Source organism: Hibiscus syriacus, unplaced genomic scaffold (assembly GCF_006381635.1).
Source record: "Hibiscus syriacus cultivar Baekdansim isolate YM2019G1 unplaced genomic scaffold, ASM638163v2 tig00110392_pilon, whole genome shotgun sequence".
In the NCBI taxonomy this organism is placed as follows: Eukaryota; Viridiplantae; Streptophyta; class Magnoliopsida; order Malvales; family Malvaceae; genus Hibiscus; species Hibiscus syriacus.
The window spans coordinates 972,122-1,041,243 of record NW_024062720.1 but is presented as its reverse complement, the minus strand read 5'-3'; the positions used below and the strand labels follow the sequence as shown (position 1 = coordinate 1,041,243).

Below are 69,122 nucleotides of genomic sequence, written 5' to 3'. Positions count from 1 at the left end.
AGATAGTAGGTTGCCCTCAACGTCAGATTGAGAGCAGCTTCCGTGGAAACCTCCAAATTATGAATTATCCCCCGTGAGACTCGATCTCACGGCCCCAAGGTTAAGAGCCTTGTGCTCTACCAACTGAGTTAGACGGGCAATTATTGAAGTGTATCTAATATGAGTAGTTCTATCGTACGACAGCCTTAATATACGGTTAAGGAAACACGCTACCGTAAATGTTAATATTTTTTTTAAATATTTTTAGCTAAAAAATTACTTAAAACATTATTTTTTTTACCTAAAATATTAATATTTTTTAATATTTCTGATAATATTAATATTTCCGGTAAAAAATAATATTCGCATCGTAAGTGGACGTAGGAATAAGAAAAGAATATCCACATCCACCCACTTATTTGTCATCCCAACTTGTGTCTTCTTCCATCGTATATAAGTTATAGCAGGGTCGGGTAAGATAATCCCCAAAAATATTAAAGAAGGAAGAAGAGTTGTTTACATATCTATCAAAATATAAAATTAAAATATTAAATTTATATCTTATCTTAAAAACTAGAATTAATATTAATATTTTATTTAAAATTTAAAGATTAAATTAAAAAGTAATCAACTTTACTAATATGTCAAAAAATTATAATGATCAAATGTTACAAATCAATAGCATATGAAACCAAAGTCAGCAGTTCAATCTTTTACCCTTTTTAAGGCATTGGAGATGATGACAAGATAATTGATTTTTCAACTTAGCATGGCTGGGAGGCTAGAAGTCTACATCATACTTACTTGACTGATGTACTAAAATAGAAAATAAAACGTGCTACTTTATCAAGAGGATGAATACCATTGTCACAGTAAGCTTTAAAGGTATAAAACCATGGTTTTCAGAATCGAATCGGTTAGTGAATCGATCGTGCTACTAGTTTACTGATTCAACCGATTGAATCGGTCAGATCGATCGTAAGAATCGGACGACGTCATAATTATTTTAAAAATTAAATAAAAATTAAATAAAAAAATTAAAAAATTTAGGTTGAACCGGTTCAAAGTCCGGTCCTGTTCGAACGATTCAAAGCCGGTTCGAACGGTTCAAAGCGGTTCACTAACACCGATTCAACCGGAATATAATGGACCGGACTAGGCAGCAGTTCCCGGTTGAACCGGACGGTCCGGTCCGATTTTCAAAACAATGGTATAAACAGTACTATCGCAATGTAAACAATACTATCGCAATGTGATTTTCAAATTCGCAACGCTAATTACCTATATAAGTACTATCGTAATGTGAACAGTACTATCGCAATGTGAACAGTACTATCACAATGTGAACAGTACTATCGCAATGTGAACAGTGATATCGCAATGTGAACAGTGATATCGCAATGCGATTTTTAAATTCGCAATGCGATTTTTAAATTCGCAACGCTAATTACCGATGTAGGTAAACACAACTATTACAACGCGAATTTCTGAAACTGAGTTGGGAATTTGTGAAATTCGCGTTGCGAATTTGGAAACTGTGTTGCGATTTACAAATTCGCGTTGTGATTTACAAATTTACGTTACGATTTTAAAAATCGTATATTATAATAAATTTTCGGTCACTGAAGTTATTTTCTCTAAATATCTAGATATTGGTTGTGAATAGTGCCAAAAATAAGAATCAGGTAAAGTTAAAATAAAATAGAAAAATAATTGTTAACTTTATTTAAAAGTAATTTATTATCCAAATAAAAATTTATTAAGCGAGTTTAATCATAAAAATAATGTTATTATTCTTATAAATTATAAATTTAAACATTTACATACATAGAATGTATGTACATTATCAATATTTATAATTTTTTTAAATAAATACTATATTATAAATAGCACTTAATAAAATTCATACATCAATATAAGAATTCTTTTCAGAATCAACCATCAATTTAAGAAAGAAAAAATCATGTCTTAATTTGAGAAAAAATATTAAATTCATACACTAATAACCTCTAGAAGTAGTAGGTTAAATTATGTTATAAATCCTTAAACTTTTTGTACATTTAAAATTTACTCATCTTTTTTTTACATTTACATTTAAAAATTTAAAAATTCAAGATCGTTTTTTAACATTATTAAATTTAAGTATATGATATTTTGGAATGAAAGAAATACTAGCTTAATAGTTATGGAACAGAAAAGATGACATTTGCATATGGATTAAAAAACATAAAAATTAAAATTTTAAAATTATAATATTAAAAAAATCTAAAATACGAAAAATACCCAAACTTCTAGATTTTTTAACCAAAACTATAATATATAGATTTGTAATTATTTCCCGAGAATATTTTAACCATTGCTTACGGGACACCTAAGGAATATTTTTTTCAATTTTTAGCTTTTGGGTTAATTCGCTAATTTGGCCTTTATTTACTAATAATTTTTTTAATTAAAGACAAATTACTAGTTCAAGTGGAATCTAATCCAATATAAAAACCTACAAGTTGCAATAAACTAACTTTATGAACAACTCAAAATCCCATTTCTTCACGTGGAATTGGATTAGTCAACCATAGGCAATGTCTAGGTTGTTTGGTACACATTTCTAGGTAATTTCCACATCATTACATGTTAATTTAATTTGACTAATTATTTTATCAAGTTAAGTCTTTCTTTAATGACAAATTAAATCAGCTTTATTACACTATTACTATAGAACAAAAGTTTGCCAAGGACACTGCAAACCAATAATTCTTTACCTACAATACAGAAAAAGCTAATCTGTGATGTCCTTGGCCCTTCATTTTCCATCATTTCTTTCTGTTGAACCCCCAACCCTTTGCAAAGCTTCGCCGGAGAAACCGATTTCCGGTCGCCGGAAAACATGTCGGCTCCCCGTGATAAACAAGGTTGTGGATGTTGTGGGGGCATCTTCAGTTTGGGTCTTTCTGCAGTTTTCTTGTGGCTATGGATACATACTTCAAACCCCAGGTGCTCCATTCAAACTCTGTCCTTACCTTCACTTAGCGGAGCCTCAAACCTCACATCTGACCCTACCTTGAGCCTCACGCTGAGGCTGGTGAACCCGAACCAGCTCAAAGGGATCAAGTATGATCCTCTGAACGTCACAGTTTATGATTTTCCGAACAGGAGTAATGTCATAGGTAACATTTCGATGCCGGGGTTTTACCAGGGGTACATGAAGAAGGCTTCGAAGCTAGGTCGAGGGACAGCTAACATGTCGGTGGTTTTGCCGGCGACATCGGAGAACGGAACGGGGGTTTTCCGGGTGCAGATGGCGACGGCGGTGAAGTTTAGGACCATATATGGGTATTCGAAGAGGCATAGGATCAGGGTGGGAGCAGATGTGGTGGTCAACGCTAGTGGTGTTAAGGTTGATCCTAAAGGGATCAGGCTTAGGTCGATGGCACCCAAGATGACGGGAAGTTCCTTTGCGGTGCTGGTAGCTTTGGTGAATTACTTGTTCTTCCCTTTGCTTTGCTTTTGGTGAGTTGTTGCTTTTCTGTTTTGGACGTTGACTGCGAGTTAATTATTTGTGTCCCAGGCTCGGTAATATTTTTAAAGATATATTCGTATTTGATACTTATTTAAATTAGATTGTGTTTGGTTCACGGAATATAAGATTATCAGTGAGAATAAAAGATTATCAAAGAATAAGATTACTGGGAATGTTTTATTTTGTGTTTGGTTGGTTTAGCAATATTAAGAAGTGAATATAACAGAAAGTATACACAGGAAAGAATGACTTGTTATTCATCTCAGTTGGTGCATTACATTTATAAGAGAAGATTAAGCTATCATTAGCTTCCAATAATCGTCTAACAAACTAACACTCTTAGCTAATCAACCTAATAGACTAACTGCCTCCTCATGCATGTGTTGTATTGATAACAGTCTAACATTCCCTCTAATTTCTCTTCCTCCTTCAACAAGGTAAGACACATCCTTCCGTTTGACTTGAATCGGAAGTGCCGATGCTTTCTTCCGTTCGACTTGAATCGGAAATGCAGATGCTTCCCTCCGTTCGACTTGAATCGGAACAAACTTTTGATGTGAATGAACATTCAACAAAAAATTCTAAAAGAAAAACCTATTCTATAACAACAATGTGAAACAAACCAAACACCAACAATACTTAAGAAAATGAAGGTAATGACATTTCGGGTAATATACCCCAAAAAATCTACTATTGATAATGTAAGATTCCCGGGAATGACATTCTCGGCCAATCAAACAGGGAATGACATTCTCAGCCAATCAAATGGGGAATGTGGATTATATTCCCATGGGAATCTCACATTCCTCCAACCAAACACATCTTTAATAATAGAGTTAAAGAGAAAATAATTTCAGTAACCGAAAATGCCTTATAATATACGATTTTAACCAACTTTTTTTGAATTTGCGAAAATAATCAACAAATTCGCAAAGCGAACTCCAATTTCGCAACACAGTTTTCGAATTCGCAATGCGATTTTATTTTTCGCAACGCGATTTTATTTTTTGCAACGTAAATTTCTAAATTCGCAACGCGATTTTATCTGATAAATTTTAGAAATTACGCAGCAACAACAACTCATTCCATTTTGTTGTGATCTATGTCTATTTTCGCAATGCGAACTTAAAGTTTCGCAATGCGAACTTAAAGTTTTGCAAACCAAAAACATACACCTTTTTGACATGTAACCCAAGCTTTCATCGTCTGTGATCTCTGTTTATGGTTTCTCATGTCTCCTCTATTGTTTTCAACTGTAATTATAACCCTCCTTTTGTTCTTCGCTAAGGTAGTTTCATATTTTGATTTCGTTTACAACACCGACTTCAACTCCATAAATCTCTTCACTTTGGGCGATGCCACCATTGATTCTTCTTCAATTCTCTCCCTCACAAACGCAACTTTCTCCATTGGTCGTGCCTTGTACCCTTTGAAGATCCCTATAAAGTCATCGAATTCATCAAAGGTACTTTTTCTCTCCACATCTTTCATCTTCTCCATCTCTCCTCTCAAAGGGTTTCTCTCAGGACATGGATTTGCCTTTGTTTTCCTGCCTTCTGCTGGTATATTCGGTGCCAGCTCAGCTCAGAATCTGGGTCTTTTTAACTTCACCAACAATGGTGATCCCAATAGTAACATCTTTGGTGTTGAGTTCGATGTGTTTGCGAACCAGGAATTCGATGATATCAACGATAATCATGTGGGTGTTGATCTGAACTCCTTGAAATCACGTGGTGTTGAGAAGTCGATTCTTGAGTTTGTTCATTCAAGAGCCTTGGATAAACCAAAAGCATCGGCATGATTATGAATTTTGTTTATTTATTAGTTATCTAGCAACTCAACTAATATGCTTCAAACCTTTTAGGTGCATCACTATGCTCTGAATCATTTTGATGCAGATGAATTACGAATGGCTATCAAAGAAGTTCTAGCTCCACAATGTTCTTTGCTTATTTCGAAAAGAAGAAAAACGGAAAAGTAATTAGTTTTGGGTTGTGGGCAATGGGGGTGGGTGATGAAGAAAGGTACTGGAGAGTTCAGAGGATTAACTTTCCCCAAAACCACACACAGTTTTCGCTTTGCGAAACTTTAAGTTCGCATTGCGAAAATAGACATGGCTCCAAACGAAATGGAATGAGTTGCTGCTGCGTAGTTTCTAAAGTTTATCGAATAAAATCGCGTTGCGAAATTGGAGTTCGCGTTGCAAATTTGTTGGTTATTTTCGCAAATCCAAAAAAAGTTGGTTAAAACCGTATATTATAAGGCATTTTCGGTCACTAAAGTTATTTTCTCGTTGTTAAATTAGTTTGTGAGTAGTTTGAGTTGATTTAATTGTGATAAGTATAGTTCAATTTGATTCAATAGATTTGTGAAAAACTTGCTAACTTCTTATAATTTTAAGAATCGATTATATATTGTTAAACTTTTTCTTTCCTTTCAAAAATGGTTATAGTTTGTTAGCGATGAACCTAAACTCTTATATTAGGAAATGTGTATTTTAAAAAATTTAAGAATGAATCAACTCCTAATATTCTAAGGCGAAAACAAATTTGAAATGATTGTCCTCCCTGCCCCTCTCGACCCATCCCTATATGTTAGTTTGATTTGTTTGTGAGTTGTTACATTTGTTATGTTAGTTTGGTATATTTGTATACTATTACTTTGAAGTTTAGATTGCTTCCCACACTATTTTTATCATTATTTTTGCTGATTTTATTAATTTAAGGTTATATTAAGTCATATATTATATTACTAAATAATTATTAGCAGAGACGGATGCAAGATCTTACATTAAAGAGAATTTTAAAAAGGGATGAACTTTTAATACTCACGAAAACAAATTACAATTAAGAATACAAAGAAAATATATAAACTATATGCTAGTTTGAAATTGTCAAGGGGGACTACCCTGCCCCTTCAATCCATCTAGGATGGCAAACTAGAAGGGTAGGTGCGGATACCTCATCCCTCATTCCCATTCATATCTCAATACCCACCTAATATTTTTATATCCGCCACCTACCCACCACTGACGATGAGTAAAATTTTAAAATCCATCCGCCTATGTAGGTATATTCTCAAATCCACTCCCAGACCCACCACTAGACTGGTTACCCACCACCCATCTCGTACCCTCCTGACAGCAACCTCCCAGATTATATAAGCGACAGTCCCCAATTTGAAAAATATTTATACTATAACATTTGGTTAAATTACAAGTCTTGTCATATAAAATCTTAATATTTATAGAATAGTTGTACAAAATTTATATGGTGGGTAGTTAGTGAGCGAGCGAATGTGGGGCGGGCGGATGCGGGGTGAGTAAGGACTCAAACCTATCACCTTCTAACTACCAATGACGGATATGGCTTTTTACATCCACACTCGCCCATTATCCACTAAACGTATACCCATCCCGTCTTAATTAGAGTTGTGCGAAATTCACGAAATTATACATGTAACCCCCTCAGACCGATGTGGATAACCCGATCCGATCTGGAGTGTCACATTAGGGCCACCGAAGCGACCCACCTAAATAAATAACGAAAAATTTAAAACTTTTCTTAAAACATGTAAACTCATAAAATCATTTATGAGTACAAAATAAAATTTATCAGTATTCGAAATATAACAGATTTTCAGACTCATATATAAAGCAAAATACAATTACATGCCCCCTAATCACATGTACCATACTCTGCAAGCAACGCCGGAAGAACTTCCTTACTGATGTTGATAGCTGTATTGGTACAATCTTTTAACCTGCAATGGTGAGTAATAGAGTGAGCTCCGAAAAGCTTAGTAATACAGAACTACCAGATGATGCTATAGGACATGTAGATAAATGGGAAACCATAATTTCCTTATTGAATAAACCGTATACCAATTGCGGAATAATCTGGGTTTCCATTAGTAGTTCATCGAGTAGAAGCCATGAATCTCAATTCATAAGAAACCTTTCATACAGTCACGTTTTCATGAGGTTGAATAAGATGTCTAGTGTGTTCCATCAGTACGATAAAATCATAATAGGTACACTAATCAAATGATAGTTCAGTAAAATCCCATAAACCATATTGTAGTGGAGCTTTTTAAACTCGTATTTTAAAACCATCTTACAAAGAGTTAACCTAAGGGAACATCTTAGGGCATGAGAGCCTACCCAAGATAGATTTTGGGGCCATGAGGCCTACCTAAGAATATATATCTTAGGGCCGAAGGGCCTACCCGAGAATGATCTCAGGGCCGTAGAGCCTACCTAAGAGTCACATTAGGTCCATAAAAAATTTTCAGCTTGATCAGAGCTGTACTTTACAAATCTGTATCTCCAAGATACAGTTTATACAATGATACAAATCCATAAGCCATCACCGTTAAGTCGGTGTATCCATAAAACAGTAACCATAGATTTCAGTGTACCATATGTTAAAATAATAAAACAAATTTTCAAAATATAAGGAACACACTAGAGAATCCAATTATTTTTCAAATGCATTTTGTAGTTATCAATATGGATAACATGAACTTGTGCAATTTGATCAGATTCCAATAATAAGATCTTATTGAAGAGAATCAATTTCTAACCGATCTAATCAGACATTTCAGATTGATACTTTTAGAATTCCACTAAGTTTCTATATGCATCAGGAAAACGTTCAGGAACCTTTATACAAAATAATTCTAAATTCAGATTTACTGCGAGTGATTCCATTACCCAAACAATCAGGGGTATTCAGGAATATACTTTGAATTCTTAGGTTTTCAGCCCAATTGAACCAAATGAGGTATTCAGAATCTTTTCCTTCTGCGTTACTTGCGTTTTCCAACATGACCAAGTGATTTTAGATGAAAATATAGAATCGAAGATTCAAGTCATTTACAATCTATGACTATCGATCATATTATCAAACAACTCGAGTTACACAACTCCCAAACTGATGTATGCCAACAAGTCAATTCATTATCCTTCCAGTGTATTCACTCTTTAATATCATAATGCAGATCCATAGATCATCCCCATAATCATCCCTGAATAAATCCTCCAACGGTCTTTATTTCATTTATACGTTTCAACAATATCAGGAAATACGGACGTACTTGATCCATGGCTCATAACCCATAAGGATAATTCATCATGTAAGTTCAACAGTGTTTCCAAACTCATCCAATCACCTATTTAATCCTCAGTCATTGATGTTACTTAGTTCGTTTAGTAAGCAAGTCTATCCCGATTACTTTAAAGTTTTCCAGAATAATTCAGACGTTTCTGAATTTCAAATACACGTTGTACTTCATTTCAGTCAATTTATTCATATAATAAAGTTATTCTGGTATTCGTGGTTGATTTGACTCACGAATACCCACTTATTAATATTGTATGCGCTCTAGAGTTGAGCTGAGCCAAGTACTTCCAGAATTATTATCAATCCAAATTTGAGAAGATGAACAAACATTCAAGTGGTACTTATATCATTCAGGTAATGATATAGCACTAACGTTGGTTGATCACTTAAGTTGCGTTCCATAACTTTTAAGAGCAGTACAACATCCATGTTTATTTGAATTCCTTAATTAATCCAATACATTTACTTATTCTAGGCCAATAGGGTATTTTGGTCATTTTGGTGCTCAACGTTTTTCTATTCATTTCAAAGCTTGAGTATATCCATTCATTCCTGAGCTTGGTGACATTCTTGAGTCATTTCTATTCCAGGGGTATTTTGGTCATTTTACAATCTAGAATATTTCAATCATTTCCTTCCATTCGGTCTTATTATTTAATTCAAACTTATCAATTATGTCAGTCCCTTTGAACTATTCTGACAAAATATCACCATCGATAAATTATTATTCTTCACGTACTTACTCAAGTCGGAGATTTCCAAGTTAAATGCCTTCTCAGATGTTACTAACGGATTATCAGAATTTTCCATACAAAAATAGGATCTCAACAATCAAATCAGTAATTTATCGGTTTAAAAATAAATTCTCGTGTTACTTCCTCATTCAGAGTCAACTTGGACTATTTTTACCTCTCAAGGGCATTTTCGTAATTTCTTAATCAGATAATTTCAGTATTAACTCTTAACGAAAATAATTATACTTTAGAGATCCAGTGGTTAATTGTTTTCCCGAACATTCTTTGATCTCAAAATGATTCCTTAACAGACTTATAGTATCTTATACAAACCCTTTTAGGGTTAAAAACTAATTATCCAAATTTTCTAAGCAAAACCTGCATTTCTTATGCACATATGTAATTATATCGGATCAATGTCTTTTCAGAATTGTTAACCAACTTCCAGGGACAATTCTTGTCATCTTATAATATAAGGGTATTTTCGTAATTTTACCCTACCGGAGTATTCTCATAATTTCCCATCCAAGTACCTTAAACATTTAACCTTTAAAATATAAGTTACAAATCCATGGCTAATTTCTTTATAACAAATCACACAACTTGTAATTTAATTCTAACATTTCCTCAATCTCTTATATTAATCATTCGATCCGAATTCAGTTATCAAATTTCTACCACATTCATATCGAGTGTATAAATTAATCAACTCCACAAAAGTGATCGACATTATCTTATTCATGCATTTACCAATATCAACATGTTCCATAAGCATAAAGAGGTAGTAAAGTATTACCTCGATTTCAATGCCATACTGATCGATCATTAAATTCCATTCGAACACCCTTGATCTTGAAATCAACTTCCAATAATTCCTCAGATGCATATCAATAGAAATTTCATCAAAAACGATACTTAATTCTGAAAAACAGATCGAATCGGGTGATAAATCAGTGAAAAACAGCTTACTGGGTTCGATTTTTTTGCAAAACGAACTTCAGATTTGGACTGAGGACGTCGATAAAACCCAAACAATAACTCTTGAATTCAAGCTCACCAACTCAGTTTCTAGCTTCCGATCTTTTTCTCAAGAACCCAAACCTTCAAATATACGAACCCAAATATAAAATAAATTTCCTTGCCATAAAAATAACTTATTAAAAATCCTTTTTCATATAAGAGGGACCTAATTGATAAAATTAAAAACTCAAAGGGCCAATTTAATACTTAGTTACCAAGACAAGTGACCAAAATAATCTTATTCAAACCATTAGACAACATTCATAACTATATAGAAAATAGAAGAAAAGGTTGGATTCTCACCAAACTTGGACTACTCATGTTGTGATTTACCCTTCATCATTTATTAACTTTTTCCTAAAACTCACGTGCTCTTGTACCATTCCATCATTTTTTTTACATTCATTTTCAATTCTTCCATTGTAGCTGAACAGATCCTTTGTCCTCTAAATAAAGTTGATTGGCCCTCATCATCGCCCTCTCAACAAAAGAAGTCTCATCACAGTAACGCACTCTTACTCTATTCCAGTTATAAAAACCAGGATTTTCTTCAGGTTTATTGCTCAAAATTCCATTGATATTTAATTGCTTCTCCACAAATTCCGATGAACCACGTCGAGTCCACCACCTCCAAGTGGATAACCCAGTTGTTTGCACCTGATTCGAACCAGCGATGCAGATGATAACCAGGAGGTGTCCCATCCAAACAAACAGCTCCTGGAATGAGAGAGTTGGCTCCAAAGGACACTGTTTCTTCATCCAAGTACGAAAGGAAACTCTCCTCAGCTATCAACTCTTCAAAAACTTTTTACCGATAAGCAAAGCAACCTCCAATCAGTCATCCAAATTGCGGTTGCCATACTATTCTTAATTAGATGAATGAGAGAAGTTGAAGCTTTGTTTGTGATGATTGTGCTTTACTGATTGATTGGGTGCACCAAGATTGTAATAAAAAAAACAATAAAATACCAACCGAAAGTAGAAAACATAATTGCTTTTGGAATTGTAGGCCAAGCATCGGTTTACAATGGCAAATAATAATTGAATATAATAATAGAGTTCACATTATATAAAAGATGGAGAATTCACGTGAATTCTAGAATCCCTCAAACCCAAAGAGGGATAAATTTACACATAAAGTCCTTTAATTCCTCTCAACCTTTCAAGTCAATCCAACATTATAATTAGATTAATACTTTAAACCCCATATTCAAACTAAAAAAAATTAACCCACCAATTGGGGTGTGACAATACATGTATGTCATCTCTAGATCCATCCTTGAATGCTATTTGATGTATTTGTGAGTTGTTACTTTTGTTATGTTAGTTTAATATATTTGTATATTGTTACTTTGAAGTTTACATTGCTTAGCAAACTATTTTTATCATTATTTTGTTAAATTATTAATTAAATTTATATTAAATCATACATAATATTACTAGATTTTATATATATTTTAAAAAATAAGATAAAAATTTGAGGAACTTAATGATCAATGAGTTGAGTTGAACAATATTTTTTTAATTAGTACAAGTCAAAATATTATTAAATTTATTGAGTATCGAGTCGAATCGAAGATAAATTAAACAATTTTTAAATTGTATAAGATCAACTCGTGATTAACTATAAATTCTCGTACTTGTCAATTTACATTTAATGATGTATGGGAACGTAATACACATATGTGCGTTTGGTTCACGGAATGTAATATTATCAGTGAGAATAAAATATTACCAGGGAATATGATTACTGGAAATGTTGTATTTTGTGTTTGGTTGGTTTAGCAGGAATGTAAGATTACCGTGTTTGGTTAAAGGAATAAAAGATTATTGGAATATATATTTGACCAAATTGTCCTTATATATATTTGTATAATATACAAATTGTAAAATATTTATATTTATTTAAAAAATTAAATTCATAATATTTATATAATTTTTTTTACAAAATTAAAAATATAAAAAAGGTTTAATGAAAGGGTAATTTTTTTTAACCCCTGAACTTCATATAAAATTTTAATCATAGATTTTTTTTTGTAAATCTAAAATAATTTAAGGATAAATTTGTAATTTAATCTTCGTAGAATTTTTATTATTCAATGATAGAAGAATGATATTTTTGAAAAAAAATAAAAATTTAAGGGCATTTTAGTCCAAAACGCCGATAATGTTACAACACCTAAGGGAAGGGAGGTAATGACATTCCAGATAATATACCCCAAAAAATCTACTATTGGTAATAAAACATTACCGGAAATGAGATTCCCGGACAACCAAACATGAGAATGTGGATCCTACAATCCTTGAACCAAACACCCTCTATAATGTTATATGGGAATGTAACTGAGTTTATCATTGCAGGCCTAAATGTCTTCGTATCAATGCAAAGCAAACACCAAAATATTTGTATACATGTATACAATAGTGAACGGCCAATTTATTTGAGATTAACTTTAATACCATGTTTACCTATACGGAGAACTCCCACCCTGTAGTTTTATCGGTGAATAATATGCTCCGCCGTGACCCAAGGAAACCATATCATTATGTGAACCATGTTCCACAACTTTTCCGTTCTTGACAACGGCAATGGAATTGAATTTTTGAACGGTTGATAGCCGGTTAGCGACAACTGCGCATTGGCAAGCTTCGCAACATTTAGTATCTCGCTCGGATTCTCTAGCATTCTGTTTCCCGCTAGCAGTGTGTTCGTTGTTTGAACTCGAAACTTGTATGATGAATAAACATTTTACTACTTAAACCGATCAATGAGTTATTCTATGAAATATTTATGTCCTATGCACGAATAACATTCTTTATTGACGAACAAAGTCATTTAGCCAACTTAAAACTCCAAGCCAGCAACTCTTCTTCAATCCACAATTTCATGAAAATGGCGCATTTAGCCAGCTTAAATGGAATCACTGAGACCCTTCCAGCAATCCCAAAGCTTCCCATCTTCCAAAGAACCCGAAAAACATCGAGAATCATCGGATTTCTTATCAAGAACAACACATCAAACTTCCATGAACAATAACCTCCACTGCTAACTACAAGAACTGCATTAGCCCTTGCCTCCATTGCTCTTTTTTGGAACTTCTAGAAACCGTATCTCCCCCACCGAAGATAATGGTTATTGGATTACCGATCTTTTACCCGTTCCTGCGGTCGAAAACAGTAAGTTATGATATTTGGTCATTCAGTCTTGCTGGTGTTCATTGCTTGTAATATACCATTCTGATATATATTGTTCTATGATGTGAACTGAAGTGTGATTCCATTGTTTTTTCTCGAAATGACAGAAGATATTACGAATCCGGAGACCGGAACTCGATCATTCGTCAAGACTGGACTATATGTGGCTAATCTTAACACCAAGAACCGCATGTATAGGCTCAAGAAATATGCGTTTGATCTTCTTGCAATGGCGGATTTGATTGGACCAGACACTTTCAATTATGTCAAGAAGTATTTGAGACTTAAATCAACTGTTATGTACTTCGATTTCGACAAAATCATCTCTGCTGCTGCAGTTGATGATAAGCAACCTCTCATTACTTTGGCCAACATATTATTTGACAGTTTTGAAAAGGTAACAGAATCGATCTCTGAATCAATGTTTGCATAAAATGAGAGCTCAATATCAGATGCTAAGAATTGTAAATGTTTTCCGATTTCATTGTCAGCTCGAAGATGCAGCAAAGATTCGTAATTTTCCCCAGACCGAATCGTGTTATCGAGACAAAAGTTATTCTCCAAGAGGTCATGGACCGGATGGCCTAAATCTGCAGCATTTTTCTTGATGGGAATCAATTTCAATAGATTAGTGTTATCCCAATCTTCTATTTTTGCTAATATACTCATGTCCGATACATATTCGACGTATGTATGAGATATACTTTAAGAAATCGAGTATTATCCATATTGACCCTCCAAGGACTTTCTAAATACATGGGAAAACTCGAACATATCTATATCAGACACGTATGTGTATCCAACACTCGTACTCGAGTCCAAGTAACAAAGTAAACAAGAGACCAGGTCTGAATTGCAGATAATTATCCAGGCTTGTATCTGCTATCTGAAACTAGGTGTTTATGGCTTTACACATGTTCTTACATGGTCTATCTCATGTTTTCATATCAGATAAACAGTTTTCATCATGTCAAGGTTATCTTGTTCGTAGCATTTTTGTGTGTGTCAATTTGCTTCACATTCATTCAGAGTTTTTGCCAAGTCCATCTGCAGAAGAATCAGAATTCAAAGGATTTCGGGGAATCCGGATCTCGAGAGCCATCTCGTTACTTAGGTATGCCTCTATTCTTCTCCAGTCTGCATCTTCTGGAAGTTCAAGCCTTACATCCATATTCCCACCAGTTGCAGCTTCTCCAATCCTTCTTCTGAGATTCCCTTTGCAGCAGCTTTAGTTGGCCAAAAATTTCTACAATTTTCCCCTTTTCGACCTGGATTTGTACATTATTTGTCTTCCCTGTTCCTGGTTTAATCCATCAAAACATCATTTCATCAGTCTTGACAAAGATAAAAAAAAACCTAAACCCGTGGAATCCCTTAATCCGTTTTCTTTCAAAGGATTCCCCGTGCCTAACTCAATTTATTTTTCCGATTTTCAGAACCGATATGTTTCAAACACAAGGTTCCTTGTTTAACGAGGCACTTAGGGTTCATACCTACCTTATGACCATTAAAAATCATTCATCAGATCCCAACTCTTTGAAGGGATTGTCCACCGCCAACTTCACCTTATTTACCCCATTTCCGGAACCAAAACAGTTCGAAAACAAGGTTCCTTGTTTTACAAGGCATTACTGATTCCAACGTAGGGTTTATACCTACTTTATGAACAGTAACTTAGATTCGAAGTTTAGACTACTTGAAAGGGTGTCTGAAAATAACACTTACCTGGTAGTTTGCTTTAAGAACATAAGCCTTGTCTGTCTGAAACCAATCGACCGAGCTCTTACCGGAGTTCCTTAGATTCGATAATAAGCTATCCGATTCGAAGTCCCACAAAGGAAATGCATCTGATGGATCAAAGAATTTCCCAAACAAACGTGGACTAAACAACGAGCCTTCCCCAAACACTTATGCACTGTTGGATTCCCCTGGGAGAGTAACCTCTTGAATTCGTCTTCGGCTAATGAAAAACACCATTTGTGGGGAGTTTGATCTTCTGTTTGAACTTCAAGTTTAAGGCAACTAGTCATTGAAAGATTACAAAACCAACTGAACCGAACAAAAGATGCGATTTCAGAGTTTTCCTGCGAGAGAGTTTTGTGGGAATTTGGCATCTTATAGTGTGAAGGATAGTCTTTTGATAAAGCAGTGAACTATTCCCTGGGAATATTTTGAAGACTGTAAAGTAAAAACAAAGTAGAAAAGAATCATTCTTTTCTGGAAATTGATCACCGATGAGAAGAAACACAGACTCTTCATTTTCTTGAAGTATCCATATCTGATACGGCATTATGACCGTCCAAATATGCGAAAAAAAAACATTTGGAAGACTATGCATGAATGGATGCTTTTAAAAGAATAATACTTAATCCGAATTCGAGTATAATATACATACATCCTTACTTATGTCGAATACATAACGAAATGATCATCGAGGATTGATTTAATGGATGCCAGCTGCCTAGTTCCATTTCCATTTGCCATGACAATAAAAGATATATATATATATATATATATATATTGGATGGCCTGATTTTTGGCATCCTTTAAGACCCACTTTCCCTAAAAGAAGAATCGGTATCTTCCTTTTCCTTCATGGATGATTGAATTTGTAGCAGATGCCACTTTGCATATTGGAAAATAAGCCCATAATAGTGCCTTTGCTTGACTCATCTTTGATATCAAGTCTTCAATTAAACTCATCTGATTTTTTGTTCATTGCCCTTAACTTGCAGTTCCTTCAGTGAAATAAAAGATTATTTGATCCCCTGGTTTGCATGTTTCAGCCATCTTAAACAAAATGAAGCTATTTAGTAAACACTAAAATTCTAGTAGTATCTTGCATTTGAATTTGGTGATCGAATTAAAACTTTTTTTCATTCCAATCCCTTTCCATCCTTCCGTCCAACCGAGTATTAAGTAACCCGACGCAGGGCGGGGGCGGAGTGGTTAATATCGTGCCAACAAGGAAAGAAAAGGGTATTACCATTCACTCAATCAAGAATCATACACCAAAATTTTCTTCCCTCCAAGGTTCAGGTGGATTCTAATTTCAACACTACACTGTTAAATATTCTTTCAAAGTCTATATATGCAAGTTGGCAGATGAATGGAAATCCAACAGGAACATAAATCTTGTACCAGAGGAAGGTCAACAGCACTTTGTGATGTTAGTTCAGAAGATATCTAGCCTTGAAGCAGTGATGCCATTAGCTTATCCCCTTTCGGTGGTATTCCGTATGTATTAATAACTGCATCACCAATGGTTTAGCGGTCCGTCTTGATCAACTGCCAATGCTTCTTTCTGGCAAAATTATTTATGCCATATGTTATCTCAGTATCAAGTTTCAGTTTATAATGTGGCAAGGTAAAAGATTTACTTGATAAGGGTAAAGAACATATACCTTTTCCAAATGAACAAATGCAGCACGAGGAACAGCAGGAGTCGATGGTGCAGCATGAGGATCAGGAGGAGGAGGAGGAGGTGCAGCATGAGGATCGGGAGGCAGTGGTGCAGCATGAGAATCAGGAGGAGGCGGTGGTGCAGCATGAGGATCAGGAGGAGGCGGTGGTGCGGCATGAGGATCAGGTGGGAGCGGTGGCGCAGCATGGGGATCGGGTGGGAGCGGGTGGCAGCACAGGGATCGGGAGAAGGTGGTGCAGCATGAGGATCAGGAAGGAGCGGTGGTGCAGCACGGGGATCGGGATAAGGTGGTGCAGCACGAGACTCGGAGGTAGATGATACATTGGACCCCTGCTTTTTAGGTGGTGGCTTAATAGGGTTATTTTTAACCTCTTTGCACACCTTATCCAAAATAATCAAAAAGTCTCGAACAACAGAAAACAATCGTAAGCCTCATCCTTTTTTACTTTACCATGGAAGTAATCGCTGGTGCTCTTCACTAAATCCATTATTTTCTCCTCCTCAAGCAGCGACATGACATCAGCCTCAGCATTCTGCACAAAACTCTTTAGGGTGTCATGAAAACCACTATTTCGTCAACATCCTTCATCTCTGTGTTCAAGAAATTACGTGTTTTACCATTGCTTGGCCAATTTTGGAAACAGATGTTGTTAAGTTTTCAGCATCAAGAGCAGCAGCTTTCTTGACATATTCAAGTTCACTACTTAGATTTAAAACCTTCTGGAGACCAAGGTTGTGGTAGTGCTCTTCTTCATCAGGAGAAATATCGTCAATAAGATCTTCAGATTGTATGCTACTAAAACTTCTGCTGTCTCTTACAATACGGGCCTCTCTTAAACCTTCAGTTCGTATTATTTCCTGGACAACAAAGTGCAATAGTGTTGTTTTGCCATCTACTCCTTTAACATCAGCTAACTTCAAAAGTGTGTCAAGTTTGAAAGCCATTGCACCACCACGGAATGTCCCATCATTCATGCGATTTCCAGTTTTAAGGACAGCTTCTAATAGTTTGAGGAAAAGGCGGCTACTTTTAAGTTCCTTGCAGGCAGACTGAAAAAAAAATAGAAAAGAGACTAAATATCATTCAGTAAAAGATCATAGAAGAGTTTGTCTTTTCCCTGAAAATACACATCCTTGAATTTACCTTTAGTTTACTATCTAAAATACGTTTTCGACGCATGACATACATTGTATGAATTATCAAACCATCGTTATCATGCAAGTCGTACAGTTTAAAATATAATGACCCACCTCTAATGTTTGAAAGGATTCTCTAATTGCAGTAAGATCGTCATGAAGAGAGCACATAAATAGCAGTGTTTCCATTCTTCCATAAGCATGAGGAATGTCGACCAAGACTTTCAGGAACCGTTCAGCTGGGCCAAGTTGAGTAAGTTCACCAGTGAACAGTCTAAGTTTGATTCTTCCTCTTCTGTCGGTGCCATCTTCAATAAAGTTTGAAGGAGTTCAGAGGGGAGCTCATTTGCTGATTTCAGAAGAACTGATTAGAATATCGAGATCGAAAACTGAATACATTATTAATACTTTTCCGTACACTAAATGAAATTGCAAGATAGTATAACAGCATAACACCAATCAAACACATGATTGATCAAGAACATAAAGTTTCTTGCAGCTCTTTCAGTTATGAACTATTCCCTCGCATGATATTGAAGGAAATACTTATGTAGTTATGTCCTACAAACCTGCACATATATTTCTCAGAAGCAAATTTTTTTAAATGATAAACAAGGTGGAAGATCGAAAACTGAATACATTAATCTTTTCCGTACACTAAATGAAATGCAAGATAGTATAACAGAATAACACCAATCAAACACATGATTGATCAAGAACATAAAGTTTCTTGCAGCTCTTTCAGTTATGAACTATTCCCTCGCATGATATTGAAGGAAATACTTATGTAGTTATGTCCTACAAACCTGCACATATATTTCTCAAAGCAAATTTTTTTAAATGATAAACAAGGTGGAAAGCACTTCAGCAAGTGCATCATATACTTCTTCTGAGGTCACATTCAATGCCTTCAAAAGGATTGATAAATTTTTGCTTTCTTGGGATCTAGGAGTTGAATCAACTGAGGTTCTTAGTGGACTCCTTTTTTTCACTTTTGCTCTTCTCAACGGGTGAATATCCAAACAGCGTTTCTATCTTCTCCTAGTTGAACCTGCAAAGTTAGGACCAGATATCTCATACTGATCCATTTGACTCAAGACTAAAAGGAAACAAGAAAATAATAGTTACTTACTGGAATGATCCCGCTTTAATCTGATTCCACACCTGTCCTTGCTGAGGGACATTTGCAACTTTATCCCAGAAAAAATGGCTTCAGTTTGGCTTTAGCCTCCCCGAACCAGGTCCCCCACGACCCAAGGCATTTGGTGGTCAGGCGCCTTTGAACCTAAGGCTGGAGGTGGTCTTGGACCACCACTAGCTTTCGGAGGAGGTGGCGGAGGAGCACCACCTTTTGGAGGAGGTGGTGGTGGAGAACCTGGTGCAGCACCTGGAGGTGCAGGAGGTCGAGGGCCTGCAGAGGAGGTGGTGGTGGAGGAGAGCATTAGGCGGGGCAGGAGGTTGAGGAACATCTTTTCCAGGAGGGGTAAACCACCTGGACTGGCCCTTCCTGGAGGCAACGGTATCTGCGAACGGCATTGCCTTGTGCCTCAGAAGATTCAGCTGAGGCATTGGCTGCATTTACATCTGATGACTCTACATCTAAGGAGATTTGTAGTGCATCGGATTCAATGCCATTAGTTGAAGCAATTTTTCCAGGCTTGATTTCACTTAATTCAGCAGCATCAGGAGAACCTGAAAAAAGGAATGTCTCGATAAAAAACTAACAAAGGCAACAGTGTTGGAAAGGGAAAGTCTATACCACCTGAAGCATCATTTCTTAAATTAAGGGAATTCTCATCATCTATGAAAATCCAGCATCTTATTACAGAAGAACATTAGTATCATAATGCAATAAGAGATGACACCACTGCAGTCGAGACGCAAGCAATATAATTATATTGTCATCACCCTCCTCTTCCGAACCTTCCTCTACCAACTCTCCCTCTTTTCAAGTTCAGCTTCTTCTTATGTAAGTTGTTTAGAAGTTGATAATGCGACACTTAGATCTTTACTAGGAAGAGGCTGGACCCAAGTTCGAGGCAGAGTCTGCTGCAAAGCTCTGAGCAGCTAAACCTAGAAATCTCGCACCAGAGAATCAATGTCTCGGAATAATGGGGGTAACAAGTCTCAAAACCACATTTTCCAGATTCTTGGTATAGAAGTTTATTCTTTCTCATGCAATTAGAGAGAGCTTGTTTTAACTTGGGACGGAGAATATTAATCAGTTTCTGAACGCTTTTTTCGAAAATGAGTGACTTGTTTTATCGATATCATCGGCTGTACTTTGAGTTTCCTGCGGAAGATGTAACTTGGGATCTTCAGAAGCTTCCTTCAAAGTATTCAAATCCTGTCTGCAACTCATCCGTAACAGCTCAGCCTGTTTAACTGAATAAATTCAAAAAATGTTGGAACAAAGGGAAAGAGGGCTTAGTTGTTTCTTCCTGAACATACAGAAACAGCAAGCATCTTAATGACCAAACCTATTCACTGTGCAAATTACAATCTTTATCCATGTAAATGATGACTGTCATTACCTAACATACATTTTCTCTATTCAATGCTTTAAAAAACATTTTTGAAACATGTTTGAATGAACATGCAGTCAACCATTTCAACACCAACAATAAAAGGTTTCAGTGAACATGAAATATTTTTAAATAAAAGAAATCCATAATTGAAACCATTATTCAAACAAAATCAATGGACATTAAAGAAAACAAAACCAATCACATAACCAAACTGTTTATGTGCAATGAGTAGTAGAAAAGTTGATTGAAGATATGAGCAAACAAGTGGAGCAATCTCCTAGAATCTCATCACCGGTGTGGATCTAATAATTTCTTCATCCTTAGTGTCATCTAAGCCGACAGCAAATGATACAAAAAGCAGAACTACCAAATACCCCAAACATTTTGTTCTAATGATACCCATTTGTCCTTGTATCATCAGCATCATCACAGACACAAAAAGGGTTGCCTCTCATTTCATCAATAAATAGAATCCCCCACCACCGCCAACACAACTCAAAACCCTAAAAATTTATATCGTCAAAAATTCAATTCCTCGCAATGTTTAGCACCAACAATTCAATTTTCCCTCAGAAGGAAACCTTAAAATCTGCTATAGAAATGAGCAGGTTTTCCTCCGAAACTTGAAATCAGAAACCCAAAAACCAAGCAGAACCCAGAATTTATCCTCCCTCGGAGAGCCAAAAGAGAATAGGATCGAGATCATATTTGGATTAGAAAAAAACAGAAATGAGCTCAAAATGAAAAAAAATAGAAAACCAATAAATTTCAAAATCTTTTCTTTTTAATTTTACCCATCATTTGTACTGGCAATTCGAAGATCTTAAAACTTGAACAAGAAAAGACAGGGATATGATCCTAACATTATGACCGGATCCCATCAATGGCAAATCATTGAAGAGAAAAAAACATACATCAGCAGTTACAATGCATGAAAAAAAGAGTTGATCATGATAATCTTGCCTTATTTTGACCAGGGTTCTTAGTATAACGATCCAAAGGTATAGGTTCCTTCTATTAATTTTATTTTAGTGCATCCTTGGTTTGGGGATTTATTTTTCTCTTCATTTTCGTGCGTTTGAAATGAACAATGACAGTATAAAGTGAGCTTATACATATTATCCATTTTGTTAACTGTATACCAAGCATGTAAAATTCAATGATATTAATATTCCATTTTCATTAATGAAAACTGCATTTCTTTTAAAACAAAAGTCAATTATGACAACATGATTTCCATTGAATCATGACAACTGGGTTGATGGCATTTACCAAAACATTTTAATGCAATATTAAACATATAAAAGATATACAAGGTTGAGCAAAACCCTTCATTAATATCTCATATCAAGCATCAATCAATGCAAATCTCAACCGGCAACCAATCATTGTTTATTAAGATGAAGAAATACTAACAAAATATAACACTTCATTAATGGAAAAAGGGGTCACAAGTCTTGTAATTAAGCACGTAGGAGATAATTTGATATATCACATTACACTAAAAACCCTAACTAAAACACTGTGAACAAACTACAATTCCACAAAAGCTCTTTCTTCTTCCTCCTCAAGAAACTAACGAGTACTATCAAAGCTAAAATTCAAAAAGTGTTCCATCGAGGAATCAAATCGGCGAAAGAGGATACGGGTTTAGGAATCTAAAGTAAACAATCTGGGTTTAGTCGTCGTCGCCGCCGGCTGCCTTGGAGGAGCCTCCCGCTTTCTTGGGGAGGAGGAGATTGTGGATGTTGGGCATCACACCTCCATTGGCAATCGTTACATCGCCGAGTAGTTTGCTCAGCTCCTCGTCGTTCCTAACAGCGAGCTGTATATGGCGAGGCGCAATTCGGGTTTTCTTGTTGTCCCTGGCTGCATTTCCAGCAAGCTCCAGAACCTAAAATAAGCATACATTTTAAACCAGGATTACAAATGGAGAAAAAGCCGACAATTCAATAAAAAAATGCAGTTTTATGTATTGATCAAACCGTAATTTCTTCCAATTGTTAAAAAAGGGAACAGAATTTCGCAAAAAAATTTAAATTTGAGAAATAGTAGATCTCTTACGGAGATAAACCCTAATTTATTAGGGCAAGGAAATATATATCAAATTTAAAGATAAAGCACAGATCCGAAAATGAAAACCCAACCGTATAAAATTTTTATATGAAAATCCTTTTTTAGAACATAGATCCATAATTCGTTGGACAACTTCAAAAGAAATTGCTGGAAGCTTATTATTAACAAAAAAAATAATTAAAATATATATTTTTCTCAGAAATTAAAGGGAAACTCATATTAGGCTAAAAACCAAATAAACACTCTTAAAAAATACATATATACCTATTAATCCATACGAATTTAAAACGGATAAAACTCGAATTAGAACAGAAAATGATTGTACCTCAGCCGCGAGATATTCAAGAACGGCGGCGAGGTAAACCGGAGCTCCAGCTCCGACACGTTCAGCATATTTCCCAGCCTTAAGGAACCGAGCGATACGACCCACCGGGAACTGAAGCCCGGCCTTGCTACTCCTCGATGTCGCCTTCTTTGACGCCCCTGATCCGAGAGTTTTGCCTCTACCAGCCATTTTAGACCCGCAACAAAAACTACGAACTTCTCAAAATATATATGTCAAAATGCAAAAGTAAAACACTTACGAAGGAGAAAGGGAGATCTAAGTGACTGAATGTATGGTTGTTTAGGTTTATATATAGTGGAGAACGTAAAGGTACTAGCCAATGGGAAATGAAGATGCGGATCGATAAGGATACACCGTTGGATGGTGAAGAAATGAACGGATGCGATTTGAACCAAACACCGCTTCGGCATTTTTGGCTTTTGCGGAGTTTAGTTGGTTAAAATTTGAGGCAACTTTTTTTTTTTTACTTCGGAAATGTGATTTTATTGGAATAGAGTAAATGTGAGCAATTTTTTTTTATTAATTATCGGTTAATTTTAACATGAAACCCCTAAACTATTCCCAAATTTTAAATTGGTACCTATATAGTATTCTTGAATTTTTTATATTATAAAAAAATTAACTATATAAATAAATAAAAAATTTATTCAATTCTAATAACTACGATTTTAAACTATCAACCATCAAATATTACACTTATATTACCCTCTCTCAAAATTATTTGGTAAATTATTAATTGGTCAAATAACCTAAGTAATTAAAGAGAGTGTTGTTCACTTTAAAGATCTTAGATTCGAATAATTGTGTTTGTAAAGTATATTTTGTTATTGCTTTAAGAAATATTTTGAAAAAAAATATTATTTTTTTTATTAATCTAGGGCAAGTACAAGATAATATTTGTTCAAATATAACTTTCAATCATTCGATATTGAACGAACGTTCATACTCCTAGCATTCCTGGTGCTCGAACTCGGAATTCAAGGAGTAATAATTCATTTACCACTAAAATCGCTCCATTTGTGTTGAACAGATATTATCTTAAATCAACCGAGACTATTAAATTATTATAATTATTGTTGTTTTGGAAGTTAATAAAAATTACAAGAAAACACTTTCCAAAAAAATACATAATCTATGTTCTCAATTTATTTTCCTTTTTGAAGTATTAATATACAAAATTAAATCATAAAAACCCCTATGTTACACCAAATTACAACCCTCAAAACTCAATAGAGAACTCAAATTCTAAAACCAAACCTGGCTTTTTCTTTAGCTCCTTTACATCCGGATTACATGTCACAAAAAACAAGATCAAATCCTTAAATTTAACACATCAACAAATAGAGTCAGCTGCGCTGTCCACGGACTCGTCTCTCCGGTGCACGGTTATCGGGATCTTAGTTTCTCCTTGCTCTAAGTCAACTGAAACCTCGTCCATGACGGCACCAGATAGAGACTTCTGATGCATCTTGATGTGTCTGGTTTTAAGGATTCGTATTAGCACTTGCACAATGTCCCTCATCGAAGGTCGTTTTTGGGAACGCGGTTGACACATTTATATGCGAGGGTGGCTACTTCATTGAGCTCATGCACGTCAAATTTCCCGTCCAATTGCGAATCCGTGATTTCCTCCCAACCGACTTTCTCTTCGGTACTCATAGCTGCCTGCTTGTCATACCATTATCATATTCAGAACATGAAAGATTTAAGTTACGAGACAGGAAGTTAAAAGAGAGAATCTTACCAGTTCAACATGTTCCATGAGACCCTGTAAAGGATTTCTGCCAGCTATGAGTTCAAAGAGCAATACCCCAAAGCTGTAAACGTCACTTTTCTTTGTAAAGGTCCTCGTTGATATATACTCTGGATCAAGATATCCGAAAGTTCCTCGTATGTTAGCTGCATGTTTGTCAACAATCTCTTCTCTTGAGAGTCCAAAATCAGCTACCTGCATGTAAGTTCCATTCCATAAGGATAACATCGAAAGGTTTACTAATGCATAAGAATAGATTTTTCAACAGAATTCCGTACAATATATTGTATACCAATCAAGAAGAACATACCCTAGCTCTCATGGAATGGTCCAGCAAAATATTGGATGACTTGATGTCCCGGTGTATTACAGGGGGAGCTGCCTGAAATAGGAAATATGAATAAATTTATAAATGTGTGCCGATGTCAAGAATCATAAAATGAATACACATGAATCTGCAAATACATGCCTGCAAACAGACAGGTCCATGTATAGTCCGAACAAGAAGAAATATTACCCCATCATGAAGATATTCCAAGCCCCTTGCTACATCTAAAGCGATATAAACCCTCAAATTCCAGCTCAGAGGTTCATGTTTTTCGCCTGCACAAAGATGAAAATGCTGTTTCGAAACGTGTATATGCTCGAATTTTCAAAAAGCATGCATACTTGTTTTAACCATATCACTCATTTGCATAACCTAATCATGAAAAATATTCATGGTCCATGATGGCATCTGACAAGCTAGGTCGGCCAGCTCTTTAGCAGTTTTTTTAGCAAGACATGGCATTCAATGGCTCGATGAACTCGAAGCACTTTTGTTTAGATAAAGCAGGCAGAACAGCAGAAAATACAAGTGACAGAACAGCAGATATACAAGTCTATAATACAATATTTCAGTTTTGAGCATTCAAAAAAATATACCGCTCTTATAGCGAAAATCGAGACAACTTACTGTACAAATGAGTAGCCAAGCTGCCTTTACTCATATACATAGACAAGAATATGCTGACCCTTTTCAGCACAATATCCAACCAAATTTACAAGGTTTCTATGGTGCAACCTTCCAACAGCATAACCTGAAGCATTAAGAGGGTGAAACATCAAACAAGTTAAGACGGCCAATAAAAGAACAGAAAAGGGGTAACAAAATACGCATATACACAGAGAAATGCCAGCAATAAAGGCATGTTAAAAAGGGGAAAATAATAAATTGGGTGAAAGGATTGTGCAGGGCTTCAATTGACTAATCAAGTTTTCCCAAATTTCAATATGATGTTCCATGCATTCACTGGCTTGTGGCTATTTATCTTTCACTTCTCTAATTCTACTTTCAGGTTTTCGCTTATAGAAGAAATAGATGCTAGTGCGCTAAGATTCTCCTAGATACCAAGCCATGTTTATTTCTTAAGACAAGAACGCATGCCGGGAAATGGTATTGCACAAATGCTTATACAGATTTTAATACAGGATGGATAGATAATGACTTCGAAATATGCCAACGAGATTGAACATCCCTACCTCCGTCTGGAACTCTTTCTCTCCTTGCTTAGAATCACTTGCAAGCACCTTTACAGCAACGGTCTCACCCGTTGACATCTGAGCTTTATAAACCGGACCAAAGGCTCCATTCCGATTGTGTGGTAAAATTACAGGTTGCTCTTTGCAAATCTCTGTATGAATAATGCCATCAATGAATTAGCATAGAAAAATTAAGGGAAGGGGTCATGCAAAATTTGATTTTCTGATATGCAAGCCAAAAACCATCCAACCCTACAAACTAGTTTGCTATAACAAGAATAGAAGTATTAGGTGCTTTAACATATTCTTACTTTCGAGTCATTAAGTACGTGATCTATTGGAATGCGATAATTTCAGTTATTTTCATAAAGAATGTCCTCTTTTTGAAAACAAACAAGCTTCACAGATTCCAGAGCTGGGAAACCTTGGAAAGTTCATATCATGCTTACATGATATCATCTTAACTTGGGGAACAAATTTTCCATAGCCATTAAATAATTGATCATGTCATATGAACAAATAATGCAAACTAATCACCAATAGACTTAGTTGAATCATAATCACATATAAAAGTAAAGAAAACATTTGCTTATACCAAAACCAATCAAATCAAAACCAACTCCTATAATGCATAATTCAGCAAGTTTCAAAGAATCGTACTTGTACGAATACTCATGTATTCCAGAAGCGGAGACAACATTACTCCTTCTAAACCCTTCGGACATTCCATTTCTTCGGATTTCACAGGTGAGTCGGGACCTATAGTCGAATCCGATAATATAGTACAAGAATCAGCTCCATTAGCCCTGATAGGAATAGTTGAAGCTCTCCTGGAACTGCTGTTTCCTATCTGGGATCTTCTTCTATGATATCTAATGCAAAATAATGCGGAAATGGCTAAAAGCACACCAATCACTACTCCAATAGAAATCCCAATGATCAAACCAGATGACTCCTCTCTCATCACCTCTTTCTCTTTTGTTATTTGCTATTCAAGCCTGCAGTCCATTGAAATAACTGCAAGAACAATTCTGAGGTCAAATTAAGCCAAATCTAAACTACCAAAATGACAACAATTTTTTAAAAAAGAAAAATTGTAACATAATACTGAGTCAAAGAATGTTAATTTTATCAAACCTAGAAGGTCAATTCAAGAACTTCATGTCATCTTTTGATAGCAAATGAAATGAAAGTCAAAATTGAGATACCTGACAAAAAGAATAATTTTTCAGCCTTCTATCTGAACAATCTTAAACTAAAATTGATAAATTTTCAACATGCAGAAATGAAAACAAAAGAAGAAAAATTGAGTAGAGCTTATGAAGAAAATATATTAGATCTGATTAGCATTATACAGAAAGTTATCAATTATACGTTCACGAGTTAAAAACTGAAATTTTCAACTAATTATGATTACAGAACAATAATTACTACTATACTGATATGTTTGGCCGCTAAGAAAAAAGAGAGAGTTTATTAACTCCAAAAGTGTTTCAATAAAACGAAGAGCTTTTGAGTAATCCAGCAAGTATCTCCAGACTCCCACTTTCACTTTCAGTTGACAGTTCCTCTTTTCCAAGCTTTCTCGTCAACCAAACAGAGTACAAAGCAAGAAAAAAAGAACAACACAGAAAAGCTTTAACCCGTGAAAAATGAAAAGCTGCCAATATATGAAAAAAAAACCCCAGAATTTGTTTCTCATAAGAAAAAGGTAAAATTAAATACATTGATGAAGAAATCAACCAAAACATTAAAGCCTACCTATACCGCATACAAATAATAAAAATAACCAGACATCTCATCAGTTACATGGTTCTTGGAGCAAGGAATGACAAGAGAAAACGGTAATGAAAATGTGGCTAAGAAAATTCTTTGAGTGAGATTTTAAAGAAAGAATCTGAAGTTTGTGGTCTGAGAAGAGATGTTTTTTTTAGATTGAAAAAAAAATTGGAATTATTGTTGGACTTTCTTATTTTTAAATAAATATTATATATATCATATAACAATATACACAATAAATTAATACAAAAAAATCCTGTATGGATGGTTTAATTGTGTTACATGTAGATAATTTATTATTACAAGAGATGTGAGTTCGTCTTTTTTTAGAAGGCTAAATTACGCGTTTAGTATATAAGCTATCAATTTTGATTTGTTTTAGTATCTAAATTTTTAATTTTTCTAAAATTATATCTAAAGTTTAATTTTTGTTTCATTTTAGTACCAATTGTTAAAAAATTAGTTTTTGTTTCATTTTAGTATCATGATCAAAATTTAACGTTAAATTTTGAAAAAATTAAAAGTTATATACTAAAACGGACAAAAAATGATAAGTTTAGGTACTAAACACATCAAGTTTTTAATGGCGGGTACTAAAATGAAATGAAAACTAAATGTTAAGTATGGTTTTGAAAATTTGAAAGTTTAGGTACTAAAACAGATCAAAACTAATAGTTTAAGTATTAAATGCGTAGTTTACTCCTTTTAAAATTATTAATAATAAATATTAGTATATTACTAAATATTAATTTGTTTTTAATTAGTTGTTAATATTTTTACGATAAAGTACACAAATGATCATCTATTATATATATATTTTATTAAGTCCTTCAACTATTAAAAATTACAAAATGATCAATCAACTATTAATTATATTCCGAAGTCATACTTTTCTATTAAAAAATGATGATATTCTGAGTTGAACGTTAACTTGTTGACTGTGATATTACAAAATATGAACTCAATATCCCAAAGACTATCATATCTCAGTCATTATGTTAACGACTAGCTTACACAACCGCCATTTTTTAAAGATAAGAATGAGTTTTGAACATAATGAATAGTCGGGTGATCATTTTGTAACTTTTAATAGTCGAAAGACTTAATAAAAAAAATAACCTATAGTCGGGACCATTTGTGTACATTATATTATATTTAAATGATCTATCCTAATTAAATTACACTAATAATAAATCAATTAAAAATTATAATTGTAATACCTTTTGAATTGTGGATAGAATTGGCAGTAATCTAATTTGATATGATACTTGTACTTTAAGAAATTATTTGATGGTAGGACCTAAGCTACTTAAGTGGTTAAGATTAATTGGTTAAAGAAATATTGTTATTTATAGAGATTTTATGTTTAAGCATCAAAATTATAAAGGTGTTTAAACTTTAATTATTAAATAAAAGAGATTGCTTATAACATATATACTACTGTAAATAATAATAATCAAATTCTATTTGAATTTAACTTAAATTCATATTTGATGATTTCTTAAAATAAATATTAATTTTTATGTTATATTTGAAAATTTCTTTAAAATTTAATTTTAAAAGTAAATTGGCAAAGAAAAAGTAAGTGGAGGGTGAGTAAAAATAGATTATTTATTCGGATTTGTAATCAGATATTTTAATTTATAAAATTTAATTTCTTAATATTAAAAGAATCTTGCGATTTTTTATTTGATAAAACTATGTATTCAGTCATCATTTATTCTTATGATTTTGTTTTAATTGTCTAACTCTTTTTTGAAGTTATGATTAACGTTATGTTTTTATTTCATTATTAAAAAAATAAATAGAATTAATGACTCAATAATCTTTATTTTTTCTATGATGATGTGATATTATTTTATGGTGGCATGTTACCATTATCGTTAAAATTTTAATGATATGTGACTAAAATAAACTAAAATTTAATATTAAGTATGATTTTAAAAAACAACAGGTAAATAGCCAAAATAGAAAAACAAGATTAATTAGGTGATTAAATACGTAATTTACCCTATTTATTTTTCTAATTTAACGTGTTAAAAATTGTTAGGGAAAAAGCATATTGAAAAGAGAAAATATTTGGAAGAAATCCTTCCACGTTATAGACAGCAACGCATTTGATTATTAGAAAGAGAGAAAAAAAAGGAAACGGTCAAACAGCCAACACAGAACAGGGAAAGAGGGATATTGAAAACAAAATTAACAACTGCTTACGTTCCAGGCGTTTTTATAGAAATATCATCTTTACATAATAATTAACTATTAGGCACTATTTTTTTAAATATTATTGATCTAATACTATTTTTGACACGGTAGTAATAAAGCACGGATCGCCATTCACATCTTCGTGGGATTCTTTACGAGTTGGAGCCATGTAAGGGGAAAGCGCACAAAAGGCACGGATCATGATCCGCTCCTTTCATTATTTACCAACCGTTTGTCTCCCACATTAATTACCACTTATCTCCCCCTCCCTGCTTCCTATAAATATCAAACCTAACACAACCTTCAAACCACACTCAAATTTCAAATCCTCTCATTCTTCTTATTATCAATTTTTATATTAACAAGGTGAAATATTTTCTATTACATTAGAATTATTTAATAATTTATTATTTTATTAAATTTCAGTGATCAACTCCTCAAGAGTGATGTTTCTCTTGAAGGATATTCTGGCAGAATGATTTGATGTGAAGACGACGTCGATTTCATCTTCTTAAATTTTTCCATCATAATAAACAATAGTTGAAATACGCGTCATTTCGAGACTTCAAAAGATCGAGAGTTTTATATCTGAAATACACCTAATTAAATAAATAGTATTTGAATTAAAATATAAATTAATCCAAAAAAATTAAAAAAAAAATTCACAATAGTTTAAATAACATAATTTCGTATTGTTTCCGTAGCAGCAAAATATCTCGAGGTACCTTAAAAAATAATATAAAATAATTAGTACAATAAAATTGATTCAAATAATTAAATATAAAATAAATATAATATCAAAAAATATTTTTACCATATAAAAATAATAACAAAATATACTTAATTTGATAGAATAAATTGATAAAAGTGAAATAAACAAATAATTTTGGTGTGGTGATGTTACATTAAGAGGGTTGTTATTTATAAGGAAGGAAGAACATTTAGGGTTGTTATTTATAGGGAAGGAAGAACATTTAAAAGCCGAGTTTTCAGGCTCGGGTAATAATAGAGTATCAATAATTCAACGTGCATAATGGAAGGCACATATTTATACATGTTAGAACCCCGCGAAGGCGCAGATAACAATCCGTGCATTTCCCTTACGTGGCGCCAGCTCGGGCAGAATCCATGAAGGCACGGATGATGATCCGTACTTTATTACCGTCGTGTAAGAAATGATATTAGATAGATAATATTTGAAGAAATAATGTCTGACAAATAATTCATGTGTAAGGGTGATATATATAAAAACACATATGTTTCACTAAATTTACTATTTATTCTTTGGTTTCATATTGGATTTGGATGGGATTGATTCATTTGACTTTCTGCTTTATTTTATTTTTCTTACTTTACCTATTATTTAAGGTAAATTATGTGTTTAGTATTTAAATTATTAATTTAGTTCATTTTAGTATTTAAACTTTTATTTTTAAAATTTCATACCTAAAGTTTAGTTTTTATTTCATTTTAGTACCCTTGTTCAAAATTTAACTTTAAATTTTGAAAAAAATTAAAAGTTTAGGTATTTAAATGTACCAACACGGATAGTTTAGGTACTAAACACATTAAGTTTTTAACGGCGGTATATTAAAATGAAACAAAAATTAAACGTTAGGTATAATTTAGATACTAAAATATACCAAAATTGATAGTTTAGATACTAAATGTGTAATTTACCATTTTCTTTAAAGCATACAATTATATTTTTTTTTGTATCCCAAGGTGTCCCCAGGCTTCGTCTGAGATTAATCTTCCGAGTTATTGTCGGGCACGAAAGGTGGGGACCTCTCCCAAGAAGGTTTTCTGCATCCACAAGGACTCGAACTTAAGACCACTTGCTTAAGCGACCAGCGCCCATTCCACTCAGGGCAACCTTCGTTGATAAAGCATACAATTATATGAATATATTAAATATTCTCTAAAATGAAACATGATTAACTTAGAAAGGAGCGAGGAGGACAATCGTCCTGACAAAAATTTCAAATGACATGTAGTTTAGATTTTTTTTCTTGTACTTTCTATTTATTATAAATTTTCAATCCAAAAATTTTATAAGTTCACTCCTCCTAAAAATTTAAAATGTGTTACTTAAAAAATATTACTTTTTTTTTAAAAAAAAAATCAGATTTAAACCATGATTCAACAGTTTAGAGAAACAACTCTAACTCTTACTGCCAATCAAATGAAGTAACTAAGAAAGTTCCTCATAATTCATTAATATGAGTATAAAAATAAAACATCCTAATTAAAATAATAATTATGTTTTGTCCATAAAAACATTTTGATGTCTAAGTTGAAGACAAAATCATGAAATGCTTGTAATCTTGGTTGCAAAATGACGATGGGTTGTCTATGCACGATATATCCGAAGGTAAACTATGTAATTAGGTCATCCAATTATTCGTATTAAAAACACCCAGTTAATGTTCTGTTTTGGTTATTCTTCATTAAAAATTAATAGAATTATTGATGTAATATTTTTTTATTCTTATTTCAACGATGACATGATATTATCTTATAGTGACACATCAGCATAATCATTAATTTGTTTAATGACAATTGATAAAAACAAAACCAAAGCATAATGTTATATGACTTAAAAAAAATAGTTTAGTGACCAAAATAAAATAATGAAATAATTAAGTGATTAAATTTATGATTTATCCCTATCTTAAACAACTATTTAAATGGTCTTTCTAAACATTTATTGATTTTAATATTTTATTTATAAAGAATATTTTTTTATATTTTAAAATATCTTTAAATTTTATGTGACAAACCTATAGTATGGTGTGTGATAATAATCTCTCGTATAAAATTATTGAGACTTAATTATTAAAATTAATTTGAGTAAGTATATTTGATATGTTCGCTAAATTACTCATATTTTTTCTTTATATTTTTTTATGAGTTTTAAATTCAATAGAAACATTTTTCTTCCTTCTCTCCCTATCTAGATAGGATTAAGATTAGATGTAGAATTTATAAAAAAAATAATAATTAAAATTGATCTCGAAAAATTAATTATAGTAAGTTCTCAATTTAAAGAGTTCATTTAAATGTAAAAGTTTTGAAATTTTAATTGATTTTAAAAAATATATATTTTAAAGCTGTAATATCCTTAAACCTGAAAATATTTTCTTCCCCAACCATATGACAATCATAATTCTATGTATTTTATATTTTTCACCCCTTTAGGGTTGCAAGTCCTATGAGTGGATCGCCAATAAGTACCACTCCCCTAACGTGATGTTCAATTCCACTTGATTGTTCTCACGTTACCTTGAAAAGGCAATTATAATTGAATTTAATAATTTATTTATATTATATTTATGCATTCTTATTTATAATTTTGTTTAAGAGATCCTATATTTAATTTTTTTTAATATGTCAATATTTTTTATTTAATTTATTTATATAATGTATGTCAATATTTAATAATTTTGATGGTTTTTGGTAGCATGGTTGAGCAGCAAAGCAAAAGGATTAGGCAGCATGGTGTTGGGTCCAAGGATGGCATGTGCTTTGCACATATGGATGCCTGTGCATTTGTTCTTGTAAAAAAACAAATAGCAAGAGTGTTGATTTATAGCTATGTTTGAGGGACCTTAGCTTTTATATTTTGAATGAAATATAATGTATTACTCAACGAATCATATGCTTTGGTGCATTGGATATATATATATATTCACACTTAAATTTGAATTTTAACAAATTCAATCATTTTACATTGAACATTCGTCCTCCTGATATTTATGGTGTTTCAAATTGGGACCATAAAGAATAATAATAATTTTTTAACCACTGAGGTCAATTCTTCCCCGAATATTGTGTACTCACTGGAGCCACTTTATCTCCGACAATATTTTGGATTTATTGAAGTTTAATTTCTAAAAAATCTTATTTCATCCATTAATTTAATTATTAGATTCTAAATTAAAGAAGTAATTTTAAAATATTCAATAAGAAATTTAATTAAATAATTTTTAATCCACTTTTATAGAAACACGATTTGCGAGATTCTTTTAAAATCGAGTGCGCAAGTGCTGACGGGAGCTTATTTGACATAGTCTATGGAGACGCGTGGAACACCGATTGTCTTCTGCCACGCATTAAGAGATGGGTAAAATATATTATTCTTCACTAAACTTTACTCTCTACCTATTTTACTCATTATACTTTTAATTTTTCTAATTTATTCATTAAACTTTTAAATTGTTCATATTTTGATTATCCTAAATTATTTTTTAGTATTTTTGTATGATGTGATATTTTTATTGTTATTTAATATAAAATAATTGAAAATATAAAACAAAAATAAAAATGATCGTCCATTGTTTGTCGGTGCTAGATACTGTCACAAATCGACATCGATTGTCGTAGATAATGTCCGTTCGATCTCAAATTTTATGATTTGATTTACCTCGATTCATTGAGCCCAATCTGATGGTAGTTTAACCAAATGTTTCAGTGAATTTCGAATAAAACATTTCAGCTTCCTCATTTTTTATCTCCAAATCGTGAACTTTGATCGAGCACACTGTTCCCAATAAAATTCTTTCTTATCCAACTCGAGATTCATGGCCAGTTTGGGGTTTGCCCTAACCCCGAACGTTTCAACTTAGGAGTTTCATGAGGAGTGGGGCACCTGGTCATGCAGGTCGGCCGATGAATTAGCAGTTGCACCAATAGAATCATTAGCATATGAAACTCCTGGTGATTGTGAGAGCACACGTGGACGTTTGATATTTTCGGTTTGTTCCATAGGATTATCTTCCTCCTCTGTTGACATTGTTCCATTATGCTGACTTGACTATGGCCCCACCACTAGACCTGGATTTAAGTCCCCCAGATTAAAATTATGTGATTTTCCTTCCAGAATCACTTTTGACTCCCATATTATTTGTCTCTGCTGAATTAGTGGGATTTGAATTGGTAACACTAATTTCCTTTCCTTTCCTTGTATGGGCAGGATCAATACGCGGCTAAGAATCTACCGCCACCGCCTCCCTCAACCATATGCTCGACGCCTGAGCTCTTCTACGCGACGTTGCTCTTAATGAAGCATCCTACTCCATTTTCAACTCAGAAGTATCTGAGTGGCACGTAGAGGACAAAAGCTCTCCCCATGCCCCAGCTTCCCACAAATAAAGCAGAATAGAGTCAATTTCTCGTACTCGAATCGAACGTATTGATCATTTCCATTAGCAAGCCGTAATATTTTTATCGTTTCAAAGGAAGTCTGATATCTAACCGGGCCTTAATTCTCATAATCCCTTTATATCCAAGGGAAATGGCCATGGAATCATATTCAAGGAAGGAACCAACAAAGTTTCCAAGAGAACGAGCAACTTTCTCTGAAACAAAACCGTGCGGAACACTATGGATCAACATCCAAATATTCACATGAGTTAATGGGACTAGTTTCGGATCCTCTCCTTTTAGTCTATGAAGAACCAAAAGATGAGAGCTAAAATTCCAAGCGCCTCCATTTTCAATTCTTTCTGCATCGGCCGCCACAAATAAACGAAATAAAAACATCCCTTCACCTATATCAGAGATCGAAATGCCCCCTAAAGGGTGCCAAATGTTTGCAAGTGTGACTCTCATTGAAACAAAGCGGATCACACTTGATGTGAGAAAAGAACCCTAAAAACAGTGCTCGTACGTACGAAGGAGGTAGATCTGAAGCATCTTGCTCGAGTTGTAGAATCTCATCCTCTCCCGGATCAAGTGCTAGCCTTGCTAGATCATTCTCCACTGTAGACACGAGGACACAAGATAGGAAAACCCAAAGAGAAAAGATAAAACTGTAAGAGAAACGTGCCACCAAGAGCAGAAAAAATTTAATAACATATTGCAAATGCAATGTAGGGTAGTCAAGACATAAATAAAATATAATATATAACAATCTTAATCAAAATGAAAGTATATAACATCAAATTGATCATAACATAAATTGAACATAGTTTAACATTTTATATCATTTATTGCATGTAGCGTTATATAAATATAACAGTTCATTTAATATATTTTTATTAGGTGTAGTTCGATGATATCAGTACAATACTATACAATATAATAGTTATCTTCTTCTCTCAAACATTAAAGGTTAAATTTAACTTAACATCAAAGGAGAAAACAACCAGTAGCCGGCTCAAAAATATTTAATTGTAATTTATCTCAAAGAAAATATTTCAATGTCCATGGCTGCTAGTTTCTTTTATATATATATATATATTCTTAATTAGCACTATACCAATGAGTTTCGTGACGAGACTTACATTTCCAGTTTGTTCGTCCAACTTCTCGCCTATAAACAAGTACCAACAAGGAGTGATGATGGCTGCAATATTTTATTTCAATGCTACAATTATCTTTTATTAAAATAATTTTGAAGCATATTATATTTAATTTAAATCCAGATAATTTCGATCGATTCATAAAATTAATTATTTTAAATCATTTTTTAGTTAAATTGAATTCAAATCCATTTCATTTTGAATGGTTAAACATTTTCAATTTTGTACAAAGTTGGTGTAGAGTTAGTCAAGTTTGAAATAAGATGGAAAATTTGAGTCAAAATTGGCTGTCACTAAATTTGTGTAGCGTCATTTTACGTGTAACTATTAAATGATGTCGAGAAAGGGTTAAGAAGAATAGGTTGGAATTATTTATATATTCGAAAGGCTTCACCAACTTTTCATTGTTTGTTTCCCGAGAAAGTTCAACGAAGGACTAAAGTACATCAGCAAGATTAGTGATAAAGACTGCTATGTAATCTACTCGGGACTCAAATTGGGTCAAACTAAGTATAATATATTTATTATATATACTCTGCCCCACGATCCTACGTATTTTAAAATAATGTTTTTGAGGCACCAATTTTGAACAAGAGAATGAAAACCAAGGACTTTCCTGTGTATATCTGCATGTTTTCTACTTCAAAATATAGTAAAAATAATCTTCAATTTACGTTGTCATTTTTGACATCAATGACAATGAGCAATCTTATATCTATAAATATATTCAGCAATTGCATACTTACCATCATTCCTCATCTCTCTTTTTAACCTTGAAAGAGTAGGCTAAGGAAGCAGTTCAATTAATCTTTTGATCCTTCAACACATCTTTAGAAATGGCTTCAACACAAGTTTCCCAAGTTCCTGCTTCACCCCTCTCCGTCCTTCCGTCGGACGATGAGAATAGGCCCAAGGCCGATTTTCATCCCGGCATTTGGGGTGATATGTTCCTCCAATGTCCTGTCGCGGTAACCTATTTAACTTTTTTTACAAGGTTTTTTTTTTCCATTGGATTTTTAGGTTTTATTTCATAGATTTAGTTGATCTTTATATTTCGTACATGAGCAGGATATTGATGCTGCAACCGAGTTGCAATACGAAGAATTGAAAGAAGAGGTGAGGAAGATGATTGTGGAACCTGCTGACGATTCAAACCAAAAGTTACCCTTGATTGATGCAGTTAAAAGATTGGGTGTTAGCTATCATTTTGAGAAAGAGATTGAAGATGAACTCGAGAAAATTTACCATGACATCAAGACCAATGAAGTTGCCGATGATCTCTACACCACTGCTCTTCGATTCCGTTTACTTAGAGAGCACGGCTTCCATGTTTCCTCCGGTAATTCAGTCTAAAACTTTTATAACTTAGATTAACCAACTCTACATTCATTAAAGTTTGATGATGAGATTGTGTGATTGAGCAGACGCGTTCAACAAGTTCAAAGATGAGGAAGGGAATTTCAAGGCATCATTGAGGAGTGATGTGCGAGGATTGTTGGAGCTTTACGAAGCTTCGTATATGAGGGTCCATGGAGAAGATATACTTGACGAAGCCATTTCTTTCACCGCCGCTCAACTTACACTTGCGTTACCAACTTTAGACCATCCTTTGTCGGAACAGGTCGATCATGCCTTGAAACAGTCCATCCGAAGGGGATTACCGAGGGTGGAGGCTCGAAAATTCATTTCGATATACGAAGAAGTCGAATCCCATAACAAACAACTGCTTCAGTTTGCAAAGATTGATTTCAACTTGGTACAGCTGCTGCACAGGAAAGAGCTAAGTGAGATTTGTAGGTAAGTGTTTCAGGAACCACACCATTGTTGTTAATGTTTTTTTCTTCATTTTTTTACGATTGAATTAAACTTGATTTTGAATCATTTGTTTTAGATGGTGGAAAGATTTAGACTTTACGAGAAAACTTCCATTTGCAAGAGACAGAGTGGTGGAAGGCTATTTCTGGATAATGGGAGTTTACTTTGAACCCCAATACTCTCTTGGGAGAAAGTTTTTGACAAAAGTCATTGCCATGGCCTCCATTGTGGATGATACATACGATTCATTTGCAACTTATGATGAACTCATTCCCTATACAGATGCTATCGAAAGGTTCGATTTCTTGCACTACAAATTAACATTCATTTTGATGGATGATACCAAAGCCTTGGGTTTGACAACTAATTATTGAATTATGTGTTCCAGGTGGGATCTTAAATGCATGGATCAACTCCCAGAATACATGAAAATAAGCTACAAGGCACTGCTTGATGTTTATGAAGAAATGGAACAACTATTGACCGATCAAGGGAGACAATACCGTGTGGAGTACGCGAGAAAAGCGGTATGTAGCAATACGATCATCCGATTTGCTTTAATCTGAAATGATGAATACTAATTTACCCTAACTTGATTCCTCAGATGATACGCCTTGCTCAAGCTTACCTTCTGGAGGCCAAATGGACTCACCAGAACTACAAACCAACATTCGAGGAGTTTAGAGAGAATGCACTGCCGACCTCCGGCTATGCCATGCTTGCTATCACGGCGTTCGTCGGCATGGGAGATATCATAACCCCCGAGACCTTCGAATGGGCAGCCAATGACCCTAATATCATCAAAGCTTCCACCATCATTTGCAGGTTCATGGACGACATAGCTGAACACAAGGTAATGCATGATTGCCATACATCGGATCCATATTCGACATTTGTGGTCTTCATCTGCTAAACTAATGGTATTGTTTGATACGTATGGGGGTGCAGTTCAAGCATAGGAGAGAAGACGACTGCTCAGCCATCGAGTGTTACATGGAACAGTACGGCGTGACGGCGCAAGAAGCATACGATGAATTCAACAAACACATAGAGAGTTCATGGAAAGACGTAAACGAAGAGTTCTTGAAACCCACAGAAATGCCGACACCGGTTCTTAGCCGGAGCCTCAACCTTGCCAGGGTTATGGATGTGCTTTACAGGGAAGGAGATGGTTACACGCACGTCGGGAAAGCGGCTAAAGGCGGCATCACTTCTCTGTTGATCGACCCAATCGCGCTTTGAACATCGAAAAGTTGGCGTCTCTGATTTCCAAGAAATAAAGTTAATGAAATTCTTTTATATAAAAGAACGAAGAAGTCAATTTTATGTCTATTTTGCCTTTGTATTGCAATAAAATTCTTTGTTTATTCTATACATATAATCGGTCCAGTTTAATTCATAAACATCTTTATATTAAGTAGATTGGTAAAAGATATGTTACAAACATAAAATAAAAATAATTTTAAAGAATTTATGGGTTCTTTAATAAATATACCCATTATATTACTAATCAAAACACATGCATGCACCTTACTTTTAGCGTACCGAGTTTGCCTTGGACTTTTCGGCTCATTCTTTGGACTGCTTGAATAAAATACTCGACACAAGCCCTTAATTTCCAAAGCTTATCGGAAGAACAAAATATCATCAAATGAGACGCCTGAATTTCCAAGGCATTGAACCATTGATCACTTTTTTCCTACATGGCGGTTTTGAGGATACTCGGGATGGCTGGAACTTACAATCTATTGTTTATGCATACTGTATACAGCTGAGCTTGCAATATTTGGGACATGATGACATTTTTTTAGCATTGAAAAGCTGGTAATATGTGGAACAAAAATATGATGGAGATATAGAGAAGTGATGGCTACACAGTATTCTGTTTGCTGTTAAGTTAGGGTTTCATAGGAGCTTGAACCGAGCCCAGAAATCTGTTCTTTACTATCTATATTTTATTAAGACATCAATATTTATTCTGGAATCCATAACAACTAAGCAAACAAATCCACTAACGAACTCAAATAGCAGTTCGAAGTCTGAAATAACAACATAATGAAATTGATCCTCAACAAAGACAAGAAAACTTATTTAGTTCAGAGGATTTGATTTTCAGAATATTCATGAATAATATATCTCAGTTCATCAAATTACAGCGAGTTCAAGTCCGACAACTTCGTACTTAATTTCCTTTTTTCTAGAAGCACGTAATAAGCCAATTCTATAGTCTAAACCCGAAAGAATAAGAATGCATGTTGCAGAATTATCTGAGTCATTCAAGGCCTACGAATTATAGGTGTTTGAATAGTCATGTTGTCCTGTGGCGGAGTGCGTTCTGGCCGAGGTCTTGCATACTCCGCAAATATAACCCAACCGTCCAGGAACTGCAAAAAAAAAAAAAAAATCAGTACAAGGAGGGAGAGAGAATAGGATAATTTACTTTCTGCAATAAACTATTGTGCTTTAAAAGTAAAAATGAATTCAAGGATGTATCCTGACAGAGTTCTGTAGAAGAATTTAACATATTTGAAATAAGGGTACAGTTCTCAACCGAGCAACAATTTCACCCTTGCAATCGTAATATAGTCTTAAGTCTTAACACTTTGAATCACTACAAAGAGCCATGGAAACGGATGAATGAAAACTTAAAATTACTTCAAGGCAATGTATATTAAAGAACTAGAAGAGAGCTCACCTTGCCATCCATTCCCACTCTTCCTTTCTCAGCTTCTTCTATGGTGGCATATCTTACAAAACCAAATCCCTTGGAATATCCGGATACTCGATCAGTCACCACCCTAGCTGTAACCCCCCCCCCCCCCAACACACACACAAAAAAAAGACCGATGGTTACTAACATCCAAAAGACGATTTTCAATTATCTATAAGCAGGCACAAACCATCAATTACTCGTCCAAACGGAGAAAAGGCTTCCCGAAGTTTCTCGGTGGAAGTGCGTTTATTGAGACCTAAAAACAAGTCCAAAAAGATAAATGATATCGTAAAATGAACCAAGAAAAGTAAACAAGTGACTCCAGTCAACATATATAACTGAAGAAGTTTGCATGGATCCAATTACTAGCATAGACCAATATCAGGAGAGTAGGGGTTTAAGGTCTAAATTATTAAAGCTAAATCAATTCTAGATTGATGGCATATGCTTCAATGGTATCCCTATCAGAACACAAAAACTTAAGGATGGTTAAACAAACTTAATTACAATTTAGTCGGTAGGACAAAACGGATAATGAACCAACACAATATATAACACTAATTACTAAATATAAATATTTATCGCCAGATATCAAACAAGAAAATTTAAAACCAATAAATCAACATATAAGCCAAATTTACCGACAACCCAAAAAAGAACGAGAGCAATTAAATCAAACCCATTAAAAGTACCAATCTTTTCTTCCATATTCCCACAATTTCCCAGCAACCAAGCTAATGAACCAACATGGAAGCGATGCAAATAAAAGAAACATAAAGGAACACTGAAAAACTAGCAGCAATGATGGGTATAGATGAAAAAAAAAGAGACGTGCCGGAGACAAAGAGGTTGGTGCTAGGAGGAGCTTGCTCTCGACCAGGGGTTCCTTCACCGTTCCCCATCGCCGCAAAAGGCGGCGGCATGAAGGAATTTGGTGAAGTTATCGAGAAATGTCGTCTAGTCCCCCTTGGAGATACCCGAGCAGCCATCGCCATCGTCGCCACCGCTCTCAAAGCCATAAGGGAGGATTTTACTGGGGATGGTGGGATGGGAATCAGGGTTTAAGGCTTTGAGCTAAAGCCTCCTTTTGTGGTTCGCAAAAGGGAATAAAATCGCAATTGGGTTTATGGTATAGACAAGATACAAATTTGGGCTTCAGTTAATACATGAAAATTGGGTTTATGGTCTAGACAAGTTACAAATTATTGAAGTGGTAATTTTTTTTTCCAATGATGAAGTGATATTAGTTTGCCAATACCATTGTAATAAGACATATCCAAAGCCTATACTAATTAAGAAGACATATCCAAACCCAACTAAAAGATTATTGTAACAGTGATGCATTGTAGTTTCGGAACCATTTGGAAGAATGAGTGAACTCGTAGGTTTATTCTGATCCCATAGTGTACTCTGCTACAAGTTGTGCAAATGATGAAAACTTGTTTTCCAGTAAGCTAGCGGGAGAATCATATTCTTCAATAACTCCTGCAACAATTAAAAAACAAAATTTCAATGCAATGAACTTCAAAGAATTTTCTTTTACAAGCAAATCATAAATTGCTGACATATTAACCCTGATTTAGAAGCAGAACCATATCACTATCGAGGACGGAAGTTATCCGGTGGGTGATTGTTATAACTGTACAGTCGAAGTGATCCTTTAAGGTTGTCTGAATATGATTATCGGTGGCTGTATCGACCGACGCGGTAGCTTCGTCGAGTACTAAAATCTTACTTTTCTTGAGCAGCACACGCCCGAGACACACCAGTTGCCTTCGTCCCATACTCCAATTCCCTCCGTTTTCACTAACTGCAGAAGCAATGCCATAATTACATTAACTTTACTAAAATTGTATGTTATATTATTGAATATCGTAACTGAAGACTCGAGCTTGCCTTCTTTCTAACTTCATCCCCAAGTTGGCATTTATCCAATGCCTACATGTTACATCGATAGATGTCGGAAATTGGATACTGATTGCATTTCGTTAGAAAAGAAATGGTACGGATAAAACCCAAAATGAACTCACCTCCCAAATCTGTTCATCTGTGTACTCTTCGAGAGGGTCCAAATTACTCCGTACGGCCCCTTCGAACGTGGTAGGATCTTGAGGAATGATATTTCCTGAACCTTATAGGGTGAATTATTTTTTGACTTTCATAAACATCGAGTTGTAATTTGAAATTGTGTAGACTTTGTATTAAAATTAGATAAAATATAAATAATTATGGCCAATTTCATATAAAATATAATTTTAAGGACTAAATTGAACAAACGTGAAATTACAAAGTGAGATTTAATAAATTAAACAACATGCAAGGATCAAATAGAAACAATTGCAAAATGTAAAGCTAAAATTAATATCAAATTGAATTCAATTAAAAAGTTGATGGTTATGATATAATTCATAGGATTTGAAATTAAGTTTATGATGTGATTTATAGGTTTGGAGTAAAATAAAAAAATAGAAATAATTAATCTGAATAGCTTTGTAAAAGAAGTTGAAAGAAAATTCATATGATCCAATTCAGGCAAATACATGAAAGAAAAATGAATTCAATATTTCATTATTTATATGTCATCAGGAATCTGAAATTTCTGAGAAGCAAAAATTTGATGGGAGCTGCTTTGAGCAAAGACAGCAATGGCGCATTTGTTGCTGTTAGTGAAAGTAACAGTCCCTGATATCCTCTTTTTTGCCTCTATGTTTTCGCCATTGCAGAGCTCTTCAAGCTTTCTCACAACAAAATCATTGGACAAAACTTTCCCTTTATTTTCTCCCGCAGAGCAATCGTTTACTAATCCATTCTCGGATGAAGCTACCATCACATTGACGCCACTGTTGTCTATTTTAGACCTTAAAGATCCTGTTAGTGTCACCTGCAATGTCTCCGACGTCGGCCTTCGGAAATTCGCCTGTAACCGGAGAGTGGTACAGCTTTTCGAAGTTTATAAAAATGAAATGGTTGAAGAAAACGAAGAAAAATAAAGAAAAAACAAACCTGGAATGATGGAGCTGGGAACCTGAGAGCAGTAGCAATGGTGGACAAAAGAACATCTTCATCATCAGGCATGCATTGAGCCCTGCCTTGAACCACAAGCTGAGGTGTGAACATGGTGTCGAGTTTCAAGGCTTCGATATAAGCCTTTTGTCTTACAGTCCATAGGCTCGATCCGTAAGGGTCTTTCTAGCCGTTGTAGTCCCACGTGATAAGCCAACACGATCACCGGATCTTCAAGATGGAAATCACCTCTCCCTAGCCTCTACAACAGCAGCTCAGCCGCCGGGACGTGGCGCAACCTTGGGAAGAAAACAATTCCACCATGATCGGACCTTCGGGCTGCGGAGCTTGAAGTATTCATATTTAATATTCGTGTCTAAAATTTGTCAAAAAAATGTCTAAAATATATATAGTGATATTATCCTCCAAAATCTTCTGAATAAATTCGAATTCAAAAAACATAATTCTCTTGAGTATCTATGTCCAGTACTTAATGTATACAACCGATCTAAATAATTTAAATATACTCATACCGGGATTCCAGAAATGAGAACTGAAAGCTTGTTTGAAAAACCATAGAGTGAAAGATAGATTCGGAAAGGATTCTTGAATTCCTTAGGAGCTGCATACAAGAGAAAAACATGGCCAGTGAAAATGTACTTTCTCACACAAGCCGTGAGAACCAAAATCTACCACCATAATGTGGCACAAAAGTGGTATACATGCTCCTATGGTTACAGGAAGTAAGAGACAATTATATACAGAGAGACTTGTTCCCTCATCGAAAATGGACCTTTGGAATCGAACTAGTGGAGTTTTCCCCTCTCCTTTGATTACCAACTCTTCCCTGATGGAACATAGATTATATACATCAAATCAGAGTTGATGAGATGACAATCCTAAAGTTTTGACTTTTCCATGTATATGGAATTTATAGAGAAAATGTAAGAGGACAATCAAAGGGTGTAATAAGTTTCAAGATATGCAACCTAAGGATAATGAAATTTGTCAAATTGATAACCCAACACTGAGTGGAGGCTTCACTCAATAAGTTTGAATGATCATATATATCAGGCAAGCATTTAAGAGCTCTTTTATGTGATCATTTGTTTAGCATGGCTACAAAGGCTAAAATCATAAAACCATAGATAAATACCTTGGGAGCAACCGTCTCGGTTTTGCCACCCTTTGCAGATACACTCTGGTTTAGCCCTTTTCTGCCCGCAACCATGCCTTCAGCAGCCTTGCCTTTTCCATTGCATTTCTGGTTCAGATGAATTTCACCTGTATTATTTTCTTTCCCAAAACCTATCACTTTGGAGCCAACTCCCACCTTCTCTCTAGCTTTAGTAGCACCAGCAAGTGACTTTTGTTCGTTGACTTTGTTTAGCAATGAAAGTTTGGGACGATGAATCTCAGAACTAGCCTGCAAAAAGTTGCACCAATGGGTTCTTCAACATGATAAAATGTTTGGAATATTGTTTATTTTTCATCTTAAAGTAACTAGGCATACATAATTCTACATCAGATAAAGAAAATCAATCCAAATAACGCTTAAATTATGTAAATTCTGTGTCCCCCCTGTATAAGTATCTAAGTTCAAAACTGTATATTTGCACAGAAAGCACAATACATACAAATGTACATGCACAAGCACACACGTTTCTGAAGGTACCAAGTGCTTCATACCTTTGATTTTATGGCTTCCTCCTTAGTTTGCTTTGTAATGGTTACTAATCCGCCTATCCTAGAATTACAGTTTCCTTCTTTACCTCTAAGGTTTGATTTATTGTGCATATTAGAAGGTTTAACTTTTCTTTTGGAAGCTTCAGTCATTCGTGCAGCATTTCTGCTATCTGGGGTTTGTTCATTCCTATTTATCCATGAAACGGTTGACCTCTTAGCTTCATAACCAGAAGCTGAAGATCCCACGCTAGACTTGCCAGAGGAAGATTTACTGTCTCTTGATTCCATCCTTCGACTCCTATCAGCATTAACCTCCACCCTTGATGCTGGTCTTGTAATACAACTTTTCCTTAGACTAATCCTCACAGAGGTTAACAGCTCACTTGTTTGACCGAAACCTCGACTTGATACCTCACGGAACTTCTGCTGCTGCTGTGGTTGAATGCTCTCGGAGGTAACTGTGCTTCTAGTATTGGTTCCTCCTGAGTTATCTGCCACAGGACTCGAACTTCTTTCCAGACCTCCTCGGGTAGACACATGTTTGACATATTTTCCTTTGCCATTCTCAGTTATTACAGAGACCGAACTTGTTTTCAAGCTAGATGTCCCTTTCGAATTTATAAAGCTAACCTTAGGTTTAATTCCCTCACCAGAAATTGAAGACTCCCCCTTCACAATCTTCATTGACACAATCTTATTCAATGAAACATCATGAGAGCCCCCCCTTCCATTTCTTTCTCCTGAAGTCCTTGCCTCTTGATCTCTAAACTGAGTGTGGAAGTGTTGGTGATGATGTGCCTGCCAAGTCCAACTCTAAGGTTACCCCTTTCTCATCGGAACACGAAAATTTCGATTTCAACTGGCTAGAAGAGCATTGGTGGAACCTGAAAACTCACATTGACCTAATGTAATTAAATCTAATTCCATAGCAGATGCTTACAAATGACTTGTTTGAAACCATTCTTCATCACTGCAAAATCATAACAAATAAACTAAACAAATCAGACTTTTTATGGTTGTTAAAGTGTATTTATCCATCAAATTACTTGGAAAAATCATAAAAAGTTGGCTGAAACTCACACGTCTTGGCTGTTGAGCTTTATTTCTGAAGTAAGATCCACCCACATTGGCGCTTCAATTTCTTCCTACATATTTCAATAAAAAAAAGCAATGAACAAAATAAAATCAAAAGAGTATTCATCACCAAGAAACCATGAAAAGAGTTTGCGAGACTAGATATTATTTCCATACCAACAAAATTAGAAAGGAACATAAAACGTTTTTGTATATTTTGAGATGAAAAAATGATCAAAATCTAGCATTTTTTTAAGATATAAAACCTTTTGTTTTGACTTTCACTACATTTTCCCAACAAACAAACATACCCTTTTCCGTTAATCAAAGGTATACCGTTTTACCAATCCAAAGAAACCCCAAACAAAATTTATTCATCAAGATTGTAACTAACTTAAAACCACAAGGGGAAAAATAGAAATTAAAAATAAAAATAGACATGAAAAAATTAAATAAAAACCCAGAAATGAAAAAGGAAAAATGGCATCAAGAAAACGAAATTTAAAGTAGAAGGGTGTTAATCTATTACCAGAAATGCCCAGTGATCCTTTTGATTCTTGAAGGCCATTTTCTTTTTTCCCCTATGTACTTGAATCTACTTTTAAAAAAGGGTTTTTGATTCGGAATCAAATAATTATCAAACAAAGGTGATTTAAAGGCTCTAAATTTTCCATTTCATTTTTAGGGGTTTTTGGCTCTTTGGCTTCTTCCCTGTTATAGCAGAGGAGTGGAAAGAGATGGACTGAGAATCAAGAACCGTTGCCGTTTTCCGGAATCACCGTATGAGGATTTGAAGAAACTGAGGGTTGATATCTAGCCGCTGGATTGAGAGTTGAAAGGATTGGAAGGCCACGATTCGGTCGTGAGGTATTAAGGTTTAATTTAATGATTATGTTTTGGTTATGTGACATCGCGTCAGCCTTCTCTAACAATTCGACCGTTAGAGATTTAAATTGTTAGAGGAGTTCGCTAACGTTACATGATGGTTACTTTTTTTTATTATGAATAACAAAATTTTGGCTATCACAAAAATCCTATATCTAAATTAAGTATTAACATTATTGTTAAAGGAATTATAAAATAATATTTAAATTATTTAATATTATAATATAAATATATCGAGTTAAATTATAATAAAATATAAAAATTATTTTTATAATTTATACTTGTATGTATTTAAGCTAATTTTTAATAAATATATAATTTAAATAATATTTTCTAAAAATATTGAAATAATGACATGATATTTTAAATTTACAAATAATTTGTTAAAATATATAATTTTTTGAACAATATGGGGTCATTACAAGATAACGTGTTCAAATTTTTTCTTAAATTTTGACAACCTGTACATTTATTCTAATTGAACTTCTAGAAAGAACAAGACTTTCTACTATTAAGATAACTCAAATATACCAAAATACATTCAACATGCTCGTACCAAATGGTTGACGTACCCAAATCTATACAACATAAGATTTTCACGACTCTAGGAAAAAAAACTGTAGATATATGTCTAGGGACTATATAAACGTTTATATTTTCTACCATAAAATATTATGAAACTGTACCTGAGAATGAAATCCTGGCATGCTTGGACCGTCTATGGTGATGGTGGTTTAGTGCAGGCCTGTATCTGTAACACTTTACTCGCCGGCCACCATTTTTTCGTGTTTTCTCTGTTTCTTTATACCTTTGCTTTTGGAGTTTTGCCTTCATTTCCCTTAATCTCGTCTTGAAATCTTTCTTCAATGCCCTGAACCTGTGCTTTGTTTCCGTAGTTCTTCGTAAGGATTCACATTGGATTCTGTTTTGTTCACATCCTATTCAAAAATTTGTTTCTGCTGCTCAAATTCATTTACCAGATTGCTCACACCATTTTCTCTACCCCCGACATCGGATTTATTTCCACAAGAATGCATGGACACATTATCTTTGGAATCAATATCGCCTCTTCTTAGCTGACCATCAGGACTGTCACTCTTTTCGGCTGCAGCTAGACTTGCCTGCAAAAAATGCAATTGAAATCAACAAGCAGATACATATATATGTTTGTATTTACACTAAACATGAAATTCTCAAAAAGGCATAGATACCTGTGACCTCTGCCAAATTTACATTCACCATATAAACAAAATAGTTAACGTGATTAGCTGCAATCATCAGGATTGCATTACTTTTGAAATCACTGCGATGTTCTTAGGAGCTTTAATGTTGAGATAAAAAAACAACCACCTTAATTAAAACAGGTTATAATTAGTGATACTTATCTACAAGCTCAAAAACTCACTTGCAGGGACGCAGTTTGCTCCTGCAACGTCTCCTCCATTTTTTTCATCTTTGCCTCGTACTGTTGTAATTGTTCCCGTATGGCATTTTCCAGTTCTTTTTGCTTCTTTTCCCCGTACTGTTTTAATTGTTCCCGAAATGAATGATTTTCCTGTTCTTTTTGAATATTTGCCTCATACAGTTGTAATTGTTCCCGTGTGGCGTTTTCCTGTTCCTTCTGCATTTTCCCCTCGTACCGTTGTAATTGTTCCCGTATGACATTTTCCAGTTCTTTTGCATCTTTGCGTCGTACTGTTGTAATTGTTCCCGTAATGTATCATTTTTCTGTTCCTTTTGCATTTTTTCCTCACACTGTCGTAATTGTTCCCGTAATGTGACATTCTCCTGTTCTTTTTGCCCCAAAGTTGCTTCCACTTCAAGAATCCTTCTTTGAAGCTCTGCCATTGCTGAAGGCTGCTCATTTGGTATGTCCTGGTCAGCCCCAAAAAGTGGATCATATTTAATGTCCTTTGGAGTTTCTCAACAGATACATAAACAAATTGTTTGAGTAAAACATGCTCGGATCCTCGGAGGCACGCAACTAAGAGAAAATAGATGTGGCAAGAAGGAAAATATCTATAGAGAACAGACTATATAATGTTATCATGTTTTTTTACCAAAGTAATGTCATCGTGTTAAGAGAAGAAGATACCTTTACTTCGGAATTTTTTCTAGACCTCGTTCGTCTAGATCTCAACCGTCTCAAAGCATGCAAGTTACTGAGATGTTTCCGGACCAAACATCCACGAATTACTGCAACAGTGGAAAACAATGATAATGATAAGCAAGAAAACCACAGATGACAGAATCCACAGATTTAGCTAGCACTAAAAGAATTTACCAGATTGTATATCTAAGATTGCTGTCAACTGCTCATCAAGTAATTGGGAACCAGATGCTGAGTAGCTACTTCCCTCTTCCTTAGTCGACCCTGAATAGCTACTTGCCACCTCCTTAGTCGACACTGAGTAGCTACTTGCCACCTCCTTAGTCGACGCTGAGTAGCTTCTTGCCTCGTCATTAGTGTACTTCCCTTGGATTTCACCATCTGCAACTGCGTTGCAAGGGAAACATCCAGCAATCACAAAAAGAAATGTAAATTCCAAAATATAGGTGCCCATTCTCGCAAAAGGGAATAAAAATTAAGGTACAAACACAAGTAAATCTAAATTTTTAAGCCTCTAAAGTGTAAAAAGTTACTTCGAAGATGGTGTTTACCAAATCTAACATGTCATTGAGACAGATAAACTAGATGGATGAAACAATGTTAACTTCTGACCATATAAGACAACAAAAAAATTATAGAACAAGCAATGGTTTCTGTAGCTCCTATTGGTGCAATGGTTTCTGTAGCTCCTATTGGTGCAATGGTTTCTGTAACACCTGTTGGCAACGCCTGTTTTCGCCTATCCTCCAATGCACCAATCTGCAACCCAGCCAGACATAACATCATCAAAGAAACTATTATATAACATAACCATAAACAAAATGAAATAGATTTTTATACCCATTTTCCTATACTCAGCATATTAACATGAAGGTCCAACTCTAAGCATTAAGAAATATTTCAAGCATTTACATGCAAAACCGATCCATTTACAGTCAAATATAAACCTGATTGGCATACATACATACATACATACATACATATGGTTACTTGGTTCCACTTGAAAAAGGATAATCAGTGATTTTTACCAAGACTAATTTGGCTAACATGGTTTTTAGCCATAATAAGAGAATGTCATATCTCCAACATCAAGCAGAGCAGAAAAGCTAGTGAGTGAGGCTAGAACAGGGTGCTGGGTTGTTGGCCTCGTATGAAGTCTAGGTACAAGCTATTGACATGAATAAACCAAGAGTTAACTTGGTTGACTCTTGCAATTATCTAGTCTCAAATAGGTTTTGGAAATGTTTGGGGAAAGAGCAATCAAGGTTGAAAATTACAACTAAACATCAAAAGAAATATAAAAACAACTTACCTGCCCAATTCGAAGATACAGGTTGGTGTAGCTAATTTGATACATTTCTGGGAGGACATTAAATTGTTTTAGAACATCAACTGAAATACTTAAAGGACCCTGGGATTCATTAGTTTCCAACAGTAGCGAGCCATACCTAAACACATATTACATGAACAATTATGGGGAACAAATTAGAGGGAATAGTAAAATTTTTAAAACAAGTCATAACTAAAGGAGGCTTTAGCCTTTACCTTTCTGCGAATTTCTGATGTGCCATTCGAGCAGGATATCCAGATCTAGAGATTCTACCAACTTCAAAAACTCCACAACATCTGAGCTGCTGCAAGACATGATCCTCATCATACAAGCTAGAGAGCTGCTTGCGATTTGGTTTTATGCAGCAAATAAAGTGAGGTTTTGTATTTTCCAACTGGTGCATTAGTTTGAAGAGTTGATACTGCGATTATGGAAGAAAAAGAAATCAACATTTACAAAGCATGCTTTTAGTAACAGGTACATCTCATTATGCAGTAAATTCCTAATACTATATTGGGTCCCCCCATAGCCAAAGGAATGTAAAGGATTTCAATGGAAAACTCACAACAATGATGTACAACAAAACATGCAAGAAACAAATAACTCAATAAATCAATTATAACTTCATTCATGGGACTGGCAAATATTTTATGCTTTATACTGAAGACTAATGAAAGAAAGCTTCCCCAATAAGGAATGGATACCATGCAAAAAGATTTGTAGTTTAATTGATTAGTTTGAATTACATTACAACCATGGATGAACTTGGATCATAACAATTTAGGAAGAAACCTACCTCCAACTGTGTACCGACACCTTGCTTTGGAGCATCTGGGTTCGCAGATTGATTAAGCATTTTAATGGCTAATGCTTGTGGGAATTGGCCTTCACATGATGATAGAAGTTCGATTAACTCAGTGTTCAGTGTGTCGTGGTTCTTCTTCAGAAAGCCATCTGTATCATAGAGTACCTGGCAGAACTCTGAAAATCAATAATTCATTGCATGCCTTGTGCAGTACCATACCAGAAGTAGGCATCTTCCCAAACAAATCCAATCTTGCCGAAAATTGGACTTTCTTAATTGCATCTTATGGACAGCTAGGGAAAGGGTTGCCATTGGCTGCTTATGGTTTGGCTGTTATTATGGGCCTTAATCTGCTTGAGGTATTGAATAAAGCTATTAATGTTGTTATTTGATTTAAGCAGTTTTTTTCCGGGTTAAATGTTCCGTTGATAGCGTTTAATATTTGTCATCAATCATATAGTTTCTCTTGTTTGCATGGAAGGAATTCTTACAGTTGCCTTTGAAGTTCACATTTTTTATCAGTGTGTATGAAACTCCATGTTTCTGTCCCTCCTATTGCCATCCATGCTTGTGTCCGTGTTTTCTGAATGTCTTTCCATTGCCGGGAAGTTGGAATCGGATCTTACAAGTTATGCATATCATCATATGCAGAAAGGCTAACCAGATTAGCAGTGTCTTATTCAACCATGTACCAGAGTTTCCTGCACTCAGACTTTTACGATCTAATTATTCGTCTTTTACTCCGAACTGACATTATAGGTCATCGAGTTACAACTTCCCTCGTTCTTTAACAATTTTGATCCTCATGCTGCAGCTGCCAACTTCCCATCGGGTAAACAACAGGATTATTTTCTCCAACAGAACAAAAGTTAATTATTTGCTTGGATCTATAAAACGTTTAAAAGATGTTAATTTTGAAATCATTTTATTTCTTAGGAGTGCAAGCATATTTAGCTGGGCTGACATTTGCATTAGCTGCCTCACCTTGCAGCACACCAGTGCTGGCCACTCTGCTGGGATATGTAGCCACATCCAAGGTAAACTCGAAGATAAAGAGGCTGGATAGCTGTTCAAATGAATAAACCTTCAAGTCCAAACGAGAAAGTAATCTCTCTTAATTTGTCATAAATCCGATAATTAATTTATTACAACTGCATAACAGGATCCAATAATAGGAGGCAGCTTACTCTTGACATACACAACTTGCTACGTTGCTCCTCTACTTCATGCCGCTTCTTTTGCCGGAGCACTGCAGGTATGCACAAAGCCATCTGTTAGAACTGAATCTTGTTCGCCCTTTTGTTAACGGTTGACATACATCTGTTGTTCGAACTAGAGAAAACCATTAAGTCATAAGTCATAACTAATTGCTTCCGAGTTCCGTCTTTCACCTCTAATTTACATTCAATTAATTTTTACCTTGAAATTCAGCTAATTATATGTCTACCGGCAGAGTCTGCTGTCATTCAGGAAGTTCTCTTCATGGATCAACCCTGTGAGGTACTCTAGCAGGCACTTTGTTAAGTAATATTATTCCGCAGCAGCGAAGCATCTGTGTGGATTTATTTGTTGTAATTGCTCTTAAATTTTCCGTAATCACTGTCTGATAGATGGTTAAAACTTGATTTCTTTCGCAGTGGAGCTCTTCTACTGGGTGGGGGTGTATATACTTTCTTGGATAGGCTTTTCCCTCCCACAATGGCGATGTAAAGGAATGTTATTCTGCGTGGTAAGATGAAAACAACGCAAAATTGAAATATAGATGAACACTAAGTCAATGTTGGCAGCACTTCCTCTTCTTTCTCTTTTGCAGATACTTTGATTTATAATGAACTTGAATTTCTCTTTTGCAATTATGGATTAATGGCTTCACTATTTACCATATCTCAAAATATATGATATCATTCGATCTCTAATTTTATTTTTTGAGGATTTTATGGGCACATTTTCTCATCGATTATTTCCTTCTTTGTTTTTTCAAATCCCAATTTTACTTAGAGGAGAGGGGAATAGAGATTCTAAGGGAAGGAAGGAGGTATTCTTAATGGGTTTAGAGCCCATGACCTAAGGAAATAAAGATGGATAATTTAACCAACCGGATAAATGTGTTTGCTGTTAGTTGGTTATTTCAAATTTTCCGATTCTAGATTCGTAGAATAAATCAAGCTTAATATGCTTGACCCAAGTTTTTTTTTTTTACAAAATCATTACACCAGTGACTAATTGTGTGATTAACGTGTAGCTCTTAATTCTGGGTAACACGATAAGGTAAAAGTAGAAAAGATGATTGAACTGAACATTTAGATGCAAAATATATTTTTTCCCTTATTTATGATCTCAATCATTAAAAACCACCCACTTCATCATTGTTTTTTCATGTTATCAATCCACTCAAAATTAATTTTAAGTAATCTTCTACTCCATGTTTATGCGAAGGAAAAAAAGATCCATCCTCTTAAAAAATGATGATATAAAGAGAAAACGATGAAATAGATGGTTTTCATAGGTCGAAAACATTGATGACCCCAAAACATGGATGACGTGGTAAGACGAGTTCATATAATAATTTTTCATTCTTTTAAACTCAAAAGAGACATGTTGGAATGAGAATGATCATATACAATTCTATCTAAATATGTATGTTTATTAAATACTTGGCAAACATCTATGCATACAAATGAAGCCATCACCCAAATATGGATAAATAAAAAACTGAAATTGCTGTATCTACAAATAGTTTACAAATGCCCTCCCGGAAGAGGGGTTAATTTCCGCAAGAAAAAATACTTATTTTTTGGGTTTAGTATGCGGGAAGCAAACAATCATCACCTGGTTGTCTCAACTCAGCGTTTTGTGAACAACCCTTGTGTCAATGATGAAAAATCATAATCCTTTCCAGTGTGTGAATAATTCATCGATGACACCGGGGAGGCGGATTGAGGCTTGCTCGCTCCATTAGTGGCAGCACCACTTGCTGGGGTAACTTGCCCCAATGCATAAAAGCTGCAAGAAAATAATTGGCAAGAGTTCGGATCAGGGAACCTATTGATACAACATGTTCGTGGCATGGGAATCTCTGAATACATAGAAACTTAATACTGCATTTAAACCATATGGAGATCAAGTGTATAGCGTAACAAAACCTGAACTCCTGACAAAGCAGACACGGAACCAACAATAAAGAGATTAGATATGTACCTGGATGATGCAACATTGTTTCCCACTTGTTGTGTCTGTCCCGATTGCATTGTCTAAAGCAGTGAAATAAAAAAATGATAAACTTGCTAGATATATTTCTTTAAAGAAACTGAGGCAACTATACAATGAAGTCTACCTGCGAAAGTTTCTGCAAATCAGCCTGTGCACCAACTGGCATCATAATTCCGGGTATTTGATAGCCAATGTTTGGCCAAGCTTGACTGTGTATACTTGAGCCGGTGGATGGAAGCTGTTGCGTATTTTCAGGAGCAGCCATGAGAAGGGACTGTTGATGTGCTAACAAAGCTAGTTGTTGTTGAGTGGGTATGCTTGTGGTGGTAGACGGAGCATGCTGAGAATTTCCAGGAGCACCTTTAGCTGCAGCAGCTATGAGAAGAGATTGTTGCTGTGCTAGCAAAGCTAGCTGTTGTTGAGAGGGTATGATTGCGCCGTTGGATGGTGACTGTTGAGTATTTATAGGAGCAGATTTAGCTGCAGCAGCCATCAGAAGGGACTGTTGATGTGCTAGCAATGCTAGTTGTTGTTGATGATGCATTGCATAAGGCTGCAATGTATTGGACTGGAATCGATCGAAACCATGTAACAAACATGTTTATACGCATAAGGTAGGGGAAATGTTAAGGAATAATCTGATTAGCTCCGACAAACAAATGACAATGTTGAAGATACCTTATCGAAAAGGCTCATAATATCATTTTTGACATCTTTTTGTGGCTTCTCTGGGACTTGGTTGGTTGTTGTTGGAGGTGAATCATCAAATAAATTCTCAATTCCAGTAGCAGTCTGGGCATTCTTCTCACCAGCTTGTGGTAGATCATTTTTGTCAGTTGCAGAAGTGTTTCCAGCAGCTAAAAATTATCAGGTCACAAAATTAATGGGAATAATAAAATGCTACCACCATTCCTAGGCGGTTGGCACTTGGTAGAAAGCATGTTAAGAAGATCATAAACAAAAATGTAAGGTGATGCCAATAAACAAAAATTATGAGGAAACTTTAGAACATACACTGGAAACCTGCCCAATCAATATCATCAGTAGATGCTGCCCCAGAACCAGAAGCATTTTCACTTGGAGCATCATCAATGGATATCATGTTGAAAAGGTCTGTAGCACATTCAAATTTAGGAGGTATAACAGTGGAAGGAGTTGTTGTTGCCCCAGCTGGTGCCACAACGACCGTTTCTGGTCCCCGGACAGGTGCAACCTGTTAGATCAGCACAATATCACGAAAGTACTTTTTTGGAGAAAATTAAAGTTACCAGAAGAAATACGACATAAGGAGAAGCAAGAAAGTGAGTTGAACAATATGCAAAGCAATTTCAAGACCAGAGTTCTAGTTCGTACTATTTGTTTGCAATCTTTTTGTCTGCCATTTTGCTCATATTTTTTCATTCTAACACCACTAGTCTATTTGCACAAAATATATTAAGGAGTACTGTGGGTAGAAACAAGATCACATCACCAGAAAAAGAACTTAATACCGAATTCAGTCCCTTGGGAGGAGCAGGAAGAGTAATTCTTGTAGCAGGAAGATTTTTGTTTCTGCTAGATGCTTGAATGGTCCTTTCCTCAAACGAATTATCAGAACTTAACACCGAATTCAGTCCCTTGCGAGGAACAGGAAGACTAATTCTTGTAGCAGGAAGATTTTCGTTTCTGCTAGATGCTTGAATGGTCCTTTCCTCAAATGAATTATCAGAACTATTAACACGCTGATGACCACTTTTTTCCATTGGTCCCGGCCCATATGAAGGAGCTCTTTCGTCAAACATTCTAGGTTGTGATTTGGATCTCTGATTTCTAGGAACCCATCGCTTTTCCTCATACCTACAAAAAAAATACACAACAAAATTTGAATAATAATAAAACTCTTCAGAAAAAACTAAATACTAAAAAAATCAGTGGCTACTTTGCACGGATGAAGTTCTCAATTCCAACTCTGTCGTAATTAGGGGGCAATTCAGCTTCCCAGTAACTGTTTGCCTTCTCGTTTCCCATTGCTGTATAATAAGAAAAGCAAATGTCATATTAATAGGCTCTACTCCATCGTAACATAAAACCAATATAAATCAGAATACAGATTCATGGCCAAACAAAAAAGCTTACATTGAATAAAAGCAACCTGCTCAGGGAGCCATGTGTCCAGGGTAGCAGATCGAACCTGCAGCAAGAGGCATTAAGATGCATATATGCACCAAGGAACCATAAGGTTGGTCTGTTGCCTGGGACTTCAAAAAGTAAATGCCAAACCAATCTAATCCTTTACTGTCTTAAACATTACAATAAAAGATGTCAGATGCATTTCTGAGGAGCAAGTTTTGTTTCCAAGACAGAAGCATGAAAGTTTAGACTGGCAGAATTTAATAAACTCTTTTTTAGTCAGAAAGAGATGAAATGTGAATTTGACTCAAGAGGCAAGAAAACCACCTTTGATATGTGTACACCGAGACTTCTGTGGATCCCAGAACATTGCATGCATATAAAGATCCCTAAATTCACACTAGCCCATCTCGGACCTCTGCAGTGAAAGAATGATATTACCATCAATCAACTCATGACAAAAGTTATACAGAAACCTACATTTTATTAATACAGTTTCTATTTTAGGTACTCCCTTATTTTTTATTATAATATGCAAATCTCCTTTCTTGATTTTCTTGTTACTTACTTGGATTTGCAGTCAGCACATTCCTTATTCTCCGGATTTTTCAGAAGACCTTCCAGAATCTACATATGAAATCAAAAGATGAGAACTTGAATCCAGATAAGATAACAGGCTAACCAATCATCAAATATGCAATAACCAAAATCACTCAACAAAGTTAAACGAGTATATCATACCATATAGGTGAACATATATGCACAAGAATTGAAAATTCAGGAAAATGTGTGTATGTATGTGCATATATACATAAAAATAATATGGGGGAATTTAACGCCCTCCACGACTTAACTATAGACCTCATTCCCATATAGGAAGATTGCATAAGTTCCTAAGGTCCACAAATCAAAAGTTTTAAACATATGAAGAAAACAATTATAATCAGAAAACCTGTAAAATATATTAGAAAGGAAATGCATCATTAGGCAAAAAAAAAATTCCGAACTTTCAAACAAAATTGATTGAGAAAACCCAAGCTTAGATCTTCCAAAATAGCAAAACATAATATATATGATGCTATTTAAGATGGAACTTTTTATTGATGAAATTCCATTAATCTCAACAAATTTACCACCTTGATCAATCTAAACCGATCCTAATCTGATAACAATTTGAATATAACCGTAATTTCACTCATAAAAGAATGTCCTAAATCAGCTCATATTCGCCATTCGACATCCGATTCGATCAAATCCCTTAAAAATGAAATGTAAATCAAACAACCAAAAAATTCAGATGAATTAAAAGAAATCGGGTGAAAAGCAACAAAAGAAATGATATAACAAGCACAGATCAAATCAGTACAAAGGCTAAAACACAAGGAACACAATGAAAACGTGATCAAAAAACGTAATTAAAATGAAAATCACAATGTCGAAAAAAATGATAAATTCATGATCACCTTCCGATGTTTCTCATTGAGTTCCTTGGAAACGTGCGCCTTCTCGTTCATGTTTCAAGAAGTCTAAAAAAATTTATACGTGACGCGCGCGCGCGAGAGAGAGAAAGAGAGACGATTACGAGGGGTGGAAGACGAAGAAGAAAGGGTAATATCGAAAGAAAGATAAGGTCAGGCTGGTCTTTTCCAGGCCTCTCTTCCTCTCCTTTCGGTTTTTCGCTCTCTCAGTTTCTTATTATGCGATTTAGAAGAAACTGGTGCGGAAAAGGAATAGAAATAGAAATTAAATTATCACTATTATAAAAATGAAAATGAAAAATGATCTCCGCCTGTTTGACCTCTTTAATTTTATATCTGATTTATTATATTGATTTTCCGGGAATTTTCTGTTTCGAATTTTCCGGTCCCTATATTTTCTCTTTGATTTTTGACGCGCGAGTTGTTGGTTTGGTTGGCACCGCGGAGTTTTACATTTTACGGTTACCTCGTACGTGAGAAACACTTTTCGCTTAATTTAAAAAATTAGATTTGATATCGTTTAAACATGTTTCGAGTTTTCATGATTTGCAAATTCAATTATATTTGGATCATTAAATGAAAAACAATTAAACTATGAATTCGATTTAGGACTAATCATTATGTGAAATGAATTTGGAGTAATATTTCACAAGAAAGTTAGCAGATTATACTAGGGTGCTTTAACTTGTTTTAAGGGAACTGGTCATGTTAATGATCAATCCGTGGAGGAAGCTGGGACCATTAATCCCGGAGCTCAATGGAAGCAAATGGGGTACGAAGAGAAGACTGCATCCGTACACGAAGAAACGAAAAGGATGAACCGGCTTCCCGCGACTAGTTCGTATGTTAGCCATCGAATGCTTGTTCTTGGTAAAATTCTTCAGCTGTTGTCCATTCAGGTAATCAAGATACGGTGGCTTGACCGGTTAGCCATACTCGGAAAAATATGAACTTAAGTTGAGAGGCTGTTAAAAAGAGGGATTTCATTTTTGCCTTTTTGTTAATGCCACAGAGAACTTCTTCACAAGAAGAGTTGGAGTTGTTCTTTACCGGGATGTCTCTATGAACTAGCTTGTCTACACAATGGTACGCTTTTGAACTCAATCTCCTGTCCAACCATAAGGATCGTTTTTGGGCTTTATGTTCTAAGATGATAACTGCTAACTTATGTAGAAATGGGGGTGCGATTCAATCAAGCAACCGATTAATTCGCAAATAGAAATGCTCATTACATCTTATAATGCATCATAACTTTCTGTAAGTTACCGATTAATCTGCAGGGATAACGCTTTATAATGCATCATAACTTGTTCATAAGCTACTGGTTAATCCGAATAGAATAACGCTTGTTACGTCTTTAATGCTTCGTAACTTGTTCTAAGCTACCGATCAATCCCGACACCAGATTAACGAGTTATAATGAGCTATTCCTAACAGAAGTCGTGTGCATTTTGCTGCTAAAGTCACTGTTTGAATCTGTTAAATGTTTCTTTTGCAGGCTGATTAACATCTTGGCAAAATGTTAATGATTTTTTATGGCCATTGCTAAAGTTTCAAGACTCAAAAGGTCCAGCTGAGAACAAGGATCAAAATAGAAAACAAGGGATTTCATTTGCCAATGGTTTTTTATGGGAAAAATCAAAGGGTTGTCATTGTGATTTTAACTATATACAGGCCATGTCTTGCATTTGTATCTGCTTGGTTAATATTTGTGTTATGGATTGATTGCAATGTTTCCAAAAGTTGGTTTCAATTCAACCTCTTTATTTGTGTTTATACCATCCAATAGGACCATCACAATTCACCATCATGAACACTAACAATTAACAATATGCCTTGACCAAGCAAGCAAAAAAAATGCTTCCTGGAGCATACATAGCATCAATAAGCCATTTCGACGTCACATAAATAATGCAAAAAACGAGGTATTCAGAGATTTGAATCATGTAGATATGCTACGAAACTTATATATCAGCAGTTGGCACCAAAGATGAAAATTTTACTATATACAACATAGACGATGCAACAAAACTAAGTTTTAACATGTCTGATTATGGAAATACAATGACATTCAATCACAACTGAATACTGCTACACCTACATCATGGACCAAGATATCCCTGAATTCGGAACCAATTTGGCTAAGAAAGAATTTACGACATTTGAAATCATGACGAAGGCGTTAGAAAAGAAGTCAATGAAGAATTGCCTACCTAATTAGGTTTATGTACATGCACCAGAGAAGACATTCTTTTCTTTCCACTCATGGAGCACTACTATGCATCAGGATTCCATTCTAACAGAGTACATAAAACTAAAAAGAAATGACACCGATAGCTCATTTAGACTGTATTTAGCAATGGAGCAGATATCCGATACCTGCCTCCTCTACCTCTTCTTGCATTGGATATGCTAGTAACCAAGGAGTTATATGCGTGTCCAACATTATTAGCTCCCATAAGCTTTAATCCAAAATTATTCATCAAATAAACCAATTTAGTTTCTTCTTCTCCAGTTACTGTCTGTAGCTCAAGTGCTTGTTCACGAGATAATGTCGTGTACAGATGCAATGGTTGATTTGATAGAGGGTCACAGGTTTTTTCCAGCACCTTGTTCATATCATCTATGCAATTATCAAAAGTAATTCTCAAGAGTCCCATTGATTTAGGGTCATCTGTTACTGGATCAAACACAAATGAGAACTTCCCACATACTAGATCAGGCCACTTGAAAAGATCTGCCAATTGATCACTGCTTGGTCCAACATTTCGCTGCACAGACCTCCTAAAGTAGCTTTGGCGACCTCTTGTGGCACGGAGAATACGTGAAGCTTCCCTTAACCCACTCAAATAGGCACCATGCATGGTGGCTGGATATTGTCGAGTTGTGGCTTCACCAGCAAAAAATAACCTATTGCCTACACTTTCTGCAAGTATATCATAATCCCTGCCGGATGACTGCACCCTAACATGAGAGTACGAACCATATGAAAGGGGATCATTTCCCCATCTTGTACAAATTGTCTGTATGGGGTCAGGCACGTCTACACCTTTTGGACCATAAATAGCTGCAAGGAAAATCAATAGATCATAACACTACTTTCCCAATGAAGATACAGAAAATACAAGAGTTTAACCATAAAAACAGAAAATAAATAATCTGTTGACATTTGTCACAAGTTAGAAAAATATATAGAACCTCTAAGTTTGCTTAGAGCGCGATGGAGCAAGAGTGAAGGATCTGTGCGTTCAAATGTTTGTGCAGCTTCACCAGCCACCAGCGCTATCAACACCGGACCTCCAGAAACAGTATGGTAGCTGTAGAATAAAAAGAACTCTCCACGGTTATCACTAGTTTCATTCAGACATCCAAACGTGTCAAGCTCTTCTCCCCAGAAAACATGAGGGAAAATCATGGCAACTTTATTCAGGAGCCCAAAACCCAATCTGTCAATTGCAGCTAGCTTTCTTTGAGGTAACTCCGGTTCAAATCTAATGGTCTTTCTCTTTAATACTCCAAGAGGCACAGTGCAAAGAACCATATCTGCCTGGAATACTTGATTACCAACAACAACCTCAACTCCTTCAACACCATATCTAATTGCCTCAACTGTTTTCCCATAGATTATGGGGACTCCATCAGATAATGCTTTTATCAATCTCCAATTCCCTCCAGCAAGAAAACAATGGTCTCCACCCATCTCATAAGGATCATCCTGGTCCCAGTAGGCAGCTGACAAATCTGAAAGACATCCTGCATTTGCATATTCCAAATTAGCAAGATGCCACTCCAAAAGTTGCCTCTCCTCCGGACTTCTAGCCACAGCATACAACTGTCTGAGCTTTTCCAGAACTGATCCTAGAGAAATATAATTAGCAAATCCACCCATTATTTTTCTCAGTTCATTAACTTTGTCAAGCATCTTGTTAAAGATCGTTTCAATCCTGGAATCAACTTCCTTCTTGACAGGCACCCCATCAGGTTTATATAAAGGACAATTATCTCGGACCTTATGAAGCGGGATAGAAAGTTGCCTTGCTAGAACTCCAAGAGGATTGGCATGAATGCCGGTGATTACACTACCACCAAGATCCACAGCAGCACGTTTATCCTTCTTACCCATCTGTTGAGTATAAACTCTACCCCCAGGTCGATTCCTCCCTTCTATGACAACTACCTTGAAACCAAAAGATAAAAGTTGCCTTGCTGCTGCCAAGCCAGCTAGTCCAGATCCAACTATTATAACAGAACCCTCAGTTGCCTCCTGTGGGAGGTAAGAGGAAAATGATGGTGAAACTCCAAAATTAATATACCCATTATGGAGAAGAAAATCATAAGCTGCAGACAACAAATGTATATATTCATTGCTCACAGTTTCTTTGATATGTCCCTTAGTTAGCCATATCCGTACATTACTCCTCCACCGAGAAAGAATATGGTTCCTAACAACAATATAATCATTTTGCTCTTTTCCACCTAATTCTCTTACCACCCCAGCTTTAATTTCATCCTCAATTAATGCATCAATAGGGAATCCCAAAGATAATGCTATCATTGCCTCGATTTCAGTCTCTTTCTCCAACTCCTCCTTTGTTCTAATCTTCCTAAACGCAGCACCTATGTGCTTCTCTATGAACTCATCCATTAAATTCTCATCATAGTTCTTCTGTCCAGATTTCTTCCTCAACGACCTCTTCGACACCAACCCATCTGAAACTGGCGTCCCCATATCACTTTTTCTTAACAAAATCAGTCCCTCAAAGTCCTTCAAAATGTATGAAAACTACCTGTATTTTGTCTAAAATCGTTATAATTTCTGACAAAATTTAAGTTACTGAAAAATTCACAAACTATTGCAGCTCTAAAAACAAAAACCCATTTCTTTTCCTAATTTTACAATTCTTAAAAAAAAGGATGCAATAAAGTGTTAAGGAGAAGGAAGAGAGTGTTACTCACCTTTAGAAGAGGCGGAGTCGATACGCGAATTTGGGAATTTTAGTCGGGTAGAGTAAGTTTAATTAGGGTTTTACCATCAGGTGACCTCGAGAAGTGTGAATTTCTTTTAGAAAATTGGATTGGAGGGAACGAGGATGATGATTTGGATCCTAATGTGCCTAAATATTGTGTGAGGTTAGAAATGGCCCGTTAAAACATGGGCCCAAACAAAACGATCATAATACAATATAAACTCTTTAAATTAATACTCGGTAAATTAATAAACTCTCTAAAATAATAAATTTGTCCGATCCCGACTTGGGCCAATGTAAAAAATTGAAAAACTCGATAAAATAATAAGATAATAATTTTTCGTGAGATCCCGTTATAATTTTCGGTCCTAAGAAAATCATAAATTAATAATTCATAGAAACTGAAAAAAAAATATATTACACTCTATTGAAGTATGATTCAATAGTTGTCTGTTTTCCTTTAAAGTTCAAGTCTATTTGGAGCTCATTATTAATTTAACTCATCTCTTGCAACGTAATTCTAAGAGGCATAGATTAATTTGCCTTTTTGTTTGGTATGTACAGTATAATTACTTAAAAACTCTTTAAATTAATAATTATTAATTTATCGATAAATTAATAACTCTGTAAATTAATAAATTTCTCCGGTCCTGACATTATTAATTTATAGAGTTTTAACTGTAATGGATACATAACTCTAATTTTAGCTGTCAACAAATTATTTAAAAATTTTTAAACAAAATATATTAGTTGTATTTATATTAAAATTAAATATCCTATTCTCTCAAGTAAAATTAAAAAAATAAATAAATATTCAAAATAAAAAATTTAGTGTTTAATGATCATCATGATGGACTGAGTTAGTACTAATGTAGTTGCGTTCTTAAAATTTCCAACTTCGTATATGATTTTGTATTATCTTAAAATATTTTAATTTAACGCTTTAATATAATTTCCTAGTTTTTTTTTTATATTTGAGTAGAAATCATTTGCCCCTGTTTGTATCCCACCAATATTTTCTTTGCACGTGTCATTTTATTATTTTATTATTTTAATGGCAAAATTTTATTATTTTATATTTTAATAAAATTTTATTATTTTATAGTTTTTATATTTTAATGGCAAAATTTTATTATTTTATTTCACCTTCAATTCCATCAAGTAAAATTCTGGATCCCCACACATTGAGAGAGAAACTTCTTCAGCGTTTTCAGTTTTCATTTTGAGAGGCATTCTTTTTTTTCTATAGTCTCTTATTTTCCTTCGAAACACCAAACAATTGATGATAAATTTTAAAGGGATTTCCCCTCTTAAAGTAAGAAAGAAAGTGATAAAATTTTTACAAAATTAACAAACATGAAAATTGATGTTGATGCAATATGAGAGAGATTATTGGGTAGAACAGGTTTTTAGAGGTGTTTTTAAGCGCCGCAAAAAATCTTACTAATGCCAAAAAAACGCCGCATAAACCGTCGCTAAATGTTATGTTTTTTGTGGCGTTTATTTTACAAACACCGCTAAAAGTTAGGATCTTTAGCGCAACTATTTATCTTTTCTTGCATTTGTTCCCAGAAACGCCGCTAAATGTTCTGAAATACAGTGATGTTGGTTAATGTAAAACGCAGCTATTGTCTACTATATAGTGGCCTTTGTTGTATAAGCGCCGCAAAAGATCTTAAACTTTAGTGGCATTTTGTTCTAAAAACGCCGGTATTGACAATGTATTTAGTGGCGTTTTATTATACAAACGCCACTAATTAAACTATTTTTTTAAATGCTATTTTCTGCTCTTTTATTACCCATATTTAAAATTTTAACCTGTAACATTATCCAATAAACTTGAAATCCATAACAACAAACTTTAAATCCATACTAATAAATCAAAGTTTACATTAAGATGGCGGCCTCTTGGGTTGATTTTGTCGTATCATTTGCATCATAGCTGAATCCTTTTCAGCTAGCATTGAATCCTCATGATCATTAACTTTTGGCCTCTTATTGGTCTGATCAGGACTCAAAAGAGCATTCAAAATATGTACGAGACAGCAAAATATCCCAGAATCAAGGAGAGATTGCTTATCAGTTATCAATAGGCTGCAAAGAACAGAAAAATAGCAATTAATGTTGTCTAAATATCCCAAAGAAATATAGTGGCATGATTTCACCCACAGCACATCAATTAAGCTATTGTAGATGTAGATTATTGAGATATACCCTTGACACAAGGATTTCAACAGCAATCAACAAATTTGAACCGGGACTGTGTTTCCACCAGGTATTCGTCGTACTGATCAAACCAGGCAGTCACACATCCCTGATATTACGGCCCCATGTTTCTGTGTTTCAACCATTGTCGAGCCACTGTGAAAGCTACATGTTTTTAATCAGACGGCAAAGACTGTATTCGAAAGATCATTTAGCCAAAGACATGAGCGTCTCAATTGGAAGGAAACAATTAAATATATCCCCTTTTGTTTCACTCCCCAGCCATTGAATTTCCTTCGCATTCAAATTCTGAAAAGAAAATAATTTATTATTTCTAACATCTTCAAGGCATGTCATAATTGACCACCACTTGTTTATCATTGTACGACAGACACAAATATGATGGCGTTAACTTACGTAAAACTTTAAACCCGAAATTTAATTCTATTAATTCGTACAAATATGATATTTATTCGAACTAAAATTATTATGAAATATTTTTAAATATAAGAGGAATCGATTTCTGAAATGTAAGAGACTATTCATTTTGGCAGGGATAGCTTTTGAATTTTGATCCAAGCAAACTACATTTTGATCCAACCATTTGGAGCTTCCAAGAATGACCCTTCACACCATTTCCCATTTCCAACAACTTAATAATATGACATTGCGAAAGTATGTTGTCTGAGAATACATTTTCGGTGACAAAAAAATATTAAATATCTGACATCTAAACCATTTTAAATAAATAATATATTCTCAATCAACAATTCAATGAAAATATTGTTATAAAAAAAGGGTGAATTACGTCGATTAATATTTGTATTAAATTCAGTTGGAAATATATGTTTAATATTTAAATTTAAACAATATTATTATATATTTAAATTTAGATATTAAAAGAGTTTTGGTTGGAGTAAAATTCTTAGGTTTAATATTATAAATTTAAAAGATATTATAATGTGTTTAAATTTAAATATTAAAAGAGTTTTAGTTAGTGTAAAACTCTCACATTTAATATTTTAAATTTAAAAGATATTATTATCTATTTTTAGATATTAAAAGAGTTTTAGTTGGACTAAAACTCTCTCGAAATTCACCTATAAATACTGAGCAATCTTCTCAGTTTTTCATATCTCAGAATTCAAGAAGTGTTCTTCTCTTGAAAATTATTTTCTCCCCTTCTTAGAAAATATTCTTTTTCTCTCTTAGTTTTCTGGTGATAGTCAAAGGCAAGGAAAGTTCGTGATCTCTATTGTTGTGCTATTGTAATTTATCATTAAGTTGTTGTATTCTGGGAGACAAACGACCAAAAGATATCGAGCAATAAGGAGTGACCGAAAATCTGTCTTAAGGAAGATGTGTAGCGACATACCTCAACTTATTCCAATCACAAGATCGGATATAAAAGAGTATTTTTTTTATTTCCTTTTTAATTCTCTTTTATTTAAAAAAATGTGATTTCTTTCTTTTACTTTTTCTCAGGTTCCATTTTGTCTCGGATTGTTACTCTGGTTAACATATATCAATAATTAGATAGTCTATTAGATGAGGTACTAGAATTTTTGAAGTAATGTTAGGAGTTTGAATCATGACGATTGTGAATTGAGTAAATTGTGTTGAGAGGGTTGCCCTCATAATCAGGCTTGTTTATGAGAATTTGGTGGCCCTAGGGCAAACAAAAAAATTAGATCCCTAATCAGGGACTTAAATTATAGTTTGCATTTGTGTCTTTAGTTGCATTGCATTTATCGTTATTACAAACACAACGGATGATATTGTGGTCACTGCAAGCATCGTGGTTATGAATTTTAATAACATATATTATTGTGGATATATTGGTGTCGGGCGGTATCGTTACTACTGCATAACGATCATTGCACTTCATTTGATTCCATCACATAAGGAGTTGGGTCAATGTTTCCGAGAAAAGAAGTTCATAATGAGAAGAACTTGTTCAACCGTGTATCATCCATCACAAAAGAAGGTGGATTGACATTCCTGGCGACAAGTTCGTAATGAGAAGAACTCGCAGCTCGAAAAACAGTGATTGCCCCGAAAAATGGTCTATATATCTTTGCTCCATTCCCGTTCCACAACAATAAAAAAAGAGGGGTAACTGTAATCGCCATTTTTTTGTGCTATATATATTTATTATTATTATTATTACATAACCAGGGCCCAATTACAAACCCAACAACTCGAGACCAAACCAAATTACAAACCCAACCAACCCATTTGCCATTTAACCCAAATCAACCCAAACATAAAAACCTTAGCTACCCTAACTGCCAGTATCGCCTTTCCTCTGCCTCTACTATCGCCACCGCCATTACTGTCGTCGGCCACCTCAACAAATCCCATGTTCCAAATCTCAACAGTTCAAACCAAATACAATAAAACAAATAAGAACCCAAATCAAATAAAAAAAACAAATCACACTTAATATCTATTTCTTCACCAACCGGACACCCCTTGCCATAGCCATACTCCTTTACCGAACACTCACCAAACATGCAAGCAACCTTGGCCTTTTTCATAGCATGCAACAACTATACAAAAAAAGGAATGAGAAAAAAAAAGGAGAGCAGATTTGAAAAAAGAACAGAAAACCAAAATAACAAAAAAAGATAATTGAAAAGATAAGAAGCTTATTGTTCGGTCGAAGTTTGTCACTGACGGTGGGAGTATCCGTCGGTTAATCTGAACGGTGAGAAGGTCCGGGAAACCCCTGGAACGTCATACCTCAGTCGCGACTCGATCCAACAGCAAACAGTGGAGATCATAGCCCGAGAAATCGAGGAGTTCTTGTCCATTTTCACGACGAAGGACGTCGAATCTAGCGAAATGAAGCCCTGATTCGGACTCACCACGATGAGACGAGCCACCTGGTGAAATTTGACGACCATCGACGACAGACACTACTGGGCACTCCCAGTTTAGAGAGAAGTGAGAGAGAAACCGAGGTAGAGAGAATATAATATGTAAATAATGAAAACTAAAAGAGTATATTTATAGGCCCATCAAAACGACACCATTTTGTTGTCCTATTGTTGTCGTAAAACGACGCTGTTTAAGGTAAGGTAGGGT

The 69,122-nt window shown here is 34.8% G+C and overlaps 8 protein-coding genes, 1 long non-coding RNA gene and 6 pseudogenes across 11 annotated transcripts; 4 read left to right on the top strand and 11 right to left on the bottom strand.

Annotated features, from left to right (window-relative positions):
* The first annotated feature begins 2,735 nt into the window (after positions 1-2,735).
* LOC120123273 (protein NDR1-like) lies at positions 2,736-3,541 on the top strand. The gene has a single exon (XM_039142190.1). It carries the CDS (start codon positions 2,864-2,866, stop codon positions 3,488-3,490), a length of 627 nt encoding a protein of 208 aa, XP_038998121.1. The 5' UTR covers positions 2,736-2,863; the 3' UTR covers positions 3,491-3,541.
* A 9,679-nt stretch (positions 3,542-13,220) lies between these two features.
* On the top strand, positions 13,221-14,156 carry LOC120123272 (annotated as a pseudogene).
* A 64-nt stretch (positions 14,157-14,220) lies between these two features.
* Positions 14,221-15,712, bottom strand: LOC120123312 (annotated as a pseudogene).
* A 1,232-nt stretch (positions 15,713-16,944) lies between these two features.
* On the bottom strand, positions 16,945-19,571 carry LOC120123381 (annotated as a pseudogene).
* Positions 19,572-22,069: 2,498 nt separating this feature from the next.
* Positions 22,070-23,349, bottom strand: LOC120123322 (probable histone H2A.2). The gene is made up of 2 exons (XM_039142248.1): positions 23,059-23,349; positions 22,070-22,551 (listed from the first exon to the last, which is right to left on the bottom strand). The coding sequence occupies exons 1-2, from the start codon at positions 23,245-23,247 to the stop codon at positions 22,336-22,338; spliced, it is 405 nt and encodes a 134-aa protein (XP_038998179.1). The 5' UTR covers positions 23,248-23,349; the 3' UTR covers positions 22,070-22,335.
* An 899-nt stretch (positions 23,350-24,248) lies between these two features.
* On the bottom strand, positions 24,249-27,436 carry LOC120123323 (annotated as a pseudogene).
* A 9,972-nt stretch (positions 27,437-37,408) lies between these two features.
* Positions 37,409-39,728, top strand: LOC120123318 ((+)-delta-cadinene synthase isozyme A-like). Its single transcript, XM_039142244.1, has 7 exons — positions 37,409-37,610; positions 37,711-37,981; positions 38,067-38,439; positions 38,534-38,752; positions 38,846-38,984; positions 39,062-39,310; positions 39,406-39,728. Exons 1-7 carry the CDS (start codon positions 37,479-37,481, stop codon positions 39,697-39,699), a joined length of 1,677 nt encoding a protein of 558 aa, XP_038998175.1. The 5' UTR covers positions 37,409-37,478; the 3' UTR covers positions 39,700-39,728.
* An 837-nt stretch (positions 39,729-40,565) lies between these two features.
* On the bottom strand, positions 40,566-42,224 carry LOC120123329 (organelle RRM domain-containing protein 2, mitochondrial-like). Its single transcript, XM_039142254.1, has 4 exons — positions 42,006-42,224; positions 41,358-41,426; positions 41,153-41,259; positions 40,566-40,841 (listed from the first exon to the last, which is right to left on the bottom strand). The coding sequence occupies exons 1-4, from the start codon at positions 42,187-42,189 to the stop codon at positions 40,734-40,736; spliced, it is 468 nt and encodes a 155-aa protein (XP_038998185.1). The 5' UTR covers positions 42,190-42,224; the 3' UTR covers positions 40,566-40,733.
* Positions 42,225-42,507: 283 nt separating this feature from the next.
* LOC120123330 (ABC transporter C family member 3-like) lies at positions 42,508-42,981 on the bottom strand. The gene is made up of 2 exons (XM_039142255.1): positions 42,744-42,981; positions 42,508-42,655 (listed from the first exon to the last, which is right to left on the bottom strand). The coding sequence occupies exons 1-2, from the start codon at positions 42,952-42,954 to the stop codon at positions 42,558-42,560; spliced, it is 309 nt and encodes a 102-aa protein (XP_038998186.1). The 5' UTR covers positions 42,955-42,981; the 3' UTR covers positions 42,508-42,557.
* Positions 42,982-43,730: 749 nt separating this feature from the next.
* LOC120123328 lies at positions 43,731-47,666 on the bottom strand (annotated as a pseudogene).
* On the bottom strand, positions 44,709-45,552 carry LOC120123331. Its single transcript, XR_005516183.1, has 3 exons — positions 45,330-45,552; positions 44,944-45,020; positions 44,709-44,795 (listed from the first exon to the last, which is right to left on the bottom strand). It is a non-coding gene; the product is annotated as an uncharacterized LOC120123331 (long non-coding RNA).
* Positions 47,667-48,437: 771 nt separating the features above from the next.
* Positions 48,438-52,246, bottom strand: LOC120123380 (annotated as a pseudogene).
* Positions 52,247-52,338: 92 nt separating this feature from the next.
* On the top strand, positions 52,339-53,852 carry LOC120123379 (cytochrome c-type biogenesis ccda-like chloroplastic protein; the record flags this gene model as incomplete). Its single annotated transcript, XM_039142287.1, has 6 exons — positions 52,339-52,422; positions 52,823-52,895; positions 53,000-53,100; positions 53,226-53,318; positions 53,517-53,563; positions 53,701-53,852. Coding segments are annotated over 6 exons (471 nt in total), but the record flags the coding sequence as incomplete, so codon positions are not given.
* Positions 53,853-54,862: 1,010 nt separating this feature from the next.
* Positions 54,863-59,047, bottom strand: LOC120123325 (ADP-ribosylation factor GTPase-activating protein AGD5-like). Of its 3 annotated transcripts, XM_039142251.1 has the most exons (12): positions 58,846-59,046; positions 57,951-58,009; positions 57,710-57,800; positions 57,389-57,443; positions 57,192-57,282; positions 56,878-57,109; positions 56,288-56,486; positions 55,952-56,130; positions 55,790-55,841; positions 55,398-55,561; positions 55,262-55,314; positions 54,863-55,066 (listed from the first exon to the last, which is right to left on the bottom strand). In XM_039142251.1, exons 1-12 carry the CDS (start codon positions 58,894-58,896, stop codon positions 54,907-54,909), a joined length of 1,386 nt encoding a protein of 461 aa, XP_038998182.1. In that variant the 5' UTR covers positions 58,897-59,046; the 3' UTR covers positions 54,863-54,906. The 3 variants fall into 3 exon arrangements, with proteins under 3 accessions (XP_038998182.1, XP_038998180.1, XP_038998181.1); XM_039142249.1 differs by having other exon boundaries at positions 55,398-55,841; positions 58,846-59,047; XM_039142250.1 differs by lacking the exon at positions 57,951-58,009 and having other exon boundaries at positions 55,398-55,841.
* Positions 59,048-61,119: 2,072 nt separating this feature from the next.
* LOC120123265 (lysine-specific histone demethylase 1 homolog 2-like) lies at positions 61,120-63,935 on the bottom strand. The gene is made up of 3 exons (XM_039142181.1): positions 63,817-63,935; positions 62,059-63,647; positions 61,120-61,927 (listed from the first exon to the last, which is right to left on the bottom strand). Exons 2-3 carry the CDS (start codon positions 63,587-63,589, stop codon positions 61,203-61,205), a joined length of 2,256 nt encoding a protein of 751 aa, XP_038998112.1. The 5' UTR covers positions 63,590-63,647; positions 63,817-63,935; the 3' UTR covers positions 61,120-61,202.
* Between the last annotated feature and the right edge of the window lie 5,187 nt (positions 63,936-69,122).

Excerpts from the sequence above, each read along its gene's own strand:
- LOC120123330 (XM_039142255.1), bottom strand. The coding sequence starts at position 42,954 with ATGGGACGAAGGCAACTGGTGTGTCTCGGGCGTGTGCTGCTCAAGAAA. Across the intron at positions 42,656-42,743 it reads GGTTCTGCTTCTAAATCAGG|GAGTTATTGAAGAATATGAT; the intron begins GTTAATATGTCA and ends TAATTGTTGCAG.
- LOC120123273 (XM_039142190.1), top strand. The coding sequence starts at position 2,864 with ATGTCGGCTCCCCGTGATAAACAAGGTTGTGGATGTTGTGGGGGCATC.
- LOC120123265 (XM_039142181.1), bottom strand. The coding sequence starts at position 63,589 with ATGGGGACGCCAGTTTCAGATGGGTTGGTGTCGAAGAGGTCGTTGAGG. Across the intron at positions 61,928-62,058 it reads CGCTCTAAGCAAACTTAGAG|CTATTTATGGTCCAAAAGGT; the intron begins GTTCTATATATT and ends TTTTCCTTGCAG.
- LOC120123329 (XM_039142254.1), bottom strand. The coding sequence starts at position 42,189 with ATGGCTTTGAGAGCGGTGGCGACGATGGCGATGGCTGCTCGGGTATCT. Across the intron at positions 41,260-41,357 it reads GTTTGGACGAGTAATTGATG|CTAGGGTGGTGACTGATCGA; the intron begins GTTTGTGCCTGC and ends GGGGGGTTACAG. Across the intron at positions 40,842-41,152 it reads GAGTGGGAATGGATGGCAAG|TTCCTGGACGGTTGGGTTAT; the intron begins GTGAGCTCTCTT and ends TTTTTTTTGCAG.
- LOC120123322 (XM_039142248.1), bottom strand. The coding sequence starts at position 23,247 with ATGGCTGGTAGAGGCAAAACTCTCGGATCAGGGGCGTCAAAGAAGGCG. Across the intron at positions 22,552-23,058 it reads TTGAATATCTCGCGGCTGAG|GTTCTGGAGCTTGCTGGAAA; the intron begins GTACAATCATTT and ends TGCTTATTTTAG.
- LOC120123318 (XM_039142244.1), top strand. The coding sequence starts at position 37,479 with ATGGCTTCAACACAAGTTTCCCAAGTTCCTGCTTCACCCCTCTCCGTC. Across the intron at positions 37,611-37,710 it reads TCCTCCAATGTCCTGTCGCG|GATATTGATGCTGCAACCGA; the intron begins GTAACCTATTTA and ends GTACATGAGCAG. Across the intron at positions 38,753-38,845 it reads TATACAGATGCTATCGAAAG|GTGGGATCTTAAATGCATGG; the intron begins GTTCGATTTCTT and ends TATGTGTTCCAG.
- LOC120123325 (XM_039142249.1), bottom strand. The coding sequence starts at position 58,896 with ATGAACGAGAAGGCGCACGTTTCCAAGGAACTCAATGAGAAACATCGG. Across the intron at positions 56,131-56,287 it reads TGATTGGGCAGGTTTCCAGT|CTGCTGGAAACACTTCTGCA; the intron begins GTATGTTCTAAA and ends GATAATTTTTAG. Across the intron at positions 55,842-55,951 it reads TTATGAGCCTTTTCGATAAG|TCCAATACATTGCAGCCTTA; the intron begins GTATCTTCAACA and ends GATCGATTCCAG.